Source organism: Protopterus annectens, chromosome 2.part0 (genome assembly GCF_019279795.1).
Source record: "Protopterus annectens isolate FY-2018-M chromosome 2.part0, PAN1.0, whole genome shotgun sequence".
Taxonomy (NCBI): domain Eukaryota; kingdom Metazoa; phylum Chordata; order Ceratodontiformes; family Protopteridae; genus Protopterus; species Protopterus annectens.
Genome location: NC_056728.1, coordinates 1,477,798,492 through 1,477,870,580, shown reverse-complemented (window position 1 = coordinate 1,477,870,580; position 72,089 = coordinate 1,477,798,492).

The window sequence follows — 72,089 nt, the reverse complement described above, 5'->3', positions numbered from 1 at the left end:
AGAAGGAACCGCATGCTACCACCACACCACACTTTAATAAAAAACAGATAAAACAAAACAGTATTCTAAAGCGCTTTTCATTTAGCCCAGTGACTACACTTCATCAGACATAATTCAACACCCCTGTGATCTCTTAAATACTAAAATATACTATCAATTAATTAGTATCAATCAATTCTTAAAGTCATCACATATTAAAATATGCAGCTACTTTAGGAAGTAAATTGTTAATCAATACTCTAACCCACCCTTATACATATAAACCAACATGACATGTTGTAAACACAACCTAAAATTGAAAGTTAGAACATATTATAATATGCTTATGCAAATAACTAAAAATAATTGAAATGTTTTATCAGAGTAAAACGTGTCAAAACCTTATTATAAGAAAATTAACACATTGCTATAGTACTTAATGTAAGTTCATAAAGAAATAGATCCATCTAGAAAACAATCTCATGGCAATCATCCATCTCAGAAGACTTTTGAATTTTAGAACACGTTATTGAATTGTAATCATTTAATCCTGGGTATGAGTAAGAGTTGAGTCGAAATTGCCATATTAATTCTAATTTTTCTAGCAATAAACTAGAGGGTCCCCTCCTACTATCTGGTTTATTAGAGTCAATGACTCAAAACTTAAAGTGATGGCTCTTATATTTTAAGATATGTCTCGCCAATGCACTATCAAGTTTGTTTTTACTTATGTAATAAATAAGCTCATAGACCCTCTCTTTAAATTTATGATCGGTTTTACCAATGTAAAAGGCTGGACATTTTTGACACTGTGTCAGAAAAACTATTGATTTCGAGTTACAATTAAATCTATCCTTGGTATAGTATGTGTTGCCCCTAATAGTGTACTTAAACCCTGTATCCATGTGTCTGCACTGGTTACAGGCTTCACATTTGTATGTTCCAGGGTTCCTTCTTACGTTGTTCTTACTGTTTTCCATGATATCATACAGTGGTGCATAACCAAGGATGTATTTGTAGGTGGTGTCACAAATATTCTACTTAAATAAGTGTGAAATGTTAAGGGAATAAACAGCTAAGCACAGAGCTGTTTGTGGAAGCCAAAAGCTCATATGTGTACTTTCTAAGGCTAAAAGCACAGAATCAATGGGTGTGGATAACATCCTAAGTTGCTTATATCATGACTTACAACCTGACCTAGCAGATACAGTTGGATACCTACTTAAACAAAGCCTCCAGACAGCCTATGGCCTCGCAGAAGGGTGTACAGCAGCAGTCATCTATTTGAACAAGGAGGGGCCATCCCCTACTGCAGGGACCCATAATCCTGACTCAGCTGTGAGGTAGACCAACAATTCATCAAGGAACTTATTAAAAGGACACAGGCAATCTCCCATCTGTGTATCAAACCCATATTTGATTTGTTAATGCTACATCATATCTGTTAAATCTGGTTGATGTCTTCATGAAGGTCAACTAGGGCATGTATGAGGAAAAGAGTGTCTTCCCACATAACGTGATCTGGTCAAGGCATTTGACAAAAACCCATACACAGGTATCACAGAGAAACTGTCTGAAGTGGGCATAAACACCTACATCACCAATTGGTCAGACAAATAGATCACACACAGGGCACATAATGTCGAAGTATGTGAATCCACCTCTAGATAGAGTTCTGTGACCAGGTCCATACCTCAGGGTTCTGTAGTAGGCCTTTTCCTGTTCAGTACTTGAGTCTCAGAAGTCAAGACAAACTTAGACATCATTTGCTTTGTGGATGACTGCAAATTGCAGACAATCATTGAATCCAAGAATACTATTGATATACTGAAGAAAGTATTAATACTCAAAAATGATTGTTGTCAGAGCCATGGAGACACACTATATAAAAAAAGCATGATTATTTCCTTTTGAAAGCAAATGCACAAGCTAATTACAATATAGACAGCACACCCCTAAGAACAGAGCAAGTGATACGTGACCTAGGTACTCAGGTTGATAGTAAGTGGAACTTCTACCAACATGTGACCACAGTGGTGAAAAATCCCTTGTATGTAGTACATATCCTGAGTATGTGCAGGCCATCAATATCAAAAGACATTATAGTCCAGTTGGTCTCAGCCCTTGTCAAACCAATAATTGAGCACAATGCACCCCTTTCATATACCTCACCACTCATCTTCATGGGATAATTTACTCGAGTGTATCACTTTTGCCACAGTGATCTTCCACATATCTTTTTGGTCATACCTAAGTATTCTTTATGATGCATCATCATCAGGAGTTGACAGCGCAAACTTCCCTCCAAGGTGTTATACAAGATGCATGTGTGATACGCCTTCCTGTGATGCACCCAGTAAATACACAGCTCATTCACAACATTGTTGCCATGGGTTACGTTCTTGCAAGTGTGGATCGTGCATATATATGTCATCCAAACCTATCAACTAGCCAGGATTGCTGGAGTATCCTTCTTTTCACCTCCCAAAAGTGGTAATTTTGGAGGAAGGTGTGCCTGATTTCCCTTATAGATTATTGACAAATCATTACAGTGGTACAACTGTCTTCATGCAGAACATGTTAATAACTCACAATCATATATTTTTTGTTAATAACACAGATGAATGTTCGTATTATCCTGATATTATCCATGATTGCACCTGTGTCTGTCTACTGTTGTCCATGGCCTGTTGCTATGTGTCCCAATTTGTTGGGACTTAAGCTGACATTGCATTCATATTCAAGCAAACCTTTTGCCACATTTTCGCAATATATACATTCACCCTGTTGCATATACTGTCCTTTACTAACCATGCTAAATGTCCTCTCAGTTGATCATGTCCGATTGCTTATATCAGAATCATCTCCACTGATATGTGATCTTATCTAAAAGTCACATAAAATAAAATTAAGTGTGTGATGGTATGAATATACCCACACAGAAGATGTAGTCAGCAGTATGTACTGTATTATGTACATATTTGATTACTGTTCATGCTAAAACTGTCTTGTTTTTGGGGTGTGAGTACATTGACATGCCCTTCTCTGGTGTGCATTGCCATTTTTCACTTGTCCTCTTACCCATTCTTTAGTCCTAGCATTCATGTTTGTGGCCCTTTTTAATATATACACACTTCTCCATAATACAGTCCATGTAGCCTTGTTGATCATCACGAAACCTTTATTTCAGTATGGCCAAATCATGTTTGTACTGTGCTTTGTAGTGAATACACTTTCCTATTATGTGTTAGTAATGCATTTGTCGCCTTAAATTAAACCCTGGAAGTCACTGTGGCTGTCTGAGCAATCCTGCAAAACTAGTTTGCCCGTAGGTAAACATGTCCGCTTGTCTGAGTGTGTTTGTGCTGCTTTCATAGTTACCTGGCTGGCAACACTGTTGCTGGCCATGAAACCCCGTGTGTATCCGTGTAAGTGTGATGCATGATGTGCATATGCAATTAGCACTGCTGCTTATCATGCAAACATGTAAATTCCATGTAGGCTTTGGGCTAAGCCTACATGGAGTTTAATAAATCCCGGGAATATCTGAGTGGATATTATATTCCAGCCCTTTATTAAAGCCAGGAATCTATGATGACTAGTATATATATTATCCTTCTTTATTCACCGGTAGGACACGGATATGTCTCGGTAACTAGAAAGGAAAAACAACTAAAAGAAGTAAGTCATTGTGACTGTGGCAACAATTACTTGAATATGATGATTCTTGACAGGAGTTTTAGAGTAGAAAAGATAAAATGTGATCTATGGGGCTCAGCAATAGAAAAACTACTCAAGCAAAATCAGCGGAATATAGAAATAAACAGTGTTAGATATTGACAAATAGCCAGATGGTGGGCATGCACAGCTTCAGAAATATAATTTTTTTTTTTAAAGTAAAGAAAATGACACATCCAATACTATGGTGTAAGAGTGTCAGAAGTGCTCCCACTTGTATGAAACCAAATTGCCTAATTTATAATTAAGTTTCTGGTGAAATACTCACACAAGACCTACTTATCTCATACAAGAAAATGTCATCCTTTCACCAGAAGACCATCAGAAACTGATATAATCATGATAATGCTTTCTAGATGAATTTTATCAGATAATCCATGCAATATTGCTCTCCTAGGAGGCAGTGATGACATTAAAATATGTAATGCTGTGATCATGTTGGAACCCTGTATATTTGATTACTATACAAACTAAAATCAAAGAAGCAAGAAGGATGAATATTTACCTCAATGAGTTTTGTAATCATATGTTTTACTGTTAAGGCCCAAGGCAGAGGTGTTCCCAACATCTGGAGACATGTTTTGATTCAAAGCTTTTTCCACCTTCAAGCATTCAGCCACTGATAAGCCACATTGAGCTGTATACTTTTCAACATGAGTATAGAACCAGTCAAGTGGTGAAGACCCTCCATTTGTTATCCTTCATTGATTTATTTTTTCTGAGCAGCATACCTCTTAATGCTCCTATTTTGGAAAAAAAAATCCTATTTTCAGGCCTGATTTACCACTTTAAATGATGTACTTATTCTAGAAGTATGTCTCTATTTTCAATCTTGATTTACTCATTTATACAATTTTCTGAATACCCCTCTCATCCTACATGATATTTGAAGCTGTCTAGTACACAGGAGGCCATACTGCATGACTAACATACTAGAGGCATCAATAATTTAAAGAAATAGGATATACATCTTACATATCCCTTTTTCAGAAGCAAAAATATATATATTTTTATTCAGTAACTGTGTATTTAAGAAAAATATCATACTGGTATAATTAAGTATTAAACCGGAAGCAGGAATACATGATTACCCCTGACAATACTTGGTATGGTATATTTTCCAGTATGTTTCATTTCATATAGTTGTCTTTCTTTGAAATGTTTGCTTTTCAAGTGTTCTGTTTAGTTAATACCTCATTTCTGCAGAATTAGCTACTTCATTCATTTCTGAAGGAAACAAATGAAGTAGTACTTAATAGTTATCTACAACTGATTCCAGATTAGAAGGCTGCATATTACTGACAAGAAGTATTTATATGCAAGAGCTCAATCATCTACAAATAAGGCACAATGATAAGTGCATGGACTTTAGGATTTGTCTGAAATAAGATACTCCTGCATAAATACACTGTATCTTGACTATACTCTTACAGTCATAAGCAGTGAGAAATACTTGTTAAGAAAACACAGATAAAAAAACAAGGTAAATAGTCCTAGAACTGAAAAATTTATCACTGCATTAAAAGTTCTGTAAAATTGATTAAAATTGATATGTGATATATTTCTTTTTTTCCAAAACCTTTATTAGTTTTATACATTAAAACATATTTTCTAATAAAAGTCAACCACAGCATAAAATTGTCAAAGTTGTTCATAACCAGCAAACCATGAAGGGAAAAAAAACTATATTACATATATTTAAAAAAGTGTCATTCACCTAAATGAGCAGAGAAGACAAGAAAGGAAGTAGATGTCTATGAGATTAAGCAAATAAGCAGAGGGAGAATCAAAGGTGGAAGAAAGAAAAGGGGTCAGTGAGCCTCCATCGAAAGCTATTATTGCCCCTTGAGAAAACTAAATAGTCATATTAAAAGTTAATTATAAGGTATGAAAACTAGCAGATAGAAAGTATTTAACATACGTTAAAAGATAGGAATTTAATGTAGAATATGGTTGAAGAGTGATTCTAATATTCGATGAACTGACGTTGAATATTACGGTTAAGCATCACAAGTTTATGAGTTGTCAGATACTTGATTGCCATTTGTTTGAACCCCCCCCCCCCCCCATGAGACTGATGATCTCTCTGTCAAGTTGGATGCAATATATAATTTAATTATTAGGAAATGGGTAATCAAAATGTGGGTTTGTGTTGATGACAAGATCGGAGGAGACATGTGAAGCATTGTGAATTGCCATGATAGGGTGGATTTTTCATATGCTGAAAAAAAAAGAAGTTCACAGCAGTAGAAATGCTTAATTTATTTAACAAGATAAAAGCTTTCAAGATACACCCTTCCTCAGTTATCAATAATAAACTTTTAAAACCATCTCATTTTATTCCCTTCAAGGCATAATAGCACATGACACAGCCAACCCATAAAATAATGCATCCAATTAACAAACAATTAGCGTAAATACATAATAAAACAAAAAGTTTAATGAATTTATGAATACATATATATATATATATATATATATATATATATATATATATATATATATATATATATATATATATATATATATATATATATATATATATATAAAAACAGTTAAAAAAATCTATATATAGATATATATATATATATATATATATATATATATATATATATATATATATTTTTTTTTTTTTATTATACCATTTATATTACGTTTGTCTTTCAATTAAATAAGGTTTTATAGTCACCATGTTATTCAAACCAGGGAATGTGTCAGCATCTAATCTAGTTATCCACCCATATTCAGCAATATCTAATTTATTATTTATATCACCTCATCTTACGTTCCTATGAATAACCCGCAAGACCTTAAATTTGAATGTATGTGTACCACCATTATCATTAATATGTCTCACTAAAGCATTTGTCATCACATTTCTTCTTATATCGGATTTATGCTCTATTATTCAGTTTTTTAACTGTCTTGAGCATTTCCCTACATAAAAACATGTGCATCTTGTACACGTACTTAAATAAACAACTAATGTTGTATTGCATGTTGCCTGCCATCTTATATTAAATTTGTGCTTAGTTATTGGATGTTCAAATTCTACTAAATTACAAATATTACTACAACTGCAACTGTAACAAGATAGTGTTCCATTTTTGCCCTTAAAATGTGTCATAGTATTAACTTTAAAATCCTTATAACAAAGTTGCCTTCTTAAATTCATACAATTTTTGTATGTGAAATATGGCCTATTCCCCAGTAATTTTGCTAATTCTGGCATAGAAGTCAATATCCGCCAATTTCTTTTAATAATATTTTCTACATTTTTGGTCATCCTATTATATGTAGTTATATAATGTACATTAAGTACTTTGTCTTCAATTTTTACCCCAGATGAATTATCTATTATTGTGCCACTAAAAGGGGGGGGGGGGCAGCTGTCATCCTACTATCAACGTTTCCTTCATTATTTCAGATAATACATTTTTATTATACCCTCTGTTAGTGAAGTCATACATTAATTCTTCCATCTGCTCTATACATTTAACATTATCAGTATTTAGCCTGCTTATTCATAGGAATTGTGCCTTAACAATTCCATGGAAAACATGGTCAGCATGCATACTATCAATATGTGTGTATCTATTCACCTGAACATCCTTATTATAAATACAGGTATTAAGTACACCAGAGACATTGGTAAGCTGTACATTCAAATATGATATGTCATTATTAGAACTATTCATTGTAAATTTAAAAAATGAAGTACTGCTATTTAAATATTCAACAAACTTTTTCAAAAGCTCCTCACTTCCTTTCCAAATTAGACAGCAATCATCTGCAAAATGTTGATAAAACAACACTCAGTCTTTATATTGATTCTTATTCCCATATATCAATTTCCATTCCCATTCATTCAATGTTATATTAGCATATGTATTAGCCATGGGAGTACCCATGGCTACTCCAGAAGTTTGCAAGTACGGTTGTCTATCAAATAGAAAAACATTTTTAGTTAATACTATCTCTATCATGCAACATATATTTTCTATTGCTCTACCATTCATATTTGACTTTTTACGTAAGAATTCACGTATTGAGTTGATGCCATACATATTTGGAATCACAGTGAAGATGGAGCTTATATCAAGTGTAACCATCAACATTTCATCCACTACATTACTGCTTTTATACCATTGATATAATTTAGAAAGTCTCCTGTGTCTTTTATATAACTTTCACATAATGGTAAATATTTACTCAAAATGCCCTGTACATAAACAGAAAGTGGTTCTGTGACCCAGCCCCTGCCTGAAACTATTGGTCTCATTGGGGGCTGGGACACGGACCTATACAATTTTGGAATACCATATATAATTGGCGTTCATGGACATGGCACTGAAAGAAAATTAAACAATTCTACTGTGATGTCACCCTGTAACTGTGCATTATATACAAATATATTAACTTCAGCTATCAATTTTTTTAATATCTTCAAAACTTGTTTTCTTAAATGTACTAGCATTTGATAAAAAAAATGCAATCATTAGTTCTACATAATGCTGTCTGTTAAACATGACTATTGCACCTCCCTTATCTGCTTGTTTCAATATTATTTGGTTATTTTTATTCAATTCCTTCAGTGCTTTATATTCTTCATATGTCAGATTATAAAACCTTTTCATCTTCTTATTTTACTATATAATTGCTCTATTTCATATTCACATACATTTAAAAGACATTAATAACCGGAGAATTGATGGGTATAAATGTACTAGACTTTTTAAATTTGCTTGTACTTTCAGTCGTTGAATCTTTAAAAATTAATTTTAAACTAACATTCCTACAGAACATCCTAAGATCAGTTAGTGCTTCTACAACATTGTCAACTGACATAGGCACAAATTGAAAACCCTTATTTAGCAAATTAATGCAAGCTGGTGGTAAAACATAGTCAGATAAATTCACAATAGTGTCCTTTTGCTTACTTCTTGATGTCAACGTCGTCCCTGTTTGTTTAGTGGTATTGGGCTGCTGTTCTTCCTTTTCTCCCCATTGGAGATGAGGTCTTTTCTTTGTACTGACCGCTCTCTTGACTGCAAAAACCCCTATGCTTCAACCTTCTCTGGGAGCCAATTAGCTACCATCATTGTTGTATTGAAAAAAAACTTGCCATTCTGGACGTTATTTGAGGTTTCCAGCAGTGTAGATGATGATTTTGTTGCTGACATTTGTGTCTGATTTGTCTGGCATTGATTCATTGAATCATTCTCTGCTGGATCTTGTTCCAACCTATGAGTGACAAGAGGAGGGGCTAACATTATCTGCATTTCTTGGACATCCCTCATCGTCTCATTGGTTGGATTCCGATCTCCACACTTCTGATTGGTGGATATTCTTCTGCCTTCTTCGAACGTGTCTAGTTCATACATAGTGCCTCTCTGTGAGCGGTTAGTTCTAACATTATTCCTTTTTTTATCCTCTTTGAGCCAAGAGAAAATATAAGAAAATTAAAGAATTCCAAGATTGCAAATCATTCTCTAATAAGTTTGTATGGTCTTAGTGCCACTCTAAATCTTCATTTATAGGTTCATAGTTTCATAGATAGGTACTAGGTTATCTGCCCGAGGGCATTTATAAGCCTAGCCAAAGCGTGTTGGCTTTCGTTACCCCATTGATTAATTAACTGATCCTCTGTCAAGCAGATCCAATAAAGTGATCCCAGGGGTGTATTTTCTGTTACCCATCCACTCGTCAAGGTTTCTCTTGAAATGTGTTAGTGAGGGGCTCTGCCTGATGTAATTTGGAATTTTGTTCCAAAGCATGGGGAGTCTCTGTGACAGGAATCTGTCCCTCCAGCATTTTCTATTTATTGCTGTGGTGAGGTTTAGCTCACTAGAGCATGTGGCTCGCAGTCACTTGGATTTCTTTAGGTGGAGCATGTCCATCAATTCTGAGTTGGACATGGCTTTGTAAGTCAGGCAGAGATCACCTCTGAGTAAGCGATATGCCACTGAGTACAGCCGGAGTTTTTTCAGTCGTGCTACATAGGACATATGTTTGAGACCAGTAATCCTCTTGGTGAGGTACTTTTGTGATCTTTCCTGCTGTTGGAAGTGTCTTGTGAGGTACATCCCAAATGGGGCATTGTACTCTATGATGGGTCTAATGAGTGACAAGTGATGGGGCACTATAACCTCTTTATTTCTAGATGTGACCCCTTTAGTAATTACATGGGCCACATAGAAGGATTTCCTAACTACTTTGGCAATATGATTGTCAAAGGAGAGATTACTATCTACCTGGGTCCCCAGATCTCTTATTACCTCTTCTGTATTAAGGGGGCTGCCACCTATGTGGTAATTTGTGGGTGTTTTGTTTTTCCAAAATGGGATGACTATGCATTTTTTGGCATTAACTTGAGGCCATGACTTTGACACCAGGTGTCCGTCTCAGTAAGGCCCTTTTGGAGGATGTCCATGTCAGCCGGAGAGTCAATTATGGCTCCCAGTTTGCAGTCATCGGTGAACTTGGTTAGCCATAGTCCTCCTGTGTTTGCCTGTACTTCTGAGAAGTATATGCCAAACAGTAGGGGTCCCAGGACCGAGCCTTGTGGGACACCACTTGTGACTCATTTAGATTTGGACCTGGAGCCCACTATTCTTGCCATGTGAGTTCTCTCTGTAAGCCAGTTGGCAACCCATCTCATAACATAGGGGTTTATGTTCAGGCTGGTGAGTTTTTCTGTAATACCCGAGTGGGGAATGGTGTTGAAAGCCTTGGCAAGGTCAAGGTAGACTGTGCGAACCATCTTTCCCTCATCTATGGTCTTGGTGACTGTCTCGAAAAAGTCAACATGGTTTAGTAGGCATGATCTGCCCATAACAAAGCTGAACTGGGTCAGGTCAGGTGTTTGGAGGTTCCCAATGTCTTTGTTAATGAGTTGCATGATAATGCGCTCCATAGCCTTGCAGACCAGGCTAGTCAGGCTTATGGGGTGATAGTTACCAGGGTCAGTTGTGGCCCCTCCTTTGTGGAGAGGAATAACCGTTGCTGTGCGCCATTCTATGGGCATGTAGCCTGTGGGGAGGCTGAGGTTGAACAGCATGTTTAGGTGGGGGGGTTAGTTTGTTCTATAGTTCGTGCAAGACGCAGCCTGGGACACCATCTGGTCCCACTAACGCTTTGTTTTTGGCTTTTGAAAGGGCTGTTTTCACCTGTGCGTCTGTGATTTTTGGGACACTACACTTTTCCGGTATTGTTGTGGGCCCTTTTGGAGGTGAGAGGGGGGTGAAGTTTGCACTGAATCTATCTGCCAGGATGTTGGCAATATTAGTAGGTTCAGTATATTTTGTGCTATTTTGCACTAGTTCAGTGCATATTTGCGAGTTGTCACTTAGATTCTTAACATAGCTAAAGAAGGCTTTGTGGTTATCTTTTGAATCCTTGGCTATTTTTCTTTCGAAGTTAGCCTTTGATGATTTCATGAGGGACCTCAGTTTCTTACTGATACTGATCAGGGATGTCTTTCCTTCTTGGGATTTGCTTTTTTTCTGAACTAGTTCCTCCTTCTATTGTATAACCTGTTTATTGCAGGGGTCCACCAAACTGGTTTCCTTCTCTGAGAGGAGTTAGTCTTGGTTTTGCTAGGGATGATACGATTTATGCATCCTTGTAGGTGCTCATAGAGTGCATTTGTAAAGGTTTCTGCATCTTGCGCAGCATTAACATTTAGCGTAAGGGCTGTGAAACTTACCACCTCTGTCTTAAGTAAGGTTAAGTTCGCTTTAGAAAAACGTTTTACTATGGTTTCCTTAGTTGGGGGTGGTGGTGGGCTGTGGACATCCAGAGTGATTAGTTTATGGTCTGATCTAACCAGTGATGGGTTGATCTCCGGTGTGGAACACCTTTCGCCCATGTTGGTGATGACCAGGTCCAATATGTTTTCACCTCTGGCTGGGGAGTTTACCAGCTGATCCAGGGCATTTGAGTTTATGAATTCCAGGAAGCGCTGGGCCTGAGAATTTGTACTCAAGTAGTTTTCCCAGTGAATGGTAGGGTAATTGAAATCACCCAATATCGGGGTGTTTTGTAGGACCTTCATGTTTTCCATTGTCTCCAGAAAGGTGAAGTGGTGGTCCTGGGTCATGGAGGGTGATCATTAGCGGGCCATAATTTGCATTGCAGATTTGCCTGATGTTATTTGCACATGGATGATCTCAGAATTATCATGCTGCACCACTAAACTGAAGGTGTAGGTATCCTTGATGAATAAGGATGCACCCCCCCAGCTTTTGTGTTTCGGTTCATGTTCTGTGGCCAAAACGTGTGTATGAGTTGTAGCCTGGTAGTGCTGGGGTGTTCTCTGGAGCCTTGAACCAGGTTTTGGTTACTGCACAGATGCTGACATTCTCCGTACTGAGGAGTGCTTTGAGTGCGTGCATTTTGAGATTTAAACTCCTGGCGTTGAGTAGCATAACCCTCATTTTTTGTTAATTGTGCTGTTTATGGAGGTGGGTTTGGCTTTTGAGCCTTGCCTAAAATAGGCACTATGGGGGCAGCAAGAGCCTTGGCCAGTATTTGAAAGCCTAGGGGTGACAGGTGCAAGCCATCTGTTGAGAAGCAATGCAGCTTGTCAAGCATGTTGTCCCAGGCTGATAGACACTGGATCCCCTTTGAATGTCACCAGAAGCTTAGCCAATTGTTGAAATTGATATTTTTTTCTTTATACTGAGTTATCATTCTTGGTGAGGGCAGGATGCTACTCAGGGTCAGGGTCATACCAGCCTGGGCTACATGATCAGAGAGCTCTTCCATGTCTCTTTTCATGTAGTCCAGGGAGGTATGTCTCAGGTCTTTCACACCAACATGAACAATGACAGAGTCATATTTGTACTTGTTCTGGAGTGACCTGAGTGCTTGTGTTATGTGGTGGATTCTGGCTTCCGACAGGCAGCTAATAGTAACCTTTTGCTTATTCAGCCTAGTGAGTGGGACGTCAGTGTGTCTGACTATAGAGTCACATATTACTAATGTGTTAGGTATGTTATTTCACCTTAAGGGCTGTGATTGTGCAGCAAACTGATTTTGTGTTTTATGTGTTGTCTGGTTTGTGACGGGAAGTGCAGGTTGTTTGGGTGTCTGCTTTAGAGGTCTCTGATGCTTTTGCAGGTTTTTATTTAGAGCCTCTGAGTATGATTTTGTGTATTTATTTATGTGTATTTTTTGCCAGTGCTCTTTTAGTAGGTCTGTGTGTGGCTGGAGTTGTGGTGCAAGTGTTAACCTTCTCCTCTTGACTGTCTGTTCCAGTCTTGGGTGGAGACAGCTTAGCTTCCAGTTTGGCTGTATAATTGCTTCTCTCGCATATGTTAGTGTTTTGTGGTAGGAGGAGAGGGTTGTCTGTGTACATGAGGCAGTTGTAACATTGTCTCAGGATACCCAGATTCACCAGCTGGACTGGAGAGTGCACCTGAAGTTGCCCTTTGGTCATGCCTGAATAGTAGTGTGAGCTGCTTAGTCACTTGGTTGGTGAGGGGTGAATAAAGAGCCTTGCCCTGTTAGGCAATCAGTGTCAGGGCATATTAGTGCTTACTATTAGGTCTGAGCAAGTGCTGGCTGTAAGATGCTTTTTGAGTGCTTAGGTTGAGAGTTAGACTAGTTTCAAGGGAAAAACTGAAGAGGAGACTTAGTGGAGCTGGGAATAATTTAACCGTAACTAACCGGCACTGCTCGGTGCGCAAAACCATGCAAACATGGTTTTTATAGTAGGGAAATGAAAGAGATAGAAATCAGCCCAAAATGGCCAATAAACTACTAACTTCTGGGCTGGAACAACTCCTCCAGGGACAGATAGGTTGCTTAAAGCTCCCCTCTCTCACAGGTGACCAGAGAAACTTCTTTCTATCCAAGTAAGGTATGGGCAACTCAGAAACTAGTATCACAGCTCTGAATTCAGCACTAGCCTGAAAACTGGACTATACTAGCTTAGTAAGGTGGGAAATAAGGATTTTTTTTTGTTTTTTTTTTTTTTGTTTTTTTTGAAAAGATAAGGCAAAAACAGTAAAAAATACACCTAAAACAGCATTAAATGACTACAAACGATCAGAAAAGGCTATCACACTTTAGTGTGTAGCCTACAACAGTTAAACAAATTATTTAAACAAAAAACAACTTTTTAAAAGTGCAGGCAGTCAAATAAGTACAATATGTGAAAAAACAAGCTTTTAAATCACAATAAATGCTGGAAAATCTGCGTTTAGGTGGAAAACAGTTAAGTACAGCAAGAAAGTACAGAAAGCTGATACTTAATCACTCCAAAGTCTTTCTCCTAAGCTAGAAGGCTTGTATCAGTTTAAGGCTTTCTAGTGCTACTCAGTAGGTTAGTTACAGGAAAGATGGAAACAAGGGCAGATGTGATCTTTTAAACCAGAAAGTTGAAAGAGATGGACAAACTGCCCCAATGGTCAATAAACTATAATTTCTGAGCCAAGGACCTCTCCTCTCATGGTAGGCAGGCTGCCTAGTGCTTACCACTCCCACTGATAAGCTAGAAGGCTTTCCTCCAACACAGAAAGGCTTGCGGGGCTCAGAAGATTACCAACAGTCCTGGATACAGCAACTCTGTATCTGGACTAGGCTAGTTACAGGAAAGGTGGGAAACAAGCGCAAGTGCGGCTTTTACCAGAACATTGAAAGAGATGGAAAAAAACTGCCCAAATGGCCAATAGCTACAATTTCTGGGTCAGGAACCACTCCTCTTGTGGTAGATAAGCTACCTAGTGCTTACCACTCCCACTGATAAGCTAGAAGGCTTTCCTCCAACACAGAAAGGCTTGGGGGCTCAGAAGCTTGCAAAGAGTCCTAGATACAGCAAATCTGTACCTGGACTAACAATCCTGGATACAGCAACTTTGTAACCAGACTAGGCTAGTTATAGGAAAGGCGGGAAAAAGTCACAGGTGTGGCTTTCAAACCAGAAAGTTGAAAGAGATGGAAAAAAATTGCTTAAACAGCCAATAGCTACAATTTCTGGGCCAGGGACCACTCCTCTTGTGGTAGTTAGGCTACCTTATGCTTACCACTCCCACTGATAAGCTAGAAGGTTTCCCTCCAACACGGAAAGGCTTTGGGCTCTCAGAAGCTTGCAAAGAGTTCTGAATACAGCAAATCTGTACCTGGACTAGACTAGTAACAGGAAAGGCAGGAAACAAGTGCAAACCCAGGCTTTTAAATCAGAAGGTTGAAAGAGATGGAAAAGCTTCCCAAACAGCCAATAAACTATCATTTTTGGGCCAGAAACCACTCCTCCTGTGGTAGATAGGTTAAATTACTCAGTTTCTCAGCTAAATAGGTTAAATTACTCAGTTTCAGTCTAGTCAGTTTACACATAAAAGATGACCTGTCTTCAGAACTTAGATCTATCAGAAACTGAAGAAGAAAAAGCATCATTTGTAAACGACTTAAAAATAACATTGCTCCTTTCATGTTTTTGGTCCACCCTTAAATAACTATGAAATTGGGGAAAAAAAGAAAAGAACATGGCAAGCACACTGCTTTTGATTCACACCGGAAAAGTCATCACCATATCAGAAAAGACCATTAAGGACTAATTATAACTTTGAGCATTGACCATTTAACAGGCATTTGCAAACAACTGTTGACAGTTTCTGAGTTTAACTTCAGTGTAACACATGTCCAGAGATGGGACTAATGCTCTCTTTCTTTTTATTCAGTACGGCAACAGCACCATAGAACAGCTGATGACTTGAAATATAAGTGTGCCAATCTTTCACTTAACAAAAATGCCTTTATGAGTCCAGGAAGCATTGGACTGATCAGTGTAACCCTGTCACACAGGTTGATTTCAACAAAATAGCAGCTGTGGAAACTCGTGAAACACTGCAGAAGTATCAGGTCTACAAAATACTACTTGGTAAAGTTGTGTTAGGGGGAAGCCAGGCTGTTTCCAATCCGATCGTGTAAAAGGGATATGTCCGCATACATATAGCACTATCCAGTCAGCTTAAACACCAGATATACCAAGCAGCAAGGGGGATTACATCACAAGAAGGAAATAAGGTGGTTTCAATGTCTCCCTTGTTCATTCAACCATAAACTCAAATCACAAACAATCCATTCTGCTGGGAGATTAGAGTGAGTAAAGTTGTTGAGACTTTAGAGTACAAACCAGGCCTAAAGGGATTTTCATCAAGGATACCATCCACCCCATTAGGAAAGCATGGATCCTACCCTCACTAGTCTCACAAGTGCTGCAAATTTAATGGCTGTTTCCAATGTAGTAGCTCTTAAAACACATAAAGGAAAATTTCTTTCACTTATTTGAGGTTAGATACTGAATATCTTATTTCCCGGTATGTGGGAACTTCATTTGTAATTTAATTTTTTTTGTTTATTAGGAACTGACAAAACAGAGAGAGGACCTGCCTCGCCTGCCTGATTTGAAGTGGGAGATCTTGCACCTGGGATATTAGGAACTGACAAAACAGAGAGAGGACCTGTCTCGCCTGCCTGATTTGAAGTGGGAGATCTTGCACCTGGGAAATCCTGTGCCCGTTCCAGGTAAGTGAACCTTTTTTTTAGCAGCCAGGTGTATTTTCCTCACATCTTGATGGTTTAATATCTTAACAGTTAATAGTTGAATTTTGTCTAATCTGATTTCAGTCTCCAAAATTATTGATTCTGATGTTTCCATTCTTGTAATTATTTGATTGAAAGAGTCTCCATAGGACTTAAGCTGGGCTGTATGGTCCTGAATCACTAGATGAATAGGCTGGAGAGCAGTTTTAATATCCTCCAGGTTTGAGTTGCTCCGTTTTAGTTTTCCCTGTAGTTTTTATAGGGTCTGGTTTAACAGTTCTTAGACTTTTGGGTATTGTATCTTTCTCTGGGGAGGCTAGAAATGGGAATTTAATTTTGGTTGTTAAAGTTTCCATGTTCGTTTCTTCATTAGACATTGCAGTAGGTCTTAGCAGTACCACATACACTATATAGGGCTGCTGTCACCTCGTGGCTGTCTGATTGCTGTTCAGTCCAAGAAAATCTGCTTTTTCAGTGGTTCATCCACTGTCTCTACAATATACTATTGTCAAAGTAGAACATTTGAAGAAGGAATTAGATTATGTTCTCAAATGTAGTCATATTCCTGCAGTTTTTTTGGTAGATGTTTCCTGAATTTTTGCCAGAACCAGGGATAGCAGTCTCTACAGGACAGCAGCCATTTTATTCTTCCTTCGATATGTGATATATTTCTGAAAATCTACATTATGCTCTTTTATTAATAAGTCTTGGTGCATAGCTTCTGTTGTGTTTTATATTGCATTCAAACTGATGAAATGGATTAATTAAATAATTAAGCTAATTTTTGTCATGGAGCAATTACTTTATATATGTTTGTGTGTATGTTTGAGTGTACATGTATGTGTATGTGTATAGGTTGGTAAGTGTGATCCTTGGAAATGAGAAAATATAAGTCTGAGTGAATACTAAGTGCCAAATTGTGGTTACTTGGGGAATATATATACATTTTCTTTGAGTTTGTTATAAAATAATGATTTTAAAATAAAATGAGTGTTTCACAATGATTTTCAAGTACTGTTAACATCATAATGTCCTTTTCACCTGAATGAAGACGTTTTTCTCCCCTGTCCCATTGTTAACATTCCTTCTTCTCATCTCCTCTCTTTTCATGCTGTATCGTTTAATGTGAAACAAAGTCTAAACTTAAAAAAATGGTTTTGGAATGGGGCATTCAGGACAAAAGGTGAAATAATCTTAAGTTTCCTTAGTCAAATAATAAATCCTCTTAAAATATCTGCCAGTACTATGAACTAATTTTCTAGGGTTACCACTTCTCCCTCTTTGGGTCTTGCTCCCCCTCTTTATTTTAAGCTTTGTCCGTATTTCTTCTGCTAAGAGGTTGGGAGGTATGTTAGTGGTTGTCAGGACCATTGTCATTCAACAACCCACCAATATGAGTGAGAGGGAGTTAACGCCTTGGTTTTAGAATGCATTGTGGACTCAGACAAACAGCCCCATGAGGAGAATCTACAAATTATCAAACCAGCAACATAAAGCAGCATCCAATATGTTGGTTTTATTCATAATAGCAGGGAATAGCAGAGTGCCATTTTATTTAAGCTAACAGACTTCCAGAGACATGGAATTAGTTGGGATTCTATTTCTGGTAGATAGCAAATATGCAAATAAATAGAAGACACTTTGGTTTATGCGATTTTCAGTATTTTTTTAATATATGAAACAGGGTTTTTTTTGGCTTTTGTAACAGTAGCTTTGTGAAGATTGTGTATCGCTCCCTTTGTAATGATTACTGAATCATTAAATTTGAGTATAATACAGCAGTGCTTAGCCATAGCATAATCACTAGCAATAACTTCTTGACGCAATATCTTAAGAGGGTAACACCTGTAATGGTGTACACTGCCAGTGGATGAAAAGAAAAAAATAATAAGTTTAATTATCTCTGCATCTCAGTAAAACATGTGGTTTTCTGATCATTTTCTGTCAGAGATCATTTTCATTAAAATTCACTACTAAATTCAGCATCTGCACTGAATGGATCAGAAATAAAAATAATTGGTCCATTCTATAATGTTGTAACCCTTTGTATATATAAAGAAACAACTTAATGATTTCCCTATTTGTTAATTGCACATTTGTTCCAGAAAGAGCTACACCGTATTGGAAAGTGAGCTATACCACATGTGAAGAAAGCCACATTGCTGTACCTTGTGTGCTAATAAAGCACTACTACATGCTAAGTGCTCCACTCCATTGTTCCTTCAAAGGAAAATATAAACATTAAATTGTGCTGTAAAAGAGGAGCAGTTTTGTCGTATTTTTATATTTTTTTCATATGCTGTACAGAAGTAAAATTCATCTGCCCATTTTGTGTGGCCAAATTTCTAAAGGTAATAGTTAACCAAGTCTTGTAAATCAAGGATATACAGTTTAATGATTGTGCACTAATTGCTCCTATTTTCATCTGTGCATCTAACTATTTTGCAAAGATAATCTAATACATCTGTGCTGGATAAACTCTACATAATAGTATAATTAATCTCCAGTACACTTAATACACACTTCTTGTCACAGGACATGACTAAGGGCTTACAATGATCGTTCAACATATTGGCATGAAGTGGCATGTTGACTGGTACGTCAGCAAAGGTTAGTCAGATTTGGATAGATGGGATGAAATAACCAAATTAAATTTAAACATTTACAGACTATACTCAAATGGCTAGAAGCACTATGCATATCTCAAAATCTGTCTGAATATCTATGTGTTTTAACTAGGTAGCACTGTAATACTGCACACACACACACACACATACAAACACACACACACACACACACACACACACACACACACACACACACCTGTCTGAACAGATATATTTTTTTTGTGTGTGTGTGTGTGTGTGTGTGTGTGTGTGTGTGTGTGTGTGTGTGTGTGTGTGTGTGTGTATGGATGCATGTTTGCAAGAGACTGTATGAAAATAGTGTATGATACTTGAAAGCAGATGGAAAAATAACAATACTCTATAGTCATTTCTATTACAAAAATTCAGAAACATAACATTTGATGACAGTCATAATGACAGCCAACATTTATGTATTCATTTCTGTGTTTAATAACATTTTATATCTTCTCTGATCTCTGGAGAGGAAAATTCTATCCTAGTAAGTAATGGCTGTAACAAATACTAAAATTACTAGCTGGAGCATCAGTTGTTTGCAAAATGCACACTTACACAGCCACCACACATTCACTCATATGCAACTTGGGGGACCTCCAGTTTACCTGTTGCCATCTGTCTGGGAAACTGCAGGAAAGTAGAGCATCTGACAAAAAATGTGTATTGTGAGGCCATGCAAGCTCTGCACACAATGTATCCTAGTCAAAAAATGAACCAATGAACCAAGAAGTATGAGGAATAGTTAATTAATCACAGTTCTTAATTTGCCATTCATCAGTCATAGTTTTCCAGTTAACCCAACTACCCTTCATACTGTGGTTAATCAAGAACAGTGTCAGTTATCTGACTTAGTCTTATAATTTATAAAAGTAAGTGATAAAGAAAACAGTCCCTGATCTGTAGAAGTATCTTTGATCAACTGACTTGGAACACTAATTTAAAAGAGTAGCTGATAAAAAGTGAAACACTGATTTGTACGATACCTTTGTAAATTGCTAAAGTAAGTGATAAACTGCTCTGCCAATACAGTAAGCATATAAGGACTGAACAAATCATTGTACAGAAAGCACATGAAAAGCACAACTGAACAACACAAAGACTGTCTCTTAATGTTTTATTAAAACAGTTTATAACATTAAACCAATACTATTTTTATGCTTCCATGCAAGAATATGAATATGAGCAAAATATATATTTTTAAAACATTTGTATTTGAGTTATTTCCTTTATTATTTAAAATATCAGTATACACAATTTGAGATTGTGGCTTATACAGAAAGGAGGGTTCCATAGTGACAGTTGGACAAAGAAGTAAAATTGGAAAGAATTGTAAAAATACATTGGCACGAATAGGTACCACAGGACTTTTAACACTAAAATGTGATTCTCAGAAAGGTACGCCAGCAAGAACTTGGCGTCTCCTTTTTTTTAATTTCTCCAAGTCTTTTTGGTTTCTAATACCATGACAGGGATTCCTAAGTCAAAGTATGATTAAAGTTCATGAAATTAGTATTTTTTCAATCATTAATGTCAGCCAGAAGTGCTCTTTGCAGCACCAGCAATGTGCCCAGTAATGGCTCCTTCTGCAGTTCGTATGGGGTTACATGTACGGATAACATATCTAAATATGACTGTAAATTCTTATTTATAAGACCAGTTGTATTGGAACTGTCTGATTATCTTTCTTCCACATTGCTTTCATTTCTGCCTGCAAGTCCTTACATTTTATAACTTGTGTCTCTTTGTACACAAGACACTGTTGTCACTGGAAGTGGTGATTTCAATCAATGTTACTTTTGTCTTCTTTTCATGGACCACTATATCTGTTTTTTTTAGAATTTGTCTTTTGAACTATTGGTAATGAGTGATCCCATGTGATGAAGACTGCATCATTTTCTATGATGATTTGCGGCTCATGTTTCTAGTGTTTTTCAGCCACTCCAATGCCACAATGTTTGCACAATCCCCAGTGCAACAGTCTTGCCACATTATTATGCCTTTCAGTATACAGTCCTTCTGCCATTAGTATGTCATAACCAGCAATGAGGTTGGCAACTGCTTTCAATTCTGTTTTATAAAACCTACATTTATCTGTTTCTCTCACTTGTTCAATGGACTTTGTAAGCCAACATGTACGTAGCCCACTATCTTGGACTGCCAGTATTAACCTTTCATCTCTTGGTTTAAATTCATCTCCTCTTAACCATTCCTGTATTTGATCCTGATCAACATGAGGTTCTTCCATCATTTTTCCATACTTGCAACTATATTTATGCATTTTCCATATTTCTTGCCTTTTCATCTGGCCCTTCACCTTGTACTCTTTCTTTTGTTTTTTTGGCATATTCAGGTGCTGCCTGATTTTTATCTACTTCTGGTTTGATTTCCATTTCTGCTTGATGCTGATATGCTTCTGCTAGACTAAGCAGAGAAGTCATCTTAGATTTATTCTCCTCATGTTTCAAAATTTTCATTATATTTGGGTATTGTGAGGTCATCAAGTATGTGTGCAGTCCCATGACTGCAGATCTATATATGTAATCAATTTGAAGTAGGCCCATCCTTCCTTCAGAATGGGGAATATATAATCTTGGTATGCACTGATTTTTATAAATCAATTTGGTGAGCATGAAGCATCCTTCTTGTTTTCCTGTCTAATTTATCCAACACATTTTGGGGCCAGTCAGTCACTCCAAAATTGTAAGCTAAGACAGAAAGAGCAAATTAGTTTATAGGTTGAATTTTGTTCCGGGATGTCAACGCTGTTTTCAGGATTAATTTAAGTCTTCTAAAGTATACCTTACTAAGTTTTATTCATGTTTGTTCATGTTTTATTTTTGATCCTTCATCAGTTCCCAAATATTTATATAGTCCCTCTTGGTCAAGTTCTTTTATTTCAAATTATTTTCCCAAACTGATATTTTCCTGGTGCTGCAGTTTTCCTAGTTTAAAGGTTGCTTTTGCACATTTATGAAGACCAAATGACATTTTTATAATATCAGAAAAAGTTTAGACAACTTGCAATTTTGCTTTCAGTTCCTCATCTGATGAGCTATACAGTTTCAAATGATTGACAAAGGGAACATGAGAAGTCTTTACACTTTATTGTTTTCTAAGAGCCAAATTATAGCCATGGCCTAAACTGTTAAGTAGGCAACTTAATGGGTTAAGGTCAAGACAGAACAGCAGCAGTGACAAAGAGTCACCCTGGAATATCCCCCTTTAAATTTTTTATCCCTGGGATAATAATTTGTCCTTTATCATTTCTTAATTGCAAAGTGTTCTGCTACTGTTTCATTGTCACCGTAATGTAGTCAATCAGTGTAGGATGCATCTGACACATTTTTAAGCCCTCTTTTATGCATGAATGCGATGAATGTAAGATACTATGCTTTTTGTAGTAATTTCATGGTATATTTTGATCCCTCCCCTTTTTACAGTTCTCCACTATGATTTTATTTAACAACAAATGATTCTTTGTTCCACATGACTTTCTTTTATTGCCCTTTTGTTCTATTGCCATAATTGAGTTTTCTTCTAGATGACTATAAACTCTGTCAGCATCAATTCCAGTGTTTAGTTTATACATTGTTGCAAGGCACATTATTGTCTATAATTTTTAGGGTAGCTTGTAGGTTCACTCTTAAGTAGGAACATTGTTTTTCCTGTTATCCAGGTTGGTGTCTGTTCAGAGTGTGCATATAAATAGTTCTTACTCATGGCTAAATCTTCATGCAAAGATGTTAATACTTTTAAACAGAAGTTAGATACTGCATCTGGTTCTGGTGTTTTCCATTTAGAGGCTTTTCTTAACTTTTTTCAATCTCTCTTGCTGTTACTTTATCCCATTTCATATCCTGTACCTTTAAACTTCTTATTCCTTCTTTTACTTATATCCATTTAGCATCTTTGTTATGTTCCGCAGGATCTTCATAAATACTTCTCCAAAATATATCTGTTTCTTCTTTTTTTGGTTTTGTTTCCCAATTCTCTATAAAATTTTTGGGCCATCAATAAATTGTTTATTTTGTGCTTTTCCTTTATAATAATCTGTGCATCTTCTAAGTTTTTCAACCTGTGCTGAGATTTTCAGTTTGTTATTTGGGATAATGCATGATAGATCCTCATCTGTTCTAATACTGTGCATTGCTTTTATCACGTCTATCTTTCTAAGTATTTTTGTTGATCGGTTCCAGCTTCTATATTCTTCTAACAGTGACACTTCTTGTCTTTAATTGCTTTATAATTCTCTCTATTCGATACTTCCATGATGGTATTCGATTTCTCCCCATCCTTTCCCTCACTACCCTGTGTTCTTGTGGTAGAACTTTATCAGTTATTAATTTAGCTGCACAGTAATACATCCTGTTTAGTTCTGTTATATGGCATGGATCACTATGGACAGTCCTAATTATTGTGTTTATTTGTTTTATCAAACTTCTGACTTTTTGTGTTATATTGACCTTCTGCATTCTATTTCTTTCATTGATCTTAATATGTCTATCTATGTCTATTAAATCTAGCAACTCTTATCTTACATTATTTTCTTCTAAACTAAGGGCATATTTTTTGTTATCCATTTCCTGCAGGCATTCTATAGAAAGTTCTATAGCATCTTCCTGTAGCACATTCTCTTCAGTTTCATCCTATGGCATCTGTTCCTCTGTCATATGGGAACTCACTGGCCTGTCACTGCTCAATATTGACTGCATCAGAGTTTCCACAGTTTCCTGTTCATTCCCTTGATATTCAGCTTCAAATGAACATTTATACTGGCTTCCTGTGGAAGGCTCCAAATTATCTTCATATGGCACTTGACCAATTGCTTCCTGTTCCACTGTTTCCTCCATAATTTGGATGTTCACTCCTCTATCCTATTGTGGTGCTTTCTGAATTAGATTTTCTACACTGAATCCTTCACTACACAGGTACTCCATAACCTCTGTTTCTATTTCTTTAACTTCTCCATTACTAATCCTCTTTTCTACTTTTCCTGTTTGTCTTCCTGTTTTTGTATTGTAAAGTTTTCCATATCCGGATTCCTTTGCCTGTATTTCTCTTCAAATATCTTTGGTGATGCTCATTTTGTATTGATTAGGTTTGATTTCTCCTTTGCATAGATATTACACCATATTAAATCTCTTTCTTTCCCATGTCCACATTTCTTTTTCAGATGTCTCCTGATCTTCCTGTTTCTCCTTACTTTGGGTACTCGTTCCATCATGCTGTGATGTAACCTGTGTTAGACCTTCTATACCAAATCCTTTACTTCGCAGGTACTCCAAAACGTCAATGTCTATTTTTTTTTTACTTCTAGTTTACTCATTTTTTTCTACATTCCTTCTTTCTGATATTATTTTTTATTGTGAAATGTTCTATATTTGGATGCATTTGCCTGTATTTCTCTTCAAATATCTTTGGGGATGCCTTCTTTATATTGATTCATTTGGCATTTGCCTTTAGATAAACATTGCACCATATTAAATATTTCTTTCTTTCCCTTGTCCATTTTTCTTTTTTATACTTCTCAAAAATCTTTAGGTTTTGTTGTTTATATTTACATACTTCCTTAGATGCTTCTTTTTCAAAACAGATCAAAGTATCTTGTTCTGTTTTTAACAAATCTGTTGTATTAATGAACATAAATTTTTATTTGATGCTTCCGACAGTTTTTCTTGTGGAATTATTTTTCTTTCCTCTAATTTCTCTATTAATCATTTTGTATATCTTGTCTCTGGAAATTCTGGGCTTTATGTATAATAGTAACAACACATAATTTCTTTCTTATCCACAATAGTCCATTCTATCATCTTTATGACTCTTCTTTCCTATCATTTTTTTTTTTTTTTTTGTGGACTGCTACTTCCTTCTACAACAGAGGGGCCATCATCTACTGGGCCTGGTCTAGCCCCATTGTAGGAATGTTTCCATATTTTTAGGATTCTACACTGTCATTTTTTCCAGTCCTGGCACCAGTGTGCCTACCAAGATTGGGCATTTTTTATCCTGGGTCTTGTGCACCCAGCTATCTTTTTTTTTAATTATTGACCTACTTCTGTCCATAATATATGCTGTATAAATACAGTCTATATATCAGTGTCACCTTGGTGAGATTTTGTGAAAAACAGGGTCCACCTCAGGAAGGTACACACCAAGACTTGAGGATGAATTTAATTTCAGGAATACTACTCTCCTCTGCTTGCTGACTTATCATCTCTCCATTCGGACTGCTTACTACCCTCCTTTGCTTACTGACTTACCATCCCTCCATTCAGACCCATTACTACTTTCCTCTGCTTGCTTACTTACCACCTCTCCATTCGGACCCCTTACAACTCTCCTTTGCTTGTTGACTTATCATCTCTTCACTCGGTCCAAATGCTACTTTCCTCTGCTTGCTGACTTATCATCTCTCCATTCGGCCCCTTACCACTCTCCTTTGCTTTTTGACTTATCATCTTTTCACTCGGTCTACATACTACTTTTCTCTGCTTGCTGACTTATCATCTCTTCATTCGGACCCCTTACTACTCTCCTTTGCTTGCTGACTTATCATCTCTCTATTTGGACCCCATACTACTCTCCTCTGCTTTCTGACTTACCATCTCTCCATTCGGACCACATACTACTTTCCTATGCTTGCTGACTTATCATCTCCCCATTCGGACCCCTTACTAGTCTCCTCTGCTTGTTGACTTATCATATCTTCACTGGGTCCACATACTATTTTCCTCTGCTTGCTGACTTATCATCTCTCCATTCGGACCCCATACTACTTTCCTCTGCTTGCTGACTTACCACCTCTCCATTCGGACCCCTTACTACTCTCATTTGCTTGCTGACTTATCATCTCTCCATTTGGACCCCTTACCACTCTCCTTTGCTTGTTGACTTATCATATCTTCACTCCATCCACATATGTCTTTCCTTTGCTTGCTGACTTATCATCTCTCTATTTGGACCCCATACTACTTTTCTCTGCTTGCTGACTTATCATCTCTCCATTTGGACCCCTTACAACTTTCCTTTGCTTGCTGACTTATCATCTCTCTATTTGGACCCCTTACTACTCTCCTTTGCTTGTTGTCTTATCTTCTCTTCACTCGGTCCATATACTACTTTCCTCTGCTTGCTGACTTATCATCTCTCTATTCGGACCCCTTACTACTCTCCTTTGCTTGTTGTCTTATCTTCTCTTCACTCGGTCCATATACTACTTTCCTCTGCTTGCTGACTTATCATCTCTCTATTCGGACCCCTTACTAATCTCCTTTGCTTGTTGACTTATCATATCTTCACTCCGTCCACATACTTCTTTCCTTTGCTTGCTGACTTATCATCTCCCCATTTGGACCCCTTACTACTCTCCTCTGCTTGCTGACTTATCATCTCTCCATTCAGGCCACATACTACTTTCCTCTGCTTGCTGACTTATCATCTCTCCATTTGGACCCCTTACTACTCTCCTTTGCTTGTTGTCTTATCTTCTCTTCACTCGGTCCATATACTACTCTTCTTAGTTTGCTGACTTATCATCTCTCTCTATTTGGACCCTTTTCTTTAAATATAATCTTGTCCTCTGCATTCAGAGTTCCCTTTTTCTCCCCCATACCTTGTATCTACTTGACGTATTAACCAGCTTCAATATTTCCATTCTACCTCAATTCTCAGCTTCTTCTGATTTTTGCTTTTTGTTGTCATGGCCACTTTTCAATGTATTAATTTTCATCCTATGTGCATTCTGTTTTCCATTTCATTCCCCTGTCATTTGCAGAAGTTTCTATTTAGAGTCTGCTTGTAGTGCCACATCATCTGCACTGACAACCACTCCCACATGGGAACCTCTCTGTGAATCTGAACAATGTTTGCACTTGTGTTATTGGGTCCTTGTACATAGCCTGTAGTAATTTTACTAATGCTTACAGTACATTGAACCTCTGCATGACTGCTCAAATCAACTTTTTTATGGCCTTGTCATTATGTTTTCACCAATTCAGTGAACGGCCATTTGGACTATTTTCTCATCTTCAACTTTTTCTCTACTATAAACCTTACTGCAAACATTAGATGAATCATACTGTATGCTGATCTGAATCCACACTGCTCATCCTCCATCATTCTTTCCATATCTCTGCATATCCTCTTATTTATCATCCTCTCTGTCACTTTCATGCAGGCCAAGAGGAGATTGGTACTGCTGTAATGCCCACACTTGTGAATGTGCCATCTGTCCCTATTGGATGTCACTAGCACTCAAAATTTTAAGCATATGTTGCTGACTACATCTAAGACTGACACTTTCTCTTATTTCATTTTCTTTATTGCACTTCATACATCTAATTAGGTAGGTTCTACTTCCTCTTTCTCCATAGTCTCTGGATATAGCAGTATGGCATGTCTGGCATTTTCTTGATTCCGAATCTTTTAAAACTGCCCCTTCCATCTGACCTTCCTACCCTGTAGACTGTGAAGAAGATTGTTACTGGCATTCATTATGAAAATCATCTATTTATCACCCTCTTTGTTTTTCTCTCGTTGTCTTGAAACCTGATAGAACTTTTTTGTAACCATCTCTTGAGTCACTTTTCAGAGGCTGGTACAAGTCCTCTGATACCTTGCTCATTGGCATTGTGACTGCTCCCTTAGCCTCTTTGTTAGCTAGCCAGTATTCTAACTTAGTCTGGTCCATTTTTTCCACCTCCTCTTCTTTCTACACTTCTCTCTTATGATAATTTCTTGGACTTTTGTATACCACCACCAACTTTATTATATGACTTATTTCTACATCTGGCTGGAACATAAATTTGTCCTCTTGTCTTCACAAATTTTGTTTTGAACTGTGCCATTCTTCTTCTGGACTATCTATTTCTTCTTTTAGGGGTGTTGCAGCCATAAGTAATTCTTTAAACTCTTGTGCTTATTTCCAATCAACTTCCAGATCTTCATCCCATTTTTCCTTGACTTTAGAGTCTTCTGTTACCATTACTTGTAGCTGATGATGGCAGCAAGTTCTTTATGATAATGGCTTACAATTTACTAGAGCTGACTTTTCATTCCTTATTTGTAATGCATTGTTTTACTCTAAAATTAGATGCCATCTCACATACTCAGTTTTATCCTCACCAGTCTATAGCTGCTTCTTGTGATTGGAAGTCACAAGCGCAAATTTTGGATGAGATATTCCATATGTACAGTGTAAATCCACATAATGGTGACTGACTATTAGTCATTTGTTTTTTCCTGAGCTATGCAGAAGAAAGGTCCTATATGTATATCTGCTCCCAGAAACGTAGGATATGGGAAATTCAGTTGGATGTATTTCTCATCTCCAGCAAACTGCATATATCTATGAGATTTCATGCATTTTGAGTTGACCCAATGTCTTAGACTGTCCTCATCTGCATATTCTTAATAACATAAGTCATGTGTAGTGCATCAGTGGTCATCTCCTTTCTGAAAATCAGTACAGTACACTACACTAATTAAAATGCACCAAAATTTCTTATGAATTCCATCATCTTTAAAATGACTACTTTTCCTTTCCTCTGGTCTATCCCACCACTCCTAGACATCTCCATCTCTTTCTAAGGTACCACTGAAAGAATCCATAGATCAGCTTTCCACAATTCTCTCCCTCTCTGATACTATATTTTAGGCCATACCTTTTTTCCACAAGAGTAGTATATTTTTACATCTGTATTCTCTCGTGTATCATTCAGTTACCAAATCTTCCTTAATCAACCCCTATCTGTTCTCAGCTCCACCATATTTTTTTTTTATCAGATTGAAAGTGTACATGCATTCCCTTGGATTCACAAATCCTCTGTGTAAGACTTAATAAGTCTTACTCGGAGGCTGCAGTTGAATGGTAGGACGTCAGCATTCCATGAATATTCATGAGGGACGCTGACTCAACCGTAAGTCTTACATGGACCGTGTAGGAAAGCAGGGGGCGTGTCCGACTGCCAAGCAGTCTAAATGTCCACGCCCCTGCAAGGTTTGGAAAAGTAAAATTAAATTACACAAGAGCGAGTCCCCTCAAATGTCCTTGCACCCAACACCACACTCCCTGACATTGGAAACCCCCATCACAGTTATAAAAAGTAAAACATTAATATTGTAAAATAGTTGCCCGTATTTGCACGTGTGTGCGTGTGTGTGCCCATTGCTTAGCTGTAGTTAGCAATTCCGACATGGAAGAGCATAAGAAAGAATGTTTATGCAAATCACACTAATAGCAATAGCGTAATGGTAGAGCGTTCGCACAAAGAAGAAGCATTCACAGTTCGAGTCCCACCACTCCCCTTCTCATTTATGTTTTAAATCAGTATATGGAATAATACCTGACAAATATGATTAAAATATTAGTAAAAAGCAGTGAAATGGCCAATGTATCAGTGAACAAAATATATATTTTTAAAGGATCCTGATATATAATTGCTTGCAGTTAGGCAGCGCTTTACCCAGCGCAATAGAGTTGCCCTTAGTTAAATAGCGCTTTACCCAGTGCAATAGAGGTGCCCAAAATTTAAGAGCGCTTTACCCAGTGCAATAGAGTTGCCCAATGTGTAAGAGCGCTTTACCCAGTGCAATAGAGGTGCCTATAGCAAAATAGCGCTTTAACCAGCGCAATGTGTTTTTGTGGACGTGCGCGCTGCACCAACCTGGGCACCGTAGGACACCGTGGAGCAATGTAGAGCAAAGTTGCTTAAACGCAGCCACACCTGCTAGCCTGTCTGGACAGTATGAAAATAAAATGAATGACAAGGTTCGAACCCAGGACTGTGCATCATAATCAAAGTACAGAACCACTAAGCCATGACAACTTAGGAGAAACAGCCACTGTTAACACACATATACTTAGTAATGGTAGATTAACCATTACTAAGCAGGTCTGCAGTCAGCCGAGAATTTTCAAAAATGGCCAATCACAAAAAAGTGTGGGAAATGCGGCATATTTAAGCCCCATAGGCGGGAATACTCACCATAACTGATTGTAGCTCACATCTGCAGTTAGAATGGCTGGTGCTGGAGAGGGTACATGCTTCTGAGCGCAACGTTGCGGCATCGAGGAGTCAAAATACATGGTTTGGCTCCTTGTCCACTGTCATGAATCAAGACTCCTGCAGGGCCAGTTCCAAGGGACGGAGTACAAGTCAAACGCTTGGAACCGGTTAGCTCATGACCTCATCAGTGTCACAGGCATTCCTTAGACTGGTAAGCAGGTCTGTCACCACCATGCAGACCTAAAGAGACGGAAGCAGGACCACCTGAACCAATGGATACAGGAGACCCATGGGATGCAGGATGCCCCACAACTGAGTAGGTAGCCATGGAATGCAGTATGTAAGAACTGATAATTGATTCTGTATAATGGATAGGTATGTCTCAATATCCCTTTATTTACTTTACAGCTGCAGGTGGCCGTGCTGTGAATCAGCAAGCCTATGCAGATAGGCTGTTAAGGCTGCACCACCAGGCAGGTTAGTGATTATTCTGCATGTATTGTTATATAAAATAGGGGAGAGAGCATGAAATAAAGTGTTGTAGTCCAATAATACAGCCATAAAATGGCCTGAATAATTCCTCTGCATGTACTGTCAGATAAAAAAGTCAGAGAACCAGAAAAAGAGTGTAGTAACCCATTAAGAAAGGTAACATATGTCTGGAATAATATCTCTGCAGGTACTGTCGTATAAAATAAGTGAGTGAGCCTGAAAAAGAGTGTTCTAACCTATTAATAAAGGTATAATATGTCTTGAATATGTCTTCCATATGCACCGTTATAACAAATAAAGAAGTGAGCCTGTAGAAAAGTGTGTAACGTCATTAATAAAGGTCTAAAACCCGGAGTGTGTCTGTGTCACTTAGTTTGAAATGTTTTTGCACCCTTGCATTATACAAATAGTATTGTTTTAAAAAGTGCTGGCAACCCAGAGTTGTGCAGTCCCATATAAAGTGGGTGATGGAAGTGCTAGTAGCTGTGAAGCATATACACAGTCCTCAACAGTCAGTTACTGGCTGGCATGCATAAATAAATATGGCACATGAGTAGCATGGTAATTTGTTCCCCAGAAATGTGAGTGTGTGTCAAGAAATGCAGGGTTCTGTACAAATTGAAGTGAAAATGCCATGTGAAAACATCCAGATATGTAGATAAAGAAATATAAATGCAATCAAGGAATATGTAGCAGTAACATCTGCATCTTAGACAGTTAGTATGTCAGATATAGGTCAGGCATATATTGAACTAGCCAAACCCATTACACAACCTAATGTATGGTGGCAAGTGTAATAATACATGTAGGGGATATACACTTGCAGTCACTAGGATTGTAGTGCAGATGACAAGGTCATTAAAAGATGTTAACCGAGGTATTCTCTACACCCTACTGTATGTGCATAAACCATGCAATTCCACACCACAATGGGTATATGTAATCTTAAATATTTGTATGGACATATGTCCTATTGTTCTATAAATATTTGCATTCCTGTTGATGCATGTGCCCTGTTCAAACACCACAGTCATGGTGGCCTGTTGCTACCAAACATCCCTGCATGCTGTTGGAATATCCACTGTCGTTCAATATATGCATGTGTTATGCTTGCTGTTCAACTGTTGGAACCTTGGTGTGTTGGTTAATGGGAATATTACTGCATGCTGTTACAACTAATCTGGAATGTTGTTGTTTATGTTGTAATTAAACACACCTAATCACAGAAAGTATGGGAAGGCCGGTCCCAGCGGACCCACCTGTCCCTCCTTAGCTGGCGAGTGCACCTGGCACCAGCAGGTCCAGTACCCAGCCCGGGCTCTCCTCCTCCATTGGTCCTGTGCCAACTTTGGGTTGAAGCACTGCAGGGGATGGGGCTCACCCCCCCATGCAAGCGTGGGTGGAGAAGGGCCACATGTCACCCTTCGAAGGGTCCGGGCTGTGGTGCGTAGGGAGATCCAGCATTCAGTTGCTGATCCCCTACGCCAGCTTGAGGCAAGAGTGGGGGTGCGTAGGGAGATCCAGCATTCAGTCGCTGATCCCCTACGCCAGCTTGAGGCAAGAGTGGTGCATCTCATGGGTGAGCCTGCCCATCCTGCACAGCCCCAGCACAGCCACCCTCGGGGCTGTGAAGGTGCAGTGGTGACTGCCCATGGGTGGGGATCTCAGTTCCACTGTTGCCATCTGTGGGCTCATGGGCTTGCGATTTCCAAACATCCGACCCCGTCAATTGTGTTCACCCACCCCATGTGTCATACACCGCCCCTGTATGCATCTTGTCTGTCTTGTCTGTTTATCTCCCCAACCTACCACCCCGAACATACCTACTTCCTCTACCTCACTTTCCACTCTCACCTGAAAAAAAAAAAGGGCAATCTGTACCCACAAAAAAATTACGCCCCATACAAAGCTGCCCATTTTGCACACATGTCCATTGGACATGTAAACTGATAATTATAATTGGCAGTTCAACATACTTTGTTGTCCTCTCCCCTCTCCCAGGGGTGGATGGTTTCAAATTTCACTCCAAATTTATTGCATATGCACAGCTGTTGTTGGTAAAGAAATGGGCAGCTATGGACCTCCCCTACACCCATCCTGCACATCCCAAGCTTGTTTACCTACTGTCTGTCCCTCTTTGTGCCCCCCTTTTCACCACTTTCTTATCTCTCCATTTTCTTTTCTTTAAAAGAAATTAGTGTGGGGTTAGCGGGAGTAAGCACTTTTAAGCAGTAGTATGCGGGTTTAAACGAGTGTGCGCATGTGTGCGCTTAGCTAAGCATCACTAAGCATTGCGCAAACCCATGCAAACCCACTTCTAACTGCTTAAAAGTGCCTTAGTCACTCTATGGAAGGCCCTTGTTCTGCTCAAAAGCAAAAGAAAAGACCTCTGCTAGTCTCGAACCCCAGCCCATTGACACAATAGACTGCAGGAATTACCACTAAGCAACAGCAGATATACAAAAAATTTGGTGCTGAAATAAATATATCATGCATTACAATGAGGGAATGTAAATGGAAATTAGGAGTGTTTGTCTTTACCAGCAGTTGTTGTGGAATTGCATGACATGACTGTGAAAAGAGAACCAGCCATCCAAGCAGGGAATAATGTTACAGTAGCACCTTACAACCACCACACAGTATCAGACCAGGATAAATACTGGCAAAGTTGAATAGGGCAGAGGCCAGACACCCCAACTGTGATGGCTTTACAGGGATGTCCCTGATTTGTAAACAAATGTTAGCTGTGCCCCACTGAATCACTCTGAAAGGTACTAACTTTAGGCAGACAAGTGTGGAATCACATGTAATGAATAATGTCAATAGGTGAGAGTAGACACTGCTTGCACATCAGAAAAGGTGTAGGTATACATATGCTCTGATTCCCAAGAAGGTCTCAACTGCAATATGTTTGTAATATATTGCAGGTGTATCTCACTTATATGTACCTTTCACTGAGGCCATTCAAATATATACCTGAGAGTATCTGAGGCCTGGCACAGGCAGAAACACACAGGCATATCAGCATTACTGCTGTTACACACTCTGCAAATAGCTTTGGAAGGAGTTCCACAAGCATGCCCTTATGTAGGAGTACAACACAGAAATACCACAGGATGTAGCCATGTACTGCTAGCAACCAACTGTGACAATGCCAATGTGCCAGTGCTGAAAAGACTGGTGTGGTGCACAGACAAAGTATAATAATCTAACCTCTAGCTACCATCTGGATATGTCCACAGGTGGGAGCTACGCAGACAGACTACCTGCCTTGATAGACTAACAGTTACACAGCAACCCTGTATGTTCAGCAAGATAAACTACACGATAATAAAAAATGCTCTTTGCATTTCTGCACCCCTACCCAAAGGTACAACACACTGTGTATTCTGGCAAAAAACAGGGTGTAGGTAGGCATACTCAGTACTGAAATATGTGCAGTTGTGTTGAGCAGCCTGTACTAATGTCAACACAAACAAACCACAAACTGTTCAGAAATGAGTAACGTAATGATTACAGTATAGCAGTTCACAAACACTGCATGTGCCACAGGAATACAGTGCAATAACCACATTTGTATGGTAGTTAAATATCTAATCCAGAAAGAAAGTACATACTCCCATGTATCCTGTGTTAGCATTTGGAAGGATGAGTACATGTGTACACTGAGAAGTGTGTACTGGACACAGCAACATTCAGGTTTGAGTACAACATGCATATCACTGGCTACAACTCTAGCTTCAGATAAGAGACATATATCAACCTTCTGACTGACACACCGGTGTCCAGAGCAAACAAGCATGGGCCCCACCTTGGAAAGCTGAAAGGGCTACGCCTACTTAACCTAGCATTTTATAGCAGTGGGCTGCAATCACAGTAAGTAATGCAATCACCACACAGCAAGCTGCATGCAATTACTGAATGGTGGGCAGCAATTGGTGCAGAGGCTGTCACATGCACAAGTGCAGATACCTAGAAAAGCAGGCTGTACCTGCTTTCCACACATGCAATAATATCATTGCAGGTACAGGGAGATAGAGAGCGAGAGCAAGAGAGAGACACAGACAGAGACACAGACAGCAGAGAGAGAGAAACAGAGACAGAAACAGAAACAGAGGGAGAAAACCCAAAACAAACAACCAAAAATAAAACCTACAAAACTGTAACACACGGAGCAGGGAAATGCAAAGGTAAGGTATGTAACTCACATGTATGTGTTGGCATGTAGTAGATGTTCATGAAGAATATGCTACACACGGCAAATCATCCATGTGTGGCAGCAGTACGTATCTATCTGTATCTGCACATGCGCATAGGGCAAGGGACATACTGCAGCTGTTAGTGAAGGGTGAACAGATATCTGTCGTTGAAGGTTGTTATGTGCATATATCTATGTAGGTCATAGTGTGTGGCATAGAAAACAGCATGCAGAGCTGATATATGTCATGTGCTGGTTAAATGCTGTTGGACTGATTTGTCAAATCTGCTGTGTTACAGTCAGTGAGGCCTGCTAAAGCTACATGGGCCGAGGACACCCACATGCATTCTGCACAACACTGTGCAATATAATCACATAGCTGTACATCCCACAACTGTCACATAAATGATATCCCCACCATGAAAGGTGGACTGTACATGTGCCTATATGTACATTTATGCGTACAGCAATGGATGTGTACATGTATGTGTATAGATATGCGTATATATATATATATATATATATATATATATATATATATAGAGAGAGAGAGAGAGACATATGTACTGCAACAGGTGTGTGGTGACCAAGGCATGGACTGTAGACAAGAGTTGATACTGCAGTGCCATTCCTCCTTTCCAAAACACTGTACCCATTAACTACCAAATAGGTAGAGATCTACCCAACACCGAAGGTGTGATAAGGGAACATGCGACACAGGTGGACAGTAGCCACCTCTTTGATAAATACAGTGCCACACTAGACCTGAAATCTGTCTGTGTGGTATGTGTCATGACAACAGGTGTGTCATCTAGGGAAATATAGGTCAGTGTTCCCCTCTACTCATCACAATGCCCTATGTGGTATGTACCTCACATGACAACTACAGCAGGTTGAAAGGCCACAGACATACCTCACAAAGGGTAATACTGGCTGCAATCAGATGCCCTATGCAGACTGACTCACAAAACCACATCTAGACTGTATTACATACTGGCCACACAGAGGTGACCTCTGCCGGACATACAGAGGTATGTCACACCCATATCTGGGTGACAACCACCATGGCAACATATCACAATCCCTCCGGGATACACGCTCTAGGGCCCTACATCTCGTCAGCTCACTAAACAGCACATGCTGGAGGGATAGGTTCCTATCTCAGAGATATGCCATACACTGGAATAGACCACCTAGCAATAGCAAACAAGGCTCATCATTAGCAGTTGTCATAAATACCCCTGATGATTGTTTGGGAGATTGGTAATACACCCCAGGAACCCACTCTGTGGTTCTGGTTGGCAGAGGCAAATGAAATCAAAGTATATGTGTGTCAAAGGCCAGGGTAGCATATGGCTAGGCTGCTGTAGGCCCTCAGGCCAAAAGCATATTACCTACCTATGACACTATGCACTCACACATGTACTCAATGCAATACCTGCTCTGTGAGGTTGAATAAGTGTAACGCTGAATGTGTGCAAGGCCTGTAAAGGTGTGATAGGTTAGTGTGAAGTTGTATCTGACATGGTAGTGTCTATCCTAGCTGTGACGCCAGCAAAAGATGTGTATTGTACTGTTAGGCAGACATAGTAGTATGGCATACGATGTGACGTAGATCCTTGTTGATGACTGTGGTGTCTCATTGTAGGCTAAAGCAATACATGTATGCTTAGTGAGTGGTACTGCTGGTGAATCCAACTCCCATATGAACTGTAGTAGTACCTGAAGCTGCAGGCCTAAACAGCACAGTATGGTGTGTGTATTCACATTGCTTGGAAACACTGTCTTGTGTGTTTCCTGTAGTCTGCACAGAGGACAAAACCACGCATAAGGGTTTGTAAGTAGTGGCACACAGTACTGTATGGTACACAGGTAATGCTCATCTGTGTTGGTATACAGTGGTGCAGTATATGTTTGTCTGATGTGTGTGTAATTATGCCTGTACCATGGCTGCAATCATTTGTGTGTTACAGGGTATATGTGTGTATCCAGCAACATATATACTCAATTACAGCAGTATGCCACCTATAGTAACAACTGTACACATATGTTAGGCAGGGCTATGGCATCAATGACTAGGGTGAAAGAGTGGTACTACTGTAACTGTACTTTACATTCATTGCAATGGGTGACATCTCCCTTCATGCATTGGCATGATATATACCCCTGTGTCGAGGTTGTGCATTGTGTCACAAACAGTGTGCCGGGTACTGTTGTATAGTGGTGTGATATATAGAGTGTGCCAGGCACTGTTAGTCAGTTGTGGCCTGAGAACCAATGAGTGGTATTGAATGTGTGTAACCTCTGACAGACAAATGGATGGTATTTATGGCAGTAAAATGATATCTGTGGTTAAAGGTGTAAAGTGTGCCACAGGACTCGCTCACACATATTGTTCATATCTTTTTCAGCCAGATGGCCCACCAACGTAACCTGTCATACACAGCAGCAGAGGAAGATGAGATTTTGCAAAGACTGGTGCAGCAGTACACAATGCTGTTTTCCCTAGCATCCAGCACCAGCAGGAGCAGACTGCACTGTGCCAGGATCTTGTTCGTCTGGTAAATAACATAGGCATGCATAACTGGACATATGAGCAGATACGCCATCACTGCAGTGATTTAATTAGACATGTCCGGTGGCATGCGTCTGATATCCAAAGACAACAGCTTGCCACAGGTGGTAGGGTGGCCATTCATCCCCCCCCTTACCAGAGTGGAGGAGCTGCTCCTAAGCATGGTGGCTCCTGGACAACAGCAGCAACTACCTCTGACGTGTTGTCATGTAGGCCGGAGCCACCCAGCATGTTGACATGGAGTGAGCAGGTAACATGCCCTATCTGTAGACTACAGTTAACTGTATTGTTAGATTATGTCGACGTGAGATGTGTACTGTGTGTTTAGCAGTTGTGCTGCCTAGTGCTGTGCAATACTGATATTTGGAACATTATCTCTACACCTGTGACTGTTGACTGTTGTTCTACTGTAGTTTAGCATACCCACTGTAGCAATGCCACAGTTGTGGCCACTGACAAACTCTCTCATATTCTCGTAGGTCCCTCTGGTGTGACAGCAGGGCAGATGATCCATGCTGGTGAGTGTGGTATAACTGCAATGTTGGTAATGAAATGTGCATGTCATAGGTGAGGTGTAGGCCATGCACACGTAACACACCTACGCATAATGCATGCCGTGTATGTTTGCTGTAAGACATTGCATAGCTCAGTAATGTCAGTAGCTGCCTCAATGACATGCAATACACAGGGCATCAGACACAGTTGTGGCAACACCGTACTGCACATTGGATAGGCATAGTTGCTACAGCTGTACACAACATAACACGTTTATCATAAGCAGTACACAAAAACATGCTACACATGGTGTTTCCACACACCCGCTGTAAGGTCACACTTCAGTATCCCACATGTCATCCACACACACATGATGTGCCTCAGGGGTAGAGCCCTATCATGGGGCTGTGCAACACTCTTCAACACATAACACAGTCATGTTAGGCAATGCTCCCTATTGGGCACCTCACACACCCATGTACAAAGTGGCTGTGTAATTGTGAATGTAGCCATGGCACTGCAGTTCACGTACAGCATGCTAGGCCATGGTCTGTCACACATTAGTAGCCGTGAGTGACCACAAGATGCTTGATGATGATGGCATATGATACTAGACCCCATCCAGTTACAGTGACCACAGTAATACATATAGCAGTCATTGATTTGCACCTCAATGTTGTGTGTGTACAAACATATGCACCTATACACAATATGCATGGCATGTTGTATGTGTGCTTACATATGCCAGTATACACAATATGCACAGCAGTCACTATCTATACAAAGTGTCACATATATGTCCTGGAATGCTATTGGATGCATAGGTCACATGACACACATTGGGTATGTGTGGTGTTTAATGTTGCAGTCGTGTAGCATGCCATGTCATGGCTGGCACTGACATATCTGCAATATGTCCCACACTCACCACAACCACTGTACAATGGCCATGTTGAGCATTGGGATTCCTTCACGTCTACATGCACCACTTATCCCGTGTGTGTACATAGCATGCATGTGCTACACCTGTGCCCACTATTATCTGCTATGTACACAGACACTGTAATCACACATGGCAATCTATGTCTCACACAAATAATGTATGCAGCCATGGTATGTATACCTGTGAGTGATGGTGCACAGGACATTGCAGAGCTGATAATACATGCACAGCAATGTTGTGTCCATGTACACATTGTGTTCCAGTGTGTAGCCAATCACTGAACAACTACACACATGTATCAAAGCCATGTATAATGTCATTAAATATGGACATCTACACTTGCAATGCATGGTCTTGAGCAACACATATTCTGCATGCTGGCACATGTGAGGTGACTGTTTGCCTTGTGATACTGTCACCCACCTTCACCCACTATTGAGTATGTGTTGGATTGCTGGTGTGTCTGTGTGTGTATGTGCTGTAGTGAGGAGTGTATTTGTGTGCATGTGTGCATGTGTGCATGTGTTCATGTGTTCATGTGTGCATGTGGGCATGTGTGCATGTGTTCATGTGTGCATGTGTGCATGTGTTCATGTGTGCATGTGTGCATGTGTGCATGTGTTCATGTGTTCATGTGTGCATGTGCTGCCAATACAGCTCTCATTACCAATGGCCTTAGCCAAGGGAAAGCATGCAGTTGGCATTGACCAGGAGAGTGTGGTACCCACGGCACTTGCATCCCCTCACAGCAGCCATAGCCAGATTCCTGGAATGGTACCACATAGGTGGATGTCCAGGGGTTCTTGGGTGAGCACCACTGGTCGTATTGCCCCTGGCAGATGTGCTCCCAGAGGTATTACATCCTCCAGTATGTTCCGGGCTGTAATGCAGGCACAGACACGTATGGAATGGTACACCAGACAGGGACTAATGGTGCAGAAAGCCCATTACACCGCTATCAAAGACAGCATCTGTGACCTTGCCGGTGCCATCCGGAATTACACCGAGGTCATTGATAGACGTTGGGAGGAGACATTAGATGCCCTCCACAATGTGTTTTCCATGAGCCAGGACTGTGCAGGACAGTTGAGATGTCAACACGGACGCATGCCAGCAACAGCAACAGCTGACAGTCGTCACGGACAGCACACAGATCACAGCCGCTCCTGTAGTGGGGCTGGCCTGTCCATTGACCATCTTAGTAGACCATGTGCACGTGGCTCTCGTCAGTCCCAGCAGGGACATGGGTCCAGTCATCATACCTCTGCCTCTGATGATAGTACCCAGTCAGGGTTGGTACCCAATACTGCCCGTAGCACCCCTGCCAGGCACAGGTACCATGTCCGTGCCCAGAGACAGTGATCTGTACAGCCTAGCAGGTACAGTTTGTGGCTGTCCCACAACCTCCCATATATGGCAGCCACATGGTGGAGCTGTGTGCATGCAAACACACACACATTAACCAAACAACTAGGTCTCATACATACACACACACACATTACATCAACATTGGCCGATGCTGTACTGTTGTCCATCACACACACACACACACACGCATACACACACACACACACACACACACACACACACACACACACACACACACACACACACACAGACATGTCAATTGGATGGGTAAATGTCGGGCTCTGGCAAACCAACAACCCACCTTGTGCATATGATGACACCTGTGCCACCTCCTGTCATCTGTAACATTGATGGAGGAACAGGCTAGCATGGTTTTGATGCACAGGGTGACATTATAGCAGTGTAGCAATATTAGCAAGTTGTCAACAGGAAAGTGTAATGATATCCTTGTAGGTGTATCTGAGCAGGCATTATGCATCACAGCTCTGATTGTCAATGTAGCATTGTTTACACGAGTGTTAGGTCTGAGTAGGTATAGTCCACCCATGTGCCACTTGGCTGAAGTGTACAGTGTTGCCAGCATGTGTTAGTGAGTGGACAGTATGTGTGTGATGTGTGCATTACAGATTAGCAGGTGTACATCTGTGAACATGGTGGGTGCGCACTGTCTGCATGTACGTGCATAGTGGACATATGGGACGTGTGACATACCTTGTTGTACACATTGTTAACATCTCATAGTATCTTTCAATGGCCAGAATGCATTCTACTACAGATATGTACTAACATGGGTACACATGTGTGTATGACATGGGGTGACACTATGCTGTGGGTGATACTGTTAATATATGTCAATGATTTTCAGTCTGGTAGTATACACAACCTCAACAACATGACTATAACCAATCATTAGATGATGTCCTGACAAATGACACACAGTTGTAGGGAACTCAGTAACAGTTGGATCCTTCCAGTACTATACTATAACACTAACCAGTGGTATTGACCGCCACCCGTTCCTGGGACCACACCTGTTTGTCATATAGCCCTCTTAGGTACATGCAAACACACTAGGGATATGTCCATCTACATCTGGAAATGCATGCATTGGCCTACAATGCATTCCCTGGATGGGATGCATAACCTACACAAGGGTATCATACAGACAGATACCTGTTGTCCAATACATGCTGTATAGCAGTAAGCCGACTATGGCATAGTCATCCACATTTACTATACATACTATCCAGACAGTACCACATAGGTGGTAGCCCTCAACATGTACGTTGGATACCAATGTGTACATATAGCCACGTGTTATGTCTTCTGTCCCTTGGTATCTACATATCCATAGGTATTGTGGAGTCCCTCGGTGTGTCACATAAGACATTAGGGGCCTGAATTCATATCCACAGGGCTGTTGTACACCTATAATGACTGTCCATTATTTCCAGTTGTTGTTGTGTATGAACATGTCTGACATATACCCCAGGCATGTACCCTCACTCACAGTACTCTATAGTAGCTGTCATGGGTGTGTGTGGCACAGATGACCTTGGCCACAGATCACTACAGTGGCCGGGCTTGTCACATACATACATATGTGACCTACGATCTGAGAAGCAGTGGCACAATCTGTCAAAGGAAACAAATGTATTTATGTGGTATGCAGGCTTCACACCTATGTACTGATTGAGGTCACATGTACACATATTTATTTGCCACGCAGATACCTGATGTGTGCAATGCACATACTGTTTTAATCATGATATGTCATACCATAGTAAAAGCAAAACCCACACTGCATTGACCAACTGTTTCACACACACACACACACACACACACACACACACACACACACACACACACACACACACACACACACACACACACACACACACATACACTGAGCAATTATTGCAGGATTTAAACCCCTACCTAACTATGTTATGATACCAGAGAGATACACATTAACATGGCACGCTATATGCTTTGCTGGGTGGTTTTTCTTCTCCTGCTATATTTGTAGGATGCTGTCATCATCAGACTTTCCAAAGAGGACTGTACCTCTTTTAATGTGTTTTCCCAGTCTCCAAAAAGGGCACTCCTCTCAAAGGAAATCAAACACATACACACACACCCCCACACACACACTGTCAGCAGGATTCAAAACCCTACTTAACTATGTTATGATATTAAAAAGATATGCATTAACAAACCCCTACCTAACTATGTTATAATATTAGAGAGATACGCATTAACAGGCGCGCTATATGCTTTGCTGGGTGGTTTCTGTTCTCCTGCTATATTTGTAGGATGCTGACATCATCAGACTTTCCAAAGAGGAATGTACCTCTTTTAATGTGTTTTCCCACTGTCCAAAAAGGGCACTCCTCTCAAAAGAAATCATACACATTCACACACTGTCAGCGTTTGCAGGATTCAAACTCCTACCTAACTATGTTATGATATTAGAGAGCTACGCATTAATACAGCGCGCTATATGCGCTGCTGGGTGGCTTTTCTTCTCCTGCTATATTTGTAGGATGCTGATATCATCAGACTTTCCAAAGAAGAATGTACCTCTTTTAATGTGTTTTCCCAGTCTCCAAAAAGGGTACTCTTCTCTTAGGAAATCATACACATACCCCTCTCTAGACACACTGTCAGGATTCAAATCCCCACCTAACTATGTTATGATACTAGAAAACTACGCATTAACATGGCGTGCTATATGCTTTACTGGGTGGTTTCTCTTCTCCTGCTATATTTGTAGGATGCTGACATCATCAGACTTTCCAAAGAGGAATGTACCTTTTTTAATGTGTTTTCCCAGTCTCCAAAAAGGGCACTCCTCTCAAAGGAAATCACACACATACACCCCACCACACACGCTGTCAACATTTGCAAGAATCAAACCCCTACCTAACTAAGTTATGATACTAGAGAGATACACATTAGCATGGCACACTATATGCTTTACAGGGTGGTTTATTTTCTCCTGCTATATTTGTAGGATGCTGACATCATTAGACTGGACATGGTAATGTGTGTACACTTTGTTTTATGCAATCCCAGGAATGAGCCATGTGGGTCGGCAGGTGTCAGCAGCTTGAACAGGACATCTTACCTTCTGTGATCTATCTGTGGACACATTGACATTCCTTCATATGGCAACACATATTTATGCACAGATTGTTGGTTTTGTGGATACAACATGTGTCTGGGATGTTGATAAAGGGCTATTCAAAGTCTATGTGGGACATGTGTAGCTCTGTTCAGTGATGTATGTCCTGGGTGGCTACATTTCAAACAGTCTAGCATGTTTGGGAACCATGATCTGCACATGAACATACCACAGTTGGTAGGGTTGTGTGTTTGTCAGCTTCCAATAGCTCTGTTTATGACTTCAACCATGATGGACTCCAGGGCCTTGCAGATCAGACTTCATAGGCTTACTGGACTATACTTCCCATGGTGTGTTGTGCACCAACACTTGTGGGGAGTGCCATATGTTGCTGTAACACATTCAACGGTTCCAGATCCTGTGGAGAGGGTGAGGCTCACCAGACTGTTCAGGTGCAGGGTCTGTTTGTTCTGTAGTTCATGCATGACACATATTGGGAAACAATGTAATCCAATTGCTGCCATGCTTTTGGCTTTGGGGGGAGCTGTTCAGCCATTCTACATGTGATATCTCCTGGTATGATGACAGGGACTATCGTCAGTGGGAGGTGGGTATGCCTATATGGGCCTGTCTGACAGGATGTCGGCATTGTTAGTCAGGTAAAGTTGGCCCTGACTCAGGACATATATGAATGTAAATTGCTATTTATGACATAGCTGAAGGAAGTGTCATGATTCAGTCTGGACTCCTTCTCAGCTACTCTTACAAAACACCAACAAACCTGAGCACTAATCCCTGTTATACTCTTTTACACACTTAACACCCTACTGATCCTTTGTGATCAGGCTACGGAGTATGTCATCATAATATCCTGGCATGCCCAGGGGTCGGTTTTGTATGTATTCTCCAGTCCAGCTAGTGAATATTGTGGTTTTGACACAATATCACATCTGCCTCATGTACACAGACAACCCTCTCCACCTCCCAACAAACTCAGATATATGTGGAGATGCAACAATATTGACATACAGGAGGCTGAGCTCTCTCGACCCATGACTAGCATAGTCTATCAGGTGGTGAAGGTAACCACACACACCACATATCAGTCTCACATAAACCTATAGTGACAGCAATCAAACCACATTATCACACATAAACATACTCGAAGGCTCTACATAAACTCTGCCTAAGCAGCAGAGACCTCCACAGCAGACACACAAACAACTGCTACCCCACTACAATACCCACATATCACATAGTTCACAATGTCAGTGTGCCACACAGTCACTGCCCTTTGGGCTAACTAACACACCTTATACACTTGTAATAGGTGACACTTATTGTCAGACACACTGACGTCCCACTCACCAGGCTAAACAAGGGAATAGTCACTTTGAGCTGTCTCTCGGGTGCCAGGATCCACAACATAACACATGCACTCAGGTCACTCCAAAGCAAGTACAGGACTAGCTCCATCATTTTCCATGCTGGTGCATACAACCTCAGACGTTCCTCCCTGGACCACATGACATGATACATAGAGGAACTCTCTGATCATGTAGCCCAGGCCAGTATGACCCTGACCTTGTCTAGCATCTTACACTCACCAAGTATGATGTCACAGTATACCAACTAACTGATAATGTTTAACAGTTGGCTAACATATTGGTGTCATTCAAAGGGGATACAGTGTCTGTCAGCCTGGGGTGACATACTCGACATGCCACGTAGCTTCCCTATGGACAGCTTGCACCTGTCACCCTTGGACATTCGAATACTGGCTAAGACACTTGCTACCACCATACTGCCTTTTTTAAGTGGGGCTCAAAAGACAAACCCACCTCCATAGACATTACAGAGTACATGACACTGAAGGTAATGCTGCTCAACACCAGAAGTGTTACCCTCAAATTGCGCCCACTCAGGAATCTCCTCAGTATGAACAACAGCAATATCTGTGCACTAACAGACACCTGGATCAGGCTCCCAAATGCACACCAGCACTACCAGGTTATATTTCATACCATGCTTTCTGACCACAAAACTCGGAATGGCCAGCACAAATAGGGGGAGTATCCATATACATCACAGATACACATACCTCCGGGTTGGTAGCACTGCACAAAGCATCACAGACCGTACATATACACCTAACATTGTGCAAATTTGCCTTTTGGTTTGTTGTCTGCTACAGACCACCCTCCCAAACTCAGGAACCACACTCGGCTTTCCTGGGAACACTGGACAATATGAAGGTCTCACCAAACACCATTATATTGGGTGACTTCAAATACCCACACATTGACTGGGGATAGTACTCAGGCCTCAACACCCTCGCCCAACAGTTGCTACTATTTGTAAACTCATATGCTATGGCACAACCGGTCACCACACCCACAAGAGAGGACAACATATTGGACATGATCATCACCAACATGGGGACTCTATGCTCCACACCTGAGATATACCCTCATTGCTAAGGTCACAACATACATTTATCTCACTGGACATCCATATCCCGTCCCCACACCCATCCTGGGTAATCCTGGTGAACTTCTCAAAAGCAAACGTCACATTTCTCCAAACAAAGGTGGTATCCTTCAGAGACCCTGGGACAGTGGTAAGTATGGCTCAGACTGCTGAACCCTTTACATACACATTCTATGGACACCTAGTGGACTGCATGGATCGTGCTATCCCAAATAACAACTGGACTCACTCCTCCAATGGCAGGGGAACTGTCTGGTAGACCCCGGACATTAATAAGCTATACAATGAAAGGACGATGCTACTACATGATAGAGCACAATCCCAGACAGGGAAGGCATCTGTGATCTGTACTAGCAGACAGCTACAATCACTCATGTATTTATGTCAGGCCCACTTCTAACAGACAATTGCACCAGACACGTAGGTCGCTCACAAGGCCTTCTTCAGTTAATTCAGGTACCTGGGTGGACACTCACTGATATGCTGTGAGTTACTGCATACTGACTAAACATACCCTGAACCCACAGACATTGCCAACATCATGGCAAACAGGTTCAGTGCAGATGGCTCCCCCCATCCCCTCTAAGGAGCTACTGTCCATCCCAACAGAGTGTAACCTCCCTGACATCACAAATAAACAGGTGAGTTCTGCCCTCCCCACAGCAGACAACACAGCATCAATGGGACCAGACGGTGTCCCGGCTTGCATCTTACACGGGCTTCATGACAGACGTAATCCTCACATTATGTCACTGTTCAATATCAGAGTTACTGCAGGATATGTACCCATGGAATGGCGTACAGTGATAGTGGTCCTACTCCACAGAGTTGCTGCCACAATGGACCACAGACAATATCAGCCTATAAGGCTAACTAGCTTGTTCTGCAAAGCTATGGAGTGTATTGTAATGGGACTCATGCACATAGACATCAGGAACCTACAGACACTGGGTCCTACACATTTCAGTGTTGTTGTGGGCAGATCTTGCCTTTTGGACCTGTTCGTATTCTTTAAACAGTTACCAGGTCCATCGGTGTAGGGACGGTTATCCACACAGCCTGCCTGGACCTTGCACAATCCTTCAACACAATACCCCACTCGGCCATTATGTATAGGCTCACCGGCATCGATATCGACACATATCTCACACGATGGATTGCTACCTGGATCAGGGATAGCACCCACATGCTCAGTATTGCAGGTGCCATGTCTGACTATACACCAGTTACACATGGCATCCCACAAGGCTCAGTCCTGGGACCTCTCTTGTTCAGTATATATTTGTGTGACATACAGGCTAACACAGGAGGAATATGGCTGACCATGTTCGCAGATGACTGCAAACTGAGTGCCATAATCAACTCTCCAGCTGGCACATGCATACTCAAACAGGGTCTCACAGAGATAGGATGACTGGTGCCTGTGCCATGGCCTACAGCTAAATGCCATTAGTTGCATAGTCATCCCCTTTGGGAATAATAACATGTCCACACATTACCACATAGGCAGTAATTCATTACATATGGTAGTAGTTGTTAGGGGTTTGAGGACACGACATGTTCATACTCTCGCCTTTGACAATCACATTACCAAAGTGGTTCGACAGAACTTCTATATAGCCCACCTTATCCCATATGGTTTCACATGTTGATCAAGTGAGGTCATTGTGCCCCTATACTCATCACAACCATGCCTGGTTGCAATGCCACATTTGGGATGTACCTTACCCGACACCTGCATCAACTGCAATGGCCACAAATGTTCCTCAACAAGTAGATGTAGGGACTCACACAGATGCCCTGCACGGTTCAGATGCAGTAACTCCAGCTCTACTCAGTCACTTACCACCTACTCAGATGTTTTGTGTGCCTGTAGTTTAAGGAAATATCCAACCCAGAATTAATGGACATGCTCCACCTCAGGATATCCGACTCCCTTGGAGTTACACACTCCAGGGACATATACCTCAGCACAGATGTTGATAGGACATGCTGGAGGGACAGATTCTTATCCCAGAGGCTCCACTCACTCCAGATTGTAATCCCGGTTTCGCATGGGCAGAGCTACCCACTGACCACCTACAGGAGACATCTTGACAAGTGGATGGGTCATCGTATGTTTACCCATGGGATATCTTCTGGGTCCCTGCTAGACAGAGGCACAATACACTAAACGTAAATGGGCTATCTTGTGTGACCTACTATTTACAGGCACAGTGTTCTACTTTGACAGGGTTGCGAAAGCCAAACACACTCTGGCTAGGCTTGTACATGCCCTAGGGCAGATAGCCTAGTATCAACCTCTGAACCTATGATAATGTTCAGGATGCACAATGTTTATTGCTGATACTGTTTGCAGGTTTTATCATCTTTGCTTTCCCACTTTCTATGAACAATTTAGGTATCTGCAGAACATATTTGATTATGACAGGGTTCCACTATATTATATAGGTGTCTGTTGTCATATAACTCTGTGCACAGGGCAGATTGCTGGATAGTGAGAGTTTCCTGTTTTAATACATGCAACTGCCTGATATCTGTGGCCCACTGCTGTACTCCGACATTGCCTAAGTGTGTGAGCATGCCCAGTTCAGACTGTCAGTGTTTTGTTGCCTGACATTTGTCTCATTTATTTGTGTGTGAGCATGCCCAGTGTGACCTTTCAGTATGTTGCTGTCTGAGGTCCACTACATTTTATGTATGTGTACATGTCCAATATTAACATTTCTACTGTGTGTGTTGAAAGTCAGGTTCTATTCCTACTGCGGGACACACCTTTGTGTCATAACTCGACAGGAATTATGCTGTGCCTGCAGGGTTTCCATGGAATACTTTGCATAGACTTATCAACATTTCTTCAGAAAGGCTGACCACCAATATACTGTCATGGTTTAGTGGTTCGGTACTATGACTATAGTGCACAGTATCGTGGGTTTGAGTCTCGTCGCTGCTTTATATTTGCATACTGAGCAGACCAGACTGCTTAAGGGCCAGTAGAGCAAATATGAGCATGTTGCCTTTTGTTCAGCTATGTCCTACTTAGACCCAGCTTGTCCAACATTGCTCAATATTAACCAACATTGCTGGACGTTGGCCAGTATTACTCAACATTGACCACAGTTGTGCTGGTTGGTGTGTGTGATTTTCTTTACATATACCACATGGAGGTAAATGCTGTTTAGCACTGCTTTATATTGCTTAACACATGGCAATCATGCCTCAGGTGGTGCTGCAGGGCTGGCTATGTCGGATGCACATACTACACTCCCTATACATGTTTGAAAGCAGGTAGTGTCAACTTAGGCATCCCTTTTACTATATGTGCAAGTCAAAGAGAGGTATCATTTCCAGAGTTCCTACTGAGTCAGTATATGTGCTATGGGTTGCCTCTTTGCCAAGGCCAAAGCATACTGGGTATGCCTCCTTCTGCCTACTGGGGTAGGCTCAGGTTGTTCCTCCTCCGAGTCATGCTCTGCCTGTGATGGCCTTGGCAATGGTGAGGAGCTGTTTATCCCAGGCCTATGCTGGTCCTGCTGCAGCTGTTTTCACAGGATCATATTATGTAGCATAGCACATACCATGACAATTTGGGTACATGTAGTTGGTGAGTACTGCAAGGCTCCACCAGATGCATCCAGGCACCGGAACCATGACTTGAGCAGCCCAAACACATGCTCCATTACATTTCGTGTTTGTGTGTGTTCCTCTTTATGGCGTTCCTGTTCAGGTGTGTGTGCGTTTCTGATGGATGTCATCAGTCACGGTTCCAGTGCATAGCCAGCATCCCCCACTAGGTGACCATGCGGGATGTCCCCGTTGGCAAATGTCTGGTACAGCTGCTTCAGATGCCAGATATGGGAATCATGGTAGCTTCCAGGGCAGCCAGCACACACATTCAGTTTTATGCCCTGAGCATCACACATGACCTGGCAGTTGATGGAGGGGAAGCCCTTGCGGTTGAAGTAGACCCTACCCTGCTCACCAGCTGGTGCTTTGATGCATATGTGCGTGAAGTCTATTGCACCCACTACCTCAGGGTATTCCGCTATTTGCTGGAAGAGACGCATTTTGCTGGCCAATACCTCATGGGAATTGGGGAAATATACATGATCACTGACATGTGCTGACATGGCATCCAGGAATCGGTGCAGTACCCTGGATGCTGATGCCTGTGATATCTCCATCATATTACCAGTTGGTCTCTGAAAGTGTCAGTAAAATTATTAAAACAGACTGTAAAATCATCAGGTTTTTCTTAAATAACAGTCAATAATACAGGAGGTTCAAGTTCAAAACGTTTTACTAGTGTACACCAGGAGGCAAAAGACTATACAATACAAGTATAGAATTTTGACTAATTACATTCAGGAAGTATTCGATATTTTATAGTATTTACAATCAGCTTTGCCCACCTTACTGACGTGGTCAGTCACAGGGCACTTGCATCACTATAGTCTACAATATTCTATTCATAAGAAAGTGCTGAGGTTATGCTTTTTAAAAGTTTTCCCATGAGAATAATACAGCCTTGCAAGGCACCTGGTCAGTTATAATGTCTTTCTGTAAATGTTGCTCTTTCAAGGTTTCAGTCCTGCTCGAATACAATAGTCAGCTTGGTTCTTAATACGCTTCTTTGTTCCTTCTTGCAACATTAACTTCTAGCAGCTGTGCTGATAATATTCACAAGGCCAACTATCTCAGAGGAAGGAAGATACATGCTTTTTTCTGACCCAGCAGATAATCATTAGTGAAAAACATAAGCTTGCTGAGCTGGCTACTGCCAGGGTCAGAGTTCAATCACACTGCAGCTCCAAAGCTTCAAGCAATTACATGTAAGATCATTCTTACTGCCATATTGTAAAATAGAATAAAATGCATTACATACTGTTTGCTTTTAAACTAGCACTTCATATATGTTTAAGTACATATTTTTCTAACAGGAAGGTACCTGTTGCTGATATTCTTAGCCCAGCACATGCCTTGGTTTCCACTGGGATGGGTTCCCCTCTGTTGGCTCTGTGTGTGAGGCGTGGCCTGCACAGCTCAACAATTTGCTGCAAGAGGTCTCTGTCCACTCTATAGTGCTTCACTATCTCCAGCTCATGTAGCCCCTGGTAGGCGACCCTGGGCCTGTACACTCTTCTCCGTCTCCTCACTGTGGGTTGTCCATCAGCATTTGCATTATCACCACCCTCAGCATGTTGCATATGTCGCCTTATAACAGCAATGGCACCCCCTAACATTTTTTGTCTCAGTAAAGCTTTTTCTGTTTTCACTTCTATCAGCTTACTGCAGTGTTGCAGTGTCTCTTGAGAGAAATATAATGGACTGTTGTTTGCAGAGTTTTAAGTCCTGGGCTGGGCTGGGCTGGGCTCGGCTAGTGTACTGCCTGTGTAATTGCCTGATTCTGATTGTTTTCACCTGCTAGCTCTGCTAGCACTCCCTGGTAACTTCCTACTATTTGGTGTGCTTCCTTTTTCCTTTCTGTTTCCTCAGGGGGGAGCGCCGCGCACACAAGTGCAAACATGCGCACAGCAGCTAACACAGAGGCACACATTCTCACATGGACTAAAACTTGCTTATTCTTGTTAAAATGTGCCCACACCAGCACAAACACGCTTACAACTGTTTACACAGCCTTACATATACTTACTCCGGCTTACATGCGCGCACACACGCTTACACGTGCACGCACTGTCTTACTCGGGTTTACTGGCGCGCACACGCACGCATGCACACTCAGCAAGAAACTTTGGTGTTATCCATGGCATACAACTTCAATTTCTTTACTTTACCTAGCCTACCTGTTGACACACCTCTTCCAATGATATGTAAATGTCATCTGACACATGCCACTCTGCTCCAATGAGCTTCACTTCTTTCATACATACCCCCCTCAAATGTCACCTACCTTCTACTCTTTTACTCCCCTTATCCTACTCCTACACTCCACTGACTGTGCTCATTTGCTATGTAATCTTGCAATTCACTATCCTAACCCTCATTTGCATAGGATTGCCTACTAATGCTTGGTTACATCTCTTAGACTGAGCATCCCCCCTTAGCAACCTCTACTTGGTGGCCATGTTGTCTTCAGCCTGCCATTCACTTGCATTGTATATTCATTTCAGCAATAAAATCCATATTTGTGGATCTTAATTATTGATTTTCCGGTTTTTAGGGTGCAGCGAGTTTGTGAGGTGCTGCGCTACGCTTAAACCCCGGAGATCGGGATAAAAAAAAAGTTATTTTATTTTTATTTTGCATCACTTCCAATTGCCAATGGCCATATTTTTGGCCATTGGCATGCTTCCTCCTGTAAATGTATCCTTTTTTTGGAGCTGTCACGGCTCCGTTTTGCTATTTGCAGAACTGTACTCGGTTGCCAACCGAGTACATTTCTGCAAATAACACTATTCCTACTCAGACAGGTTCGGGTTTCCTGGATTGCAAATTTACCTCATTTGCATAGCTTTCACCTGCAATTTAGGTAATTTGCATATCCAAGCCCTGTCTGTGTAGGACTAGTTTTGACAGCTCTGTTGCATGCCCCTACCGGCTGTTCCTGGATCGCTCGGCGGACATATTGGCTGCATGGAGTCTTTCTCTACTCTTAGACTCCGTGCAACCCTTTGCGAATCCAGCCCATTGTGTACTTGACCTTGTTGTTTTCTTCTAGGGAGCGCAAACTGCTTCCCATGCACCATTTTTTAGTTGTCTCTTTATGCAGTGCTTGTCAAGGTTATTGTAGAATCAGTAAAAACCAAGGCACGAAAACTGTTGAAACACAAAAACCAAATGACTGTAGAGTCTGCACACAAATTTAATAGAGTAACCGCACTTTTAAATTGAGTTGTTTTATAAGACTGCTTAATTGGCTGTACTTTTTACTTCTGAAGAAGTTTGCCAGTGAGCAAACGAAAAGCGCTTTTACTCTATTAAATTTGTGTGCAGACTCTACAGTCGTTTGGTTTATTGCAGAATCAGTTTATAGTTTCACTAAAAGAAACTTACAAGAGAGAGCATGACACATCACTGCTTCTAACAGCCTATTTATTTATCTAGTTAGTTAGTTAGTTATTTTAATCATTTTTTTCCAACTAGCTAGTGTTAAAAGTTAAACTAACTATTTGTATCTAAATCAAATGGATTCATTTACATCCTTCTTTGTAGTATATAAGGTACAGCAAATTAAAATGTTCAGGCTTAAGTACTGGGGCATAACTAGGGGCAGTCAGTCCAATTGGACATACTTGACCCAATAGGGACCCGCTCCCTCAGAAGGCCTCACACTAGGCTATGACATAGTCATTATGCCTTATGCTGTCCAGACATTTGTCTGAAGGTCATTACAGCAAGTGCATGGTATTTTCCTACTGGTAGGCTTGTTACTAGTAGTTGCAAGTATCATTTGTAAAGCAATTAACAAAACAAGACCAGCATGTGCGGCACAAAGAATAAACTAACGAATGACTTAATAGTGCCTTGTCAGAAACAAACCCAAGACTTCACTGACAATAACTGCAAAACCAAAAAGTAACTGTGGTAAGTGCCTTCATTTTTTATTGCAATACAGAACTTCATTAGACCAATGGAGTTAATAAATCACACTTTCTTTTAAATGCAACAAATCAATGTTGCATGATGAAATCAACTGATCATATCATCTAAATGACTTAAACTCAAAAAGACAATAATTAATTGTAAAAACTGTCAGTTAAATAAATGATGCTTAAATAAAAACATATATATATATATATATATATATATATATATATATATATATAAATGTATTTTAAACGTCTAAATTAAAAAAGTAAAACATTTATATTAATACTTTCATTTAAGCCTGGAAATTTATCAGCTTCAAGGGTTATTTGCCATCGTGCTTCTTTGTGATCGAGCATGCTACAAAGGTTTCCACTACGACTAATGTCAGATAACTCATCAATAACAAAAAGTTCATAAGAAAGAATGTTTTCCTAAGATTAGAATCTTTGTTCTTAATGGCAAGAACATGCATGTAAATATGCTCTGCCAGTGTCCTGTTGGTCTTACCAACATAGAAAGCTGGACAGGACATGCAAAGAGTTAGGTAGACAACATGTTTAGATTTGCAGGTATACCAGCTATTCACTGACAACATTTTATTACAGTTTTGTATAACTATAGAATTAGTGTTCGAAATGTAATGACACAATTTACAAGTCTGGCACCTATAAGTGCTATAAGGTCCTTTATTATAGTCATATATAAAGGACATATATATATATAATATATATTATATATATATATGTCCTTTATAAACAAACACATTCAAAAACTGAGAAAACTAATAATCTCATGCATATCAAAACTAGCCCTAAGTGGAGACATCCACCCCAACCCTGGCCCTACCATCTCCAACCCCAATCCTCATAATCAGACTAGAAACCACAACTTCTCCCATATTACAGCCAATAGAAAGCCAAGTGACTTCCTTCTACTAAGCCTAAATATTAGAAGTATATCCAGCAAAGTCCATGAACTCCATGCCACCATAGACTTATACTCCCCAGATATAGTCGTCCTGACAGAAACCTGGCTAAAACCTCACATTACCAGTGAGCAAGTACTCCCTACAGGTTACGGCATACTAAGAGTAGACCGGCTAAACAAAAAAGGAGGTGGTGCAGCTATAATATTTAAACAGCATCTAAACATCCAGATCTTAAAATCATCAGCTCCACAAATAGGCAATGAAGAAATAATATATACTAACCTCAAAATTAACCAAAACAAAACCATCAACATAATTGGATGCTACTTCCCACCTGGCCAAAACATCCCTCCCCTAGAAAACCTCCTCAGCTGGTCTACCCACCATCTCCCCCAAGAAACTATCATCTTAGGTGATTTCAATATTGACTGGCAATCCTGTTCTGGCAACAATCCAACCCATCATGTACACCTTCATGGCTTCACCCAACTAGTCCAGTCACCAACAAGGATAAATAAAAACTCCAGCAAGCACTCTACCCTGGATTGGATACTAGTCAGTAAGAACCCCCAGTCATATATAACAGGCTGCTTATCAGATAGCCTCAGTGATCACTCCCCAACATTCCTACTCAAAAAATACCTGTACCAAGCTAAACCTGTCGTCTATCGTCAAATACGTAAAAAAATAAACTTTAACCCACTCACATTCATCTCATCCCTCAAAGAATGTAACTGGCATGCTCTAAAGTACCTCAGTCTAGATGACGCAGTTGAATCTTTTAATACTACCTTCCTGAACATCCTTAATTACCATGCCCCCATAAGATTTTCCAGAACCAAAGCACAACCCTCCCCATGGCTACAGAAAACCACTAAGTCAGAAATGAAAAACAGGGATAAAGCCTGGGAGCACTGGCGCAAAACCAAAACCCCCGCAGCTAGAAAGAAATTCCTAGAACTATGCAACAGAGTCAAAAAGCTAATAAAACGGGACAAATTCCAATACTACCAGTCTGCCCTAGACTCCTCACAACACAGCCCCAAACAATTCTGGTCCTCCATAAACTCCATCCTCCACCCAGGTAAAGTCAGTACCCCTCCTCCTAACATCCCTCACTCCTCAGAAAATATTGCTACCTCATTCAACACACACTTCACCCAAACCATACTATCACTAGCTAAACAACACAACCCCCCCCTCCAACCCACACCTTCAACTAGTAATCTCCCCACTGCCTTCTCTTTTTCTCCTGTACCTACCACCAACATAAAAAAAACTCTTAACTAAACTTAAACCCACCAAATTAGCAGCAGACAACCTCCCAAGTGAATACCTACAAATCAGAGCTGATGCTCTGGCCTACCCAGTATCCATCTTGATTAACCGATCTCTGTCAGAAAGTTACGTTCCCACATTGTGGAAAGTCTCACATATAATTCCCCTCCACAAAGGCAGACCCTCTGCAGAACTAACCAATTACCACCCCATAGCTATTCTCTTTCCACTCTCCAAAATACTAGACAGATGCATACACTCTCAGGTCTCACACTACCTCCTTACTAACATCCTCCTTTCCAGTACTCAGCATGGTTTCCGACCAAGCCATAGCCCTACCACTGCCTTACTCTCCTTTACAAACACTATCCTTTATCATAAAAACAATGGCTATCTCTCCTCTGCTACTTTCCTAGACCTATCTAAAGCATTTGACATGGTCCCTCACAAACAACTTATCTCTGTCCTCAATAACCTATCCTTCTCACAATCAATCACCAACTGGTTTTAGAGTTACCTGTCTGACCGCCAACAATCCATTGTATGGCAGAATGACATATCTCCCCAACTACCTGTCTCCATAGGGGTTCCCCAAGGATCCATCCTTGGACCCCTACTTTTCTCTGTTTACACCAATAATCTAGCCTCTGCCACCAAACATGGCACACTCATCCAATACGCAGATGACTCTACCATCATCTGCTCAGCCCAGTCCCTACCCAAACTGCAAAAAGTCACACAGGAAGCCTTTTCCTCTGTTGAAACATGGTTATCCAATGCCCAATTAATACTCAACCCAAACAAAACTAAACTACTCATCTTACAACCCACCAAACATGCTCAAAACATCTCTCACTTTAACATCACAGCAAAAGACAACACCACTATATACCCAACTGAACACACCAAATTGCTAGGAGTGGAAATAGACAATAAACTAAAATTTGACATTGACATATCCATGACCATAAAAAAAGTCCACAAAAAACTAGGAGCATTATACAGAAATAAACAATTTCTCACCAAAGCAGCAAAGATTTCAACAGCAAATTCCCACCTTATCTCCACCCTACTTTATGCCTCTCCAGTATATACCAACCTAAGGCAATGTGATCTAAACAAGCTAGAGACCTGCTACAACAAAATCGCAAAATTCGCCACAGGGGCATCCTACCATAGTCACCACTGTCTCTCACTTGCTGAACTGGGCTGGCTTGAACTCCCTCACCTCCTTCAGTGGTATCAACTCTCACTGCCCCACAAACTAGTAAACCATCCACTAAATGTCCCATCCCTCCAGAATCTACTCCAACCCTATCGCACCACAAGACCACTAAGATCCAGCAACAAAAATCACTTGCAGATCACTAAAGCCAATAACTCTGCTGGTGAAGCACTATTCTCTTGCGCCATAGCCAAATTATGGAACTCACTCCCACCCACAATTACCTCCATACCATCATGCACCAACTTCAAAACTTTACTAAAAGTGCACCTAAAAACATGCTGGCTATGCCCTTGCAACTCCCACTCTAATATCATCCACCCCATCTAACTACTACCTTTCTTTCACCTCCACTAACTACCTTGATGATAGCAAGCTCAGATGCTCATAAGCCTAGTACTTATTATACAGCAGGAACTTCTCATTGTTACATTTGTTAATGCCTGTTATGTACTACACAGATAAAGATTCTAGTTGTCTACTGATGTACTGTGTTCTTCATCTGTAAATATGTTGTAAGTAATTTCTATGTTAAATTGTTAATCACTATGTAATCCAATGTAACTACTGTCTGTTTATTTTACTGTGGAGCTTTTCTCCCCGGGCCTCCGCTGAAAATGGGCCCACGTCCAGTCGGACACTCCTGGTCAACAAATTTAAATAAATAAATAAATAAATAAATAAATTATTACTAATAACTGAACAATGATTTACTCTATTAAAAAAACGAATCAAATGAGAATATTTACTACAGTTATTTTTTTGGTTTTGTGGTTATTGTTAGTGAAGTCTTGGGTTTGTTTCTGACAAGGCACTTTTCAGGCAATCATTTGTAGAGCAAACATCATTTCCTGTCATGCACTGCATTAATAGCTTGTCCAGTGTTATTAGTAACTGCAGCTTTATGCCTCTTATATGGTTCATAGTTCTGAGTACTCGACAGGATTTTCATTCCAGAGCTGTTTTCTTTTTTTGGTGGTGGCATTTTTTTTATGGATTTCATTATAAAACTTTCTATGCAATACCATTGAACAGATACCATACCGCTCATCTGCTATGATTTAGGCAGAGCGCTATGATTTTGGACCTCAGATTTAGCCTTGGTCTTCTTAGATTTTAAAGATGTTTATTACAAAAGTCATACCTGTTTATGAGTACATACTTCATTAAATACATATGTAGGATACACTATATAAAGACATTCTAATGAGAAAATTAATAAAGAGCTCCTCTTTGTGACCCTCATCTATGATTTTTAATGTATGCAGGTTGAGAGGTATGACATATACGATTACATAACATACAAGTTAATATAGACATTATGCAACATTCTAGATACAATATAAACAGTATGACATATTCATTGTTATCATTCAAAATTTAAGCAGTCTTACTTCCCCTTCCACTCTTTTTTCCTTCTGAAGTTGCCATCCATAACTATACCTTCCAGGTAGTTCTACAGTGTTATAAAGTCTGTTATTGCATTCCTCTAATATAATAATATATAATATAGCCTCACTTTTTTACCACTGTTTCTTAACTCTCTCTCCTTACCTGTCCGGTCTTCTTGCACAAATAGCAATCAATCTTCGCCATCTGATTTTGTGAACCACTTTAGTTATTGTCTCCGAAGATAAAATGACGAGGCTTAATTTGAAGGGAGAGGTACTGTGTTTCCTTTTGCTTTGCTTGCTGACATGGGTTGTATGATTGGTTGCTAAATACTATAGTTGCATGAAGTAACTCTGGAATAGTTGATATTAGACAGTATGAAAAACACTAGTAAGCATTAAAAAAGTAGTAATAGATACTGTGATGCAGTAGCTTCTGATCACGCAAAGAGTGGCACAGTGCAACCAATCAACAAACAGATTTATGGAAAAAAATAATCTCACAGAAATAAAACATAAGATGTGTGCTGAGTGGTGGGAGGCAAAGTTAGATAGAAAAATTACTCATTTGACTGAAAATGGTAAAATAATAACAGCAACAGGTTTATTCATATGTGTACGACAGGATGCCACAGTTTTAGTCTCAGACAAAATAGGGGGGAAGCAGAAACTTAAAGCTAGAAAATAGTTGGACTGTATGGAGGAAGAATTTTTTAGGAAGTGTATCATGGAAAGTTGAGGAAACTTTGTGGATTTTGCATGTTCTTCCTACATCAATGCATATTTGCTTAAGTCACTCTGATTTTCTTCCACCTGCCAAAACATGATTATCCCTGCATGTAATCCTTTCTTGTTGCCTCTGTGACCTGTACTATGGCTGGAGAAGATCTGCATATATTAATTCACTTACTTAGTTTAACAAATAAATAAAATGAAAATAATCTTTCAGAAATAGTTGTAAGTGGGATGAGCCTTAGATTATTACTGCTGAGAATTCTGAGAAGTTCAACAGTTATATGTGGTTTTGTGGAAATTCATTGACATAAAAAGTTATGGCAATTAACTGGGGTAAGGAAGCGCAGTCAACCAGAGCAAGCACAAGAGATGACTGGAAGCCCATGAAGAAAGAAAGGAGTAGTATGAGATAAAAGGTATTTTTGACCCCAAGTATTCACTGAATCGTTAAACACAGTCTCAGTACATCCTGACATATAAGGACATTGGCTATGGGAGGTGAATGCTGGTAACTGTCATGAAGCACAAGATTTTAAGAGGCGTTAGTCTTCACAATAAGCTTGCTTCTTAATAACTTGGTTTGCTTGGTGATATCTGCAGCACCTTCTAAAGACACTGGGATATGTAAGGTGCTTAACTTATATATTTTTATTTATTTATTTATTTATTTATTTATTTTAATTTTGTTAACCAACATAAGGCACTGATCCACCTAGACAATTTTCAGGCTCAGGATGCTGGAAATACAAAAAAGAAACAATACATTTTAATCAATATCAATGCAACAGGGATAATGTCAGACCAAACATGCCGAGAGGTATTAGAATAATTTGTATCATAAATGAACACAATCATAAGTACATGTGATACAACAACTACAAAGAACAATGAATTTACATATAAAGGGAGAGGTGGGGTGGTAAGTGGGATCAGCCAAGGTGCTCCACAAAATGGTCCCAATTGGGTCCCACAGATGCTAAAGTCAGCCCTGTACGCAATGTATTCTGACCAAGTGATCCATACTATGTTTGTAAATGCTTTAGACAGAGAACTTAGTCATCAGTACCAGAGACACAAGGAGTGATTGATGTCCACTTTAAAAAGTTTCACAATCTGTGTTCTTTAGTCACCCCCTGGTTAGCTCATAACTGTACCTCTGTATGCATTACAACATAAAGCCATAAGGGAAGGAGAGCTGACATGTAGCCCCGTTGACAGATTCATTGTATCTTTGACTTACATTCAGGCATTTCTTCTTGCTGGTTATTGTACAAATAAGACACAGTGTTTGTGACAGTATGATACATAGCTACTAGTTCATTTTTTATCAAATGTTAACTAACTTATTGATCAAAGTCAAGAGTATTTCACACAGTTTTGCATTTTATTTACTTGCTTAGGTTTTGATTAGGAAGCAAAGTTTGTTATGTAAGCTATTGCATAATAATGATAAAAAAATTTACAGCACTTAAGTTGAGGAATATCTATTTACTATTGATTGCACAATACCATTCTATTATCTAAAGGAAGAACTTCTTAAAGGTTTAATACCTACAACATCAGCAGACTAATCACAAAGAAGGAAGGTATCTGTTAATTGAAGTGAGAATTGAGACATGATTACACAGGCTGATTACAGTGTCACTGAATTAAGATGCATGCAGAAGAGATCAAATGTGTGTGAGTAGTACAGACAATATTTGATATTTTGAAGTAATCTGATTGCATTAAACATTTTACATTGCAGGAAAGCCATACATGTTATGAGACGTATCATAAAGACAGAAATGTTCATATATAGTTCAATATTAAGACGTACCATAAAGACAGAAATGTTCATATGTTCATACTAGGCTAACTGCCCTTGCGAGCCATTTTAAGCCTGGCCAATTATCCTTTGTGAGACTCAAACCCTGTACCTTGTAGTTGTAAGGCTAACACCTTAACCATTAGGCCACCCTCCCAACCCTGAAATCATTTCTTTACTTGGAACATTTTACTGCATAGTTTGAGACTGTTAGGTTAAAATCAAGACTTTCAAGTCAGAAAACAAGACCCTTACTCAGAAAAAAATAGACTGGTCTCTTCACATTATGAAGGATCAGCCATCACAAAAGGACATGCACCACAGAGTCCTGCTCATTATTCAGAATATATAAGACTGCAAGATCGACTAATGCATGGGTGTAGTACTGGCTAGTTCAACATTTGAAAATCAGATATTATATTTATTGTGTTGGTGGCTAAACTGTGACATTCATGATACCTGATAATCTCTTACCCAAAATATATTGTAGTTAAGACTTTAAATGGTATAATCCTTCAACTGTATCAGAACAAAAGAATTAGAAAGTAAAGAGACAAATATGAATGTTGAATGTTAAAGAAACAAACCTGAAATAAATAACAACCTGGACTGACAAGCTTTTCACTCTGACAAAAACCATGTTTCCTAATACTCTGTTTTTCATTGTGCTACAGAGGTGCCCCCTCATACCCTGCAAATTGACTGCATTTCTAACCTAACACTCATGTACTTAATCCCTTTCCACTTAGATACTCTCCATATCTCATGACCATATGTGATAATGGCTAAGGTTGCTGGTCACTAAATTAAGAGAAGTGCTCTGTGACTCAGCCATTGCATTAATCCCCCAGCCAGTACTATACCCATGCATTAGTCGATCTTGCAGCCTTATCTGCTCTGACTAATGAACAGGACTCTATGGTGCATGTCCTTTTGTGATGGCTGATCCTTCATAATGTGAAGACACCAGTCTATTTTTTTCTGAGTAAGGGTCTTGTTCTCTGACTTGAAAGTCTTGATTTTAACCTAACAGTCTCAAACTATGCAGTAAAATGTTCCAAGTAAAGAAATGATTTCAGGAATTTCAGGCCATAAGGAATACATTTATGTAAAAAGGTAATCTCTTAATCACCCAAGATATGCACTCTTCATATCTTTGATCTGCATTGATACCTTATACATGAATATCACAGAGAGGAGGGGAGTGGAGGTAAAATGTATTTCATTACTGTCAGGTCATATTCCCATTCTGAATACATTTGATTTAAAGCTGAGAATTAAGTCTCAGGACCACAAGCTGCTGTAGCATCTCAAAAGTATTCTAGAAAAAAAAAACAGTCCTATGCCTTCTCAATGTCTAAAAACCCATGTAGAAAAAATGGCAAACAAATGGAATCCTTCAAACATCTGTTCAAGGACAAAACATTGATCCTTCATGTCTTATTCAAGGTGTAATCAACTTTGCTTTACTTGAATTAGAGAGTCAGCTATCAGGTAAAGTCTCATCCCAGCACTGTGGACTATGTACTGCTTGAAAGGCTGAAGAGCATTGTCTAACTATAAATGAAACATTCCATCCTCTCTTTTTTAATATTCTTTTTACTTATTTAAATCTCATCATCAATTAAACTAAAACTACATATGCCTGCACTCTAGCTGTACAATAATAACTATTCTACTTCAACAGGAAAATAACATGAAATAGAGGAATTTACTGGTATACCATCATATTCACAATCTCATTAAGTAGCAAAATGCGCCACCAGGGATCAGATGTGAGTTCCTCTGTGAAGAGGCACTGAACCATATCTAAGGTGAGAGAATGGGGCAGCTTTCCTAGACAAAAGTGTTTGGGGATGCAATTGACACTATGAAAGTAGTGTCCATCAGTTGTCACAAGTCAGCCCTGTTTGCAGCATCCGCAACCAAACAGGACTGTTTAAAAAATATTTTGTAGATGCTTTGATAACCCATTCTAAAATGTACAGACTTTGTAGCATAAATATTAATACCAGAACTTCTTTGTCTAATTCTCACTCTTTTCTCACCAACTTTGCTTTATTTTAGTCACTAGTCTAATTCTGAGAACCCTGAAACCTTTAAATGGTCTACCTATTACCTTATTAATCATTAGTGAGTCATGCCTTGCCTCTCTTAGTAGCAGTTTAAGAGGGGAAAGTGCTCTTTTCAGAGCAGGAGTAAAAACCATAGCCCTGGTGATATTGCCCATCTCTTTATGTTCTAACTGCAGGATTATCTGTACTAATGTTTCCTTCATTTCAACCAATGTATTCAAGACATCAATTCTCATTTGTTCTCATTAAATCATTGAGTTTTCCCTTTCTCTCTCTACACCTTTAGACTCCATTTACCAGGGATACTTGAATGTGTATAGCCAATGCGTAAATGTAAATTTGACAAAGGTGTCATTTATTTATTTATTTTAGTTTAGTTTAGTTTAGGTTTACATTTGTTGACTGGGCTAGTCTAACTGGATATATATATCCATTTCAGTAGAGGCCCAGGGAGATAAGCTCCATGAAAAATAAAAAAAAAATAAAAAAAACAGCAAATAACATATCACAACATTAGTCATATATACAATGCAGATAACAGGTTAACATAGAATTTTCATAGAGGACAGAAAACATAACAGTGTAATATGCAGGTACAATAAAACATACAGGTACAATACATAATAAGAAAGAGGTAGCTTATTGTATAATAATATTAATAAAGAGTTCTCCCAATTATAAGTATCCACAGAGGATGGAAGTAATGTAATGTAAAAGGAAATGGTAATTGTAGTTAATAAGAAGGCAGAACAGTTAATGAGAAGTATAGGGTAGGCAGAGCCAAGTTTGAAGAGATAGATGACTAGTCAGGTTTAGTACAGGGGCATAACCAATGTGCTCTAAGGAAAAGTTTCAGTCTGTTTTTGAAGAGTGATATAGAGGAAAGTGAGGAAAGGTCACTCAGAAGAAGATTCCAGAAATTTCCAACAGTATTAGAGAAGAGAGAATCCCCAGCCCTGTTGTTAGATTTAGAGGTGTTTTTGCAAGAAGTTTATGCGATGAAGGTCAGGACGTCAGATTATTATAGGGGGTGATGAGGGTAGATAGAATAGGAGTATTGGAAGGTTGATAAAGAGTCTTGTGGGCAATGGCTAGTTTGTGGAATGTAAGCAGGTTTTGTAGTTCAAGCCATCCTAGCTGCTTTAAAATAAGGCAATGGTGGGGGGGTCTAAATGGGTTGCCTGTAGCAAAACTGGCTATGTTATTGTAGGAGATTTCCATTTTGTTGAAGTTGTTCTTAGATAGATTAGTGAAAATGGATGAGGCATAGAGCAGTGTAGAGATTAGATGAGTGTGAGCAATAGTTGTTCTGGCTGTAGGTGAAAGGAAGGGTTTAATCCTGTAGAGAGAGCTGAGTTTTTTGTTGACAGTTTTAATAGTATTGTTGATGTGGATGTTAAAGTTAAGGTTGTTGTCAATGGTAATACCAAGTAGTTTGGTAGTTGGGTCAGGTGATATAATGGTACCGTTAGTTGATGTAACTGAAAAATCTATTGGAGAGGACTTATGAGTAGGATTGAAAAGGAGGAGTTTAGTCTTTTTGGGGTTCAAGAGAAGGAAACGCTATGTAAACCATTGTTCAACTGTGTTAAATACGTTTTGGTAAAGGGAGTGAAGTTCAGATGTGGATGTGGCTGAGCATATAAGTATGGAGTCATCTGCGTATTGTATGCATGTAGCTTGGGGGATTGTTAGATGAAGGTCGTTGATAAATATGGAGAAAAGGAGAGGTCCTAATATGGACCCCTGAGGGACACCAAGGTTAATGGGCAGGTGGGTAGATAGAGTGTTGTGCCAAACCACAGCCTGTTGTCTTTTATCTAAGTTGGACTGGAACCATTTTATAGAGACTGCATCTAATGACAAGGATTTGAGGATATTTATGAGTATTTGGTGATTTACCATATCAAATGCTTTGGACAAATCAATAAATAGTGCAGAGGAAAGCATATTAAAGTTTTGTTTTTTGTTAATACAATCTGTAAAAGAAAGGAGGGCAGTGGTAGTGCTGTGAGAAGGTCTGAAACCATGTTGACAGCTGGAAAGTAAGTTGTTTTGGATTAGGTGGTCTAGCAATTGCCTATGGATGCATTTCTCCATGATCTTTGCCAAAGGAGAAAGTAGGGCTATGGGACGGTAGTTAGAGAATTCCGTGGAGTTTCCACCTTTATGAACTGGGATAATATGGGAGACTTTCCAGATATTAGGGATGTGACCTTCACTAATAGTTCTATTGATCAGAATGGAATGGGGTAGGCAATAGCTTTGGCTGATTTCTGTAGATATTCAGCAGGTAGGTGGTCTGCTGAAGGAGAGCCTGGTTTCAGGTTTTGGATAAGGGTAAGAATATATGTTGTTGGGACTGGTTGAAAGAGAAATGGAGGGGAAGGGGTTGTGTTATAGGAAGGTAAAGTGAAGTTATTAGGTAATAGCTGACTGGCTAGTGTTTGGATGGCATCAGTGAAAAAGGTATTGAAGGCATAGGCAGTATGCATGGGGTTTTCCTGGTCTGTGTCTTGTGGGTTTGGTGTAATGGATTGACTTGGGTGTAGTAGTTGGTTAATGGTTGCCCGGAATTTTTGTGGGTTATTAAGGTTATCCTGTTGAAATTGTAGGTAGTAGTTTCTTTTATCAGCCAGTGTAGCTTTCCTAGTGTCATTTCTTAGCTGTTTGAAGTTTTGTTGGTCTACAGGGTGTTTAGTCATTCTCCATTTGGCCCAGTATTTATTTCGGAGATGGATTTTATGTTTGGTTTCTTTAGAAAGTCATGGGGTGGATTTGGCCTTAATTCTACGGGTTGGTGCATGGTGTTCGAGAAAGCTAGGAAGTTAGAATTAAAGTATTTAACAGCTTCTTCCAATGGGAGGTATCTTAAGGGAGACCAGTCGCCTGCTCTTAAAACACTTAGTTCACTTGGTTCATCTCTCTACTAACCAAGTCCCTACCACTTGCTTCAATTCTTTTACATTTTTTCCTGCTTTCCCAACATAAGATAAAAAAAAATATTTCTTGAACTCATTAAATCTTCATTTGAAGAACATTTATGAGAGAAGTAGGGGTGTGAAACCCAGCATCAACCTTTCTTTTTCAACTACCAATTTATCATTTGACACTCTAAACGTTCCACCATTGCAAAGAAAATCACACTTCAAAAATGGGCTGAGGGCTTTGCTGAATAGGATTGAAAAACATACAAAGATACCAGAAAAATAGCATAGACATCGCAACACCTAGACACATTTATTTAAATCCAAACTAAGCATTTTCCAACTCTGGAAATTCATTTTCAATGTCTTTTTATCAATTATGTATATATCCTGTTAACTGAGTTTTGCATAAAATTACTTAGCTACTCCCAAAACTATTTAATTTAAAGCAGATCCCACAAAATCTTAATTGATACTCTATCCTTCAGGATGCTTCACAATTTATGGCTATGGCATTCATTTAAGTTGTATTAATCTTGCAACTAGAGAATGACATGGACTTCTCCAGAGAAGTTAAAAGAGTATGGAAATCCTACAATGTTTTTCACAAGTGTAAAAATGTGTCATCAACAAATATGGATATGTTCACTGCCACTGTCCCTACATCATATCTTCATATTTTCAGCTGTCATGCCATTGTAGTCACTGGCCGCATTGCTCCCAAATCTGAAAACAAAGAGAAAAGGCAATAATGAACTACTGTGCTGTATCCCTTATGATACTCTGAATTGATGGGTGGAACCTACATATGTATTGACATGAGTTACACAGTCAAAATAAATCATCACTATTAACTCTAGAATGGTCTTAAAGATCCCATAACTAACAATAGTTGTGCTAAGCAATACCACTGAACTTTATCAAAGGTATTTTCAGCATCCAAATATACTTTTACTAATTGTTCCTGTTTTCTTTTAGCTATTTTCATTAACAATTCTTTTTTTAATAGTATTTAATGCCCTTCCCTTCCCTCCCACCACAAATCCTCAATGAACTTTTACAAATATATTTCCAAATGTGTTGTAGTCATAGACATAAATTGCCTATAGTCATGATTAGCCATCTATATTAGATTACTTGTAGCAATGGCATAGAGGAGGGCGGCCACGGTGGTGCAGTGGTTAGCATTGCCGCCTCATAGCAAGAGGTTCTCCGGTTCGATCCTCGGCTGGGGTGCCTTCTGTGCGGAGTCTGCATGTCCTCCCTGTGGTTGCGTGGGTTTCCTCTGGGTGCTCTGGTTTCCTCCCACATCCCAAAGACATGCTGTAGGTGGATTGGACACTCTAAATTGGCCCTAGGTGTGCGTGTGAGTGTGCCTTCTGTGGAAGGTTGGGCGCCGGGCTGGCAACTCGACACCGTAAAACTCCACTGCCAATTACTGTGCGGACAAGGTGATCCACTGTGGCGACCCCTAACCGGGAAAAGCCGAAAGAAGAAGAAGTAGCAATGGCATCGAGGAGACCAGAAAGGACCTTTTTAATTTTTTTTGATAGCACCACCACTGCTTTCATGGTAAAGGAATAACTTGGCTGTAAATCTTTCATTACCAACTCAAACACAATTTAGACTTACTTATTGTTACTAAGATTTCCAATTTCCATTAGTAAAGCATCAATACCTAGGGAAGGGGAGTTACCCAGTGTCAGTCATTTTATCACCTATAAAATGTCTTCTGTACTCATGGGAACCTTCAGCATTTCTGCTTGTTCTTTCAATGTTTTACACTGACCAGTTGCCTTTAAACAATGTATAATTTTATGATTTAACCCTTTTCAGACTCGGCTGCATACATTTTTTGAAGGCCTGATAAATCTCTGCTAGCATTACCAGATCTCTACTTAAAAGTTCCCTGACTTAGATTGCAAACTGGCAATAACTCTTTGTGCTCGTTGCTGTATTAATAAGACAGTCAAAGTCCTTTGATATCATATTAATTATAAAATAAATGTCCTTAAGAAACTCCTTTGCAGTCATATTTCTTATGTAGACTGTCAGTGTCTGTCTAATCTTGTTTATAAAGTCTCTTGCAGTCAACATATCTCCTCCACTTCGTCTGTATTCTTTTTCCATTGATTTAATGTGTAATGCTTTACTTCTCATACCACTACTTGTTTGAACTTTCCCCACCTCTCAAGTAGAGTCACATTGTCATTTCTGTTCTGCAAAAAATTGTATCCATTGCATCTTGCTTACATTATTTCCCAGACCAAGACATTTTTAAGTGATAAAGTGGAAACCTCTAATGGTGTTTGAAAACACTGGGCTTAAGTGTCTGTAAATAACACTCCTGGGACATAATCAGAGATCACAATGGATAGGGATGCTTCTTGCAGTTCAGAGTATGTTTCTTTCGGCCTTCATTTGTCTACTGTGTGCCTGTGGGCAAATTATTTAATCAGATTGTGCTCCTAAGCTGAGCCACACAAATGTCCATGTGGAACAGTGCCTGAGTGAGCACACTTGACTAAATAAATAAGTACATACATATATGCATACACACATGCATGCATAAATACATTCACATATATATATATATATATATATATATATATATATATATATATATATATATATATATCTTAGAAGTACTAGCAAAGGATAATGCAAACAGATGAGAGCTCAGCAAAATCCTGTAAAGATTTCAGATCCTTGAAACGGAGCTGGTGATTAACAAATATGTAGTTCACCAGGAGAACAGATGCAGGAAAAGCAACATCTTAATAAATGTATAGGTGAAAAGACAGCAGAAAAATCTAAAATGATTCATCTTTGCATATGTAGTGAAGTTCCTGCACCCACCGGGCACCTTAGACTGCAGTGGACAAAATATATACATTTGCCAGGAGAAATTCGCTGGAATGATACCCCAGCCATGAATTGTGTGACAGCCAATCCTCTGAACTGAATGGGTGGATAACGGCAAATGGAAAAATCCTTGTCCTTGTTGGGAGGATTAACATAATCTGCACATACTACTATTTTTACTTATTAACCAATACAAACTATTTGATTATCTGATAAGCTGACAAGAATGGGTATAAAATATAAGCTACTTAACATTAAATGGTTTTATTCTTAATAGCTGATGCAAAGGTAATTATAAATAGCTCAAAAGACACTAGAGCTGTGATACATGGGGGAATTCAATGTGATCAACAATGGAGTAGAAATTAAACTTAATAGCAGGACAGCATGGAGATAGAATGGGAGAACCATAAGTGGGAGCCAAATCAAGGTTCAGACTTGGACTATGAGACACAAACCTTACATCCAAAATAGCATGAAGCACATGACAAAGAGCAGCATGAACCAGCAGAGCTCCAGTGTACGAAACCCAACAATGAAAAAGACATTAAGCAAAATGTATGTCTCCTGATATCCCCAAACTTTGTACCAAGAAACTCCTTCTACAGTCAGAAATAAAACAAAGAAGAAGATCTTGCAGGCATAAGACCACATTTTGTGATAACTGTTGGTAGAAAGTAGTTCATATAAATGGGGTGGCCTTCTGGAAGATTCTATCTGTAGACGTAAGAGCATGAAATATTGAAATTCTTCCAAACTAAAACACCATATGCTTAAATAAATACCATTGATTTCAGTACATTGGGTAAAGCAGTGACAATAGTAGATCCCTTTTATTTTAGCTTGTTCTTTTAGGTCACAGTATCATGAGAATTACAGTGCAATTATGTTTGGAGACCATTTACATTTTGCTGATACTCACCTTCAGGATGTATTCCCACTTCACTTCTTGAACCTGGGATGAATTTGAAGATAACCATCCAAACATCCAGGTTCTTCATGAAAGATGTGAGGGTCTAATTCTGTTTAACATAGGAAGGTAGTTTGTTTCTGTGTTTCAGATATGGTATAATCATTGCATAACAAGTCTGTATCTTCAACATTTTTTATTTATGCATTCATGTAGATCCAGATCCTTAGCTTGAGTGTTCAGGGAGCATTTTTTTCTAATGGATGTAAAAAACATCCAGTAGGATATTGATGGCATGTTATATAAGATACAGAGCTTCTCATATAACAGTCTATTAGAGACAGAGTATAAAGACAGGGTTTCAAGCCTGTGTTAGTAGCTAAGGAGGTTAAGTTTATTAATCTTTTAATTAGGAATAGCACACCCTGATTGGCCATCTCCCGATCTTGCCCTCTGACATCTTGCACCTGGGGCAACTGCACTCTTTTTCCAGCATTAGCTACACTTCAGTTTTTTATACAGAGTCGAGTCCTGCTTCACGATGATCTTAGAGACTGCATGAGACTTGGGATATGTAGAATTTTAATGTCTGTTTCTGTGACAAAGTTGGGTTTGGCATCAATTTTGAGATGGTATCAATCTGGAAACATTAACCCAGGGCTGACTTCTGCCTAGAACATCCGCATAGATATAATACTTTTTTGTTTCAGGTAATGAACATTACGACATTTTTCTTTTTTTTTGTTTTCTTATTTTTCTGTAAAGGTACATGATAACAGGATGCAGCTTGCTTCATTCTGAAGCTGTTATCAGCCCATACAAATGATTCCAGATTATTGGCCTTTGCCTATCTCAGCATCAAAGACATAACAGTTTCTTTAATTTGCAGATTATGAGAAATATGTTATTTTATATGTATTATATCTCAAAAAATAGGTACGACAAAATACTGCTTGTGGTATCATTTTTAAATAACCTGCAGACAAACATAGCAGCTTCACATACCAGGTGTTTAGATGGTATGTTTAATGAGATACTATAATATATTTACTTTCAAAAATAAACAAAATTATACATAAAAACTGCAATCATTACCAGTTATAAATGTAGACATATAGGATAAAACTCACCATTGTGAAGATCAGTATGTGCACTAAATAACCTTTGTATTTATAATTTTTACATGCCTGTTATGCCTTAAAAGTTATGATCATTTTATTCATGACTGATATTTAGATATGAAATCTCAGAAACATAACAATGGATGTAGCATTACTCTTATGTGAACTCCTGCAAAATAAATTAGTTAAATAGTCTGTGGAATGTTTTAATTTATAAAAGTCTGGATAGAGCATTCAAAATATGTTTTTTTTGTCTCACTGCATGACTAACAGGGGTGCCAAGTAGGGGGACATAAAGCAATGAAGATGATCGGTGGGTAAAAGGTAAATTTTGAAATGACAGTAAATCGACCTGTGGATAGATTATTTCTTCATTGTTTCTAATTATTTGGTAGAAATGGAATCTCAGAGTACAGATAATGCACTAGTTGTAGTAGGATGGGATATTAATATAGTCTCAGATGCAACTGTAGACTGAAACCTTCCAGCAGTAGTGCCCCAAAGATGATTCAGAAGGTACTAATTGAAAACTGTTTAGATAATATTTGGAGTATAGTGAATCCAGCTATCTTAAAATACAGACATATACCTCAAGAATCAGAGACAATGGCCTTAAGGCAGGGACAGTTTTTTATATACTCAAACTATTCAGTTAGGAAGCCAGCACACCAACAGAATGTTTGTTTAAAAGTACTTTCTGAAGAGTAAAAATGTCTACAGTTTTAACATTTATCACTACTTGTTTAAAGTAATTATCTTCTATAACACCAAAAATGAGCAATTTTGGGCAATAAGGAGTAACTATTAGAACCAGAGGCAGGGATTTACCTGAAAATCATGAACAGTTAAGAAAGAGGTACACATATAGTTATATTTCCATCACAAAAAAGCAACTGCAGTAGAGCTGACATGTGAGGCACTTCACAGAATATGGCCTGAAAGACAGAAATCTTCTTTTTCCCTCTAATTAATGGTAGGGAGTAAAAGCTGCATTAATGTAACTTATGGTGATCAGATTCACTTATTTTTAATTGAAAAGAAGTGTTGGGATGGATTCAGAAAGGTGTGAACTGATTCATAATGATAAGCCATTTAATAGTTTCCAAGGGTATACATTGTGAGGCTCCCTTAAAATAGAAATTGTTTTAAGCAAAAATGCAACTAGAACATTGAAGACTTAGAGACTAAGCTAAAAGTGAAAGGCAGGAATGCTCTGAACAAAACTTAAAAAGGACTGGTGACATTAAATTGTTATAGACTGCTTCATGGAAGTAATATAACTAAGAGGGACTAAATGTAATTCTACCTTGATAGAACAAGTAACACCACATAAAGGATAAAGAATAAGCCTTGCATGCAGCTCAGATTACTTTTGTTACTTCTGTTATTTCAAACAACAAGGCCCTACATACAAACTCTGAAAAGATAAATATGGAGATTCAGATGTTTTCAGGAAATTGTTAGGGGACACATGCTGCACCCACACATTTCTAAAGCAAGCCCAAACTTCAGAGATTAATAGATCAGTATGCAAAATATCTAGGACACCCCCCCCCCCCATTTCATGGTCTGAGGCACTCTAATCAAATCCTTTCACACCTAAATGGAAATCTGCATGTAACAATAGGTTCACTGCAAAGCTGTACCTACTACCTTCTGACATTCTTAACCAAG